Genomic DNA, 72,089 nt, shown 5'->3' on the forward strand with positions numbered 1-72,089 from the left:
GCATGAATAGTGCTTCCTAAAGCCATGTTGTAGAGGGTAAAAGAAGTTATTAGATTAGACGCTTTTTCTTACTCAGCAGGGCTTTTAATCGTTTGGAAAACCAAGGGTTATGTTAGAATAATTTAATCCGTACTTTTTGAATCCGTACTTAGTGGATTTAGAGAGTCACGGAAGAACCACCAATTTTCTTCCAACGAGCGTGCTGCGTAGGTGGTGGAAAAGTTGTCATAAAGCGAGTACAAAACTTCGTTATCGGCTTGGAAATCAGCCCGGTTATATGCATATATAAGCTTGCTAGTGTGATGTCGTGTTGCTGCACTTGCTGACGATATATCAAACAAGATGTTTTTGCGGTCACTAATACCGTCTGTCGCGTGAAAAGACATGAGGTGTTCAGGATGCGTAGTCAGTACGAGGTCAAGGGTGGTTCCGGTGATGGCGGTTACCCTTGTTGGGTGTAGGACAGCCTGGGTAGGGTTAAACGTTAAGCATGAGTCGATGAATTGAGCTTCTTGCGAAGATGACGTCGTTGTAAGGTTGGTGGTGTCCCAATTAGTCGCAGGGTAGTTGAAGTGTCCCATAAGGAAGATTCCACTGGTGCGATATTTAGTCGTTATTTCTGCTAAGTACGTCATTATTAGATTCAGGGAAAAGGAACCGTCATTAAGGTTAGGTAGTCTATAAGAATCTCCAAATACACTTGGAGGAAGGGCTTGTGATAAGGTAACCCATACAATTGCCAGCGTACATGTGGTGCTAATGAGAGAATGATAGAGACAGCTTTTTACAGCTATTAGGACGACGCCACCTCTTCTAGAGTGTCTGTCCTTCCTGGAAGATTGTGAAATCGGGAAGAAAAGGCGACAGTTCTTTGTTCGAGATCGAAGCACACAACCAGGCCTCGGTTAGTACAACAATATCTGAGGAGCTGGAGTGGATAAACGCTCTGTGCTCGTCGAGCTTGGACATGATGCTACGAATGCTGGTAAACATGATGGATAAACATGGTACATATATCCTGAATGTGACTGGTAAGTACGTGAAGGTAGCTATGGTAGAGACTCCCGAACGCTATTCGACTTTGGGTCGAAGTACTATATCTTACAGTGATGGCCAGTAGTTAAACTACTAGTTAAACTACCTGACTGTAGTTAAAAAGTAGTTATCAACTACTTGCAGAAATGTAGTGGCAACTACTTGTTAACTAGTTATATCAAGTAGTTAACTACAGTAGTTAGGTTACTGCAGGCGCGAACTTTTGCCGCAAGCTTTAGCCGCGGCATGATTGTGCTTCCGACTTGAGCTTACCTTGAGCTACTTGTTTAATGAGAACGGAGGTGCAGAGGAATTGTGCCGTGCATGTGTACCAAATCTTCACTTTTATCACGTCTTGTGATTCATATTTAGGTGTCCAATAACACTATAGAAGGGAATTATTGTTGGTGGACAACGTTAAGTAGCTATAGATGTAGTTAAACTACTCCACCCTGAAGTAGTTATTAGTTATAATTAAGCTACTGTAGAAGTAGTTAGTGGCCATCACTGATATTTTACGCCCTATATGAAGACTATCGTGGCGAAGCTTAAAAGCATCGTGCTGCGTTTCGGCAAATTCCACAAGTCTGCGGCGCGCAAAACGCGTGGCCGCGGAAAAGCCACACTGCGATACTTACGTCTGACCCTTTGAGCTTATGACCTGAGATCAACACATTTCCTTTTAGTTTGAATGAGCAGAACTTTGCTACAATGGGTCTAGGCCTTCCACTGCCAAATCTACCTATACGATGCACCCGTTCAAAGTCAGAAGGCGAGCAATGAATGCAGAGCTTAGAGTGACACAGTCCAATTACTTTTGATTCGCTTTCGCTTCCCGCTTCAGTAGCAGAATCGAGCAGACCGTAAAACACAGTATTTTACGTGCGCGACCTGTCTTCAAGGCCATTCACGCGTTTTTTTCAACGAAGAAATTTTTGGGTGGAAGTTGTTCGGTTGGATAATCGAATACCTCTAAGGTTGGTTCCAATATTTTACATAAAACTTGTTTGTACGTTTTTTTATTGCAGTTAGTTCGCCCTCGACGGTGCTTAGCTTAGTTGTAAGAACATCGATGACATTGTGTGTGATTCGCTTATTTGTCTGAGGTGTTTTAACGTCACTCACCAACGTAGTAACCTTACTGTGAAGCCTAGACACAATATCTAGGGCTCTGGCCAATTGCGCTTCTTGGGTTTTTGTCATCGGACCCGGGTTGAACTCCAGATCTCCGGATAGTGAGAGCAGGTGAGATACAATGTCAATACAATATATACATTTTAAAAGAACATCGTACACGCAAATTACGGTTATAGTTACCGCTGTGCCAATAAAAAGTGAATTATCATCATCATCATCATCCGCCTCTAACGACGACGACGTAACCACCCACGGTAGGAATTTCGTCCACAGCTCGCGCGCGCGCGAGTTGAATTGAATTGAATTGAATTGAAACTTTATTTTACATTGTAGCATGTACAATGTGGGAGGCCCAGTGCAAAAAGCTGCAAGAAGCAGCTTGACAAGGCTCTGGGTTCCCACTCTGACCGTGACAGTTGTCAACGATAAACACACACAAGGCAATGCTCACTGTGTCACATATCAAATCATTCTATCAATACTAATGGCCAACGCAAGTGGAACATAATCAGACACACTTAGACAAGTAACATTTGACGAATCTGCTTGTTGGAAGTGTTTGCATAGATTGGAAATTTATTTAAAATTACAGGCGCTTGAAAGGATAGTTTTTGATTACCATAGCTCGTTCTTGAGAACGGAATTTTCCAGGTGTCTTTGTGACGTGTGTTAGCACTGGAGGAGGGGGCTGTGAGCTTTAATAAGTTAAGAAAAGTGCTATTATGAGTTTTCACAGCATTTTTATATATTGTAAGTAGTCGATAATGGTATAACTTTGGAGCAGGTATGATATCAAACTTGGTGAAGAGACAGTCTACAGGGTCTAGAGACGATAATTGAGCTATACTCCTCAGGAGTTGTGGACGAAATTCCTAGCGTGCCCGCGGGCACCTTTCTTTCTTTCTTCACATGCGCTCTGCGATAAAACCTATAAAAATAAAGCCGGTATATATATAAAGCCTCAGTCAGTTATTCAGTTAGTTCCTTCTTCTAGCGTTTACAACACTTTTCAGTTATGAACATCCGCTATCAGAAGCTCCGTACTTGATTACGTTATAGGAGGCTCCCAAACGTGTGACCGCTTTCAACGGTCACCGCTTGATGTAATACCCCAGTCAAACGGATTAATTTAGCGTCACTTTCAGCGAGTGACACTTGCACTTAGTGTCATCCATATGCTGTTACACGACCTCTTTTAATGACACTCGGCAGAAAGTGCAGTAACGATTTAGTGAGTTCCCCAAACTCACTTCACTTGTATTCGGCGGACAAAGTGTGTAGCCTAGACGGCAGGCTTTGTGGCACAGGTAAAAATATTGACAAAATGCGAGGCGTCCTGACATCACAATATTTTTAAACGAGTATTTTCAACAGCGTTTTTACTTCATTTAAGTACAGTGCGAGATGGTGCCAAAAAACATGTCATTACTCTCGCTAACAGCCTGTGACAACTTCGCGGTTTCGGCAATCCAGCGGCGGCTATTTTTGTTGTGGCACATGTTTGAGGCTAATTTGTTTAATGTTGGAAGAAAATTAACAGAAAGTGTTTCTAAATGAAAGAAAAACATTCTGAGGAAGGTATTGTGGCCCACGCTTAAAAATCTTGCCGCCGTTTATTCTTATCTATCGTAATTGCCATCACTACATAAGTGAGACTTACTTAAGCCGTGTAGCAAGCGTGTAGTGAAAGTGACATTCTCTGGTTGGAGTGCCCTAAACGAAAATAACACTACATCATCCACTGTGACAGGGGTATTACTCAAGACTGACTCAATTACATTTGGCGAGCAGCTGCAACTGTAACTGAATTACATTTATTTGCATTTATATTACTTTCACAGTCGTGCAAATTAGCTACACTTCGTTGAGTAACTGTCCACGCTCCGTGACATCGCATACCACATTTCGGCGTGTGTTACCAGAAAGGAGGAAGCGCGTTCTCGCACAGATAGCAGCAGCCAACATAAAGAGACTGAGAGGGATGTTTCATCCCCCTCAGGCTGCTGTAGATACTACTAGCTCCTGCAGAAAGTGCATAAGAGCGATGTTGAGTAATATAATAGATTGACGCTACTAATAATGAGAGAATAAGCACCTATATTCCATCTAACACTGCCGGTGATCCAAGGTGTTCCAAGGCCTCACACTTCGTCAGTTAAATGAATAGCCTAATGCTAAGACAAGAACACCCAGTGAAAATTATTTGCGTGGCAACTCCTGATAGATTAAGAAGAAACACACAGATACACCGACTTAACACAACAAATCAACAATTTACTGCAGCCGTTTCGTCTCCCGTTCGGGAGACATCATCAGTGCAAAACGCAGCCATGAGAAAGTGACACAGAAGTCGCTATTTCAGAAGGTCGACATAGATCTCCGGGAGAGGGCCACGGTTCACGTTGCACGCAAGTGGGTCACCTCGAATGTGCCACGATTCCGGGATCTTCCTGGGCCAGCATCTCTGTTCGCGAGCCATAGTCTCCGCATTTGCAAAATCGAAAATCTGGCCGGTCGTCCAACATTGGTCAACCAGTTCCGCCTTTGACCTTGACAAGGTCAAAGAGCGCAGTGGGAGTTTCTTCGGGCCAAGACGATAGTCCAGGGTCCGCCAAATCCGAAAGCGCGCTTGCAGAGATGGCGAGTTTTCTGGTATCGAATTTTTGTGGAAAGGTCGTGGAAGATCCTGTAATTGTCACTGAAATGGGGTGTTGTGACCATGGGCCTTCTAAGTAGCGGAAAAAGCGTTACCTTTAGTTGGGATTTTTTAAAGTTCGAATATCTAATGAGAGAAATTAATGAGGTACGGTGATGGAAACCACGAGTTTGGGTGGCAAAAACCTTCACAAGTATGACTCAGAGGGTTTCTAATTTTTATTTCAAGTAGATTCTTTTAATACGAGGGGTGTTCAATAGTCAAACCGGGACTTTCTGTCTCATGAGTGTACTTATTGCTCGTGCTACTTCTTTTTCGTCATTTTCACACGCGACAGGCCTCCGCGTTCACCACGTGGTGGTCCAAAGTTTGTGCAAAACAGAAGACACGTTCTGGACAAGATGGCCGAAAACGAGGTGAGCGCGCACATCGAACAGCAAATTGTCATGAAGTTTCTCGTGAATTAAGGCGTAAAGTCTTCTGAAATTCACAGAAGACTTCAGGCTCAGTATGGGCACAATACACTTAGCCTCAGCAAAGCGTTTGAGTGGTGCAAACGGTTCGGAGACTGCCGTACATCAGTGCAGGACGATCCCGGCCGCGACGGCTCAGAGCCCAGTGTCAGAGTTCGTAAAAACATCCAAATTGTGGAGCGCCTGATCCTCAAGGACCGACGGATAACGTGTCTCGAACTGGATCGAAAACGGACCTTTCTGTGGGAACATAGAACACTATCATTCATGAACACCTCCAGATTCGGAAAGTTAGTTCCCGTTGGGTCCCGAGGTAGCTGTCCGTGTTTGACCGGCAGAGAAGAGTGGAAATCTCCCAAGAGCTAAGTTACCGTTTCGACACTGAAGCAGAGCCGTTCCTTGATCGGATCATCACGTGCGAAAAAACGTGGGTGCACCATTTGACTCCTGAGTCTAAACGCGCATCGAAACAGTTGAAGCATCCGGGCTCGCCAGCTCCCAAGAAGTTCCGAAGCATCCCGTCTGCGGGTAAGGCCATGGCCACGGTTTTCTGGGACAAGGCTGGCGTTGTTCATGTTGATTTTCTGCCCAGTGGAACCCCCCATCAATAGTGCACATTACTGCCGGGTTATCAGAGTATGTGCATAAGGCGCTGAAGAAAAAGCGGCCGGGCCTCATCACCAAAGGACTCCTCCTCCTACAGGGCAATGCACGCCCGCATACCGCGCATCTCACAACGCGCACCTTACAGGAACTTGGCTGGGAGTTGCTGCTACATCCCCCTTACAGTCCAGACCTCGCCCCCAGCGATTTCCATCTCTTCGGGCCACTGAAGGCGTTCCCTGGGCGCCGCCACTTCAGCTGCGACGACGAGGTGAAGAATGCGATCCGATCATGGCTGCTACGCGCCGGTAAGAATTTCTACCTGGTGACATCCAAGACCTCGTGAAACGCTGGGACAAGTGCATTAGTGCAGCTGGAGATTACGTTGAAAAATAAAACTAATTTCTCGCCTGTAAGTTCATTTTACTTTTGCGAAAAACGAAAAGTCCCGGGTTGACTTGAACACCCCTCGTAATTACGGGTTTAAGTGAAACACCCTGTATATAGTGTTTGTTGTAGGGTTCTTAAAAGAACAGGGCGAGACAAGGATGACTCTGAGGTGAGCCAGGATAGGGCTGTTGTAATCCCATATATCCATGGGCTATCACATACATTGATGAAGATGGCACGTAGCCATCATGTTCGGGTAGTGTGTGGGCGCAATAAAAAAAAAAACTATCGTCTCTACCTGCAGTTATCAACAGAGATAAAAGAATAGGTTGTAGAGTTAAGCATCTGGAAGCTCATGTGGTGCCCATGTACCATGTGCACAAGAAGTGGTTTATGAGATTCCGTTGAGTTGTGGGAAGAGCTATATAGGGCAAACGGGGAAACACCCACTTAAAAAACGTAAGAATTGTAAAAACAGCAAACAAGGTAACTTCTTTATACACACAAGGGAGTGCAGGTAGTGGTGGCCTTTTTGATAACACATAGATAACAGGGAAATATAAAAAGCAGAGAGATCGAGAGATCTGGGAGGCCTGCTTGATCAGGGCAACACGTGTGTTATTATTTTGTTATCGGAAATTATTTTGTTATCTGAACGGGAAAGGGAGTTCCTGTCGCAATGGTTATAAGCACCTTCCATGTGGCATGTCAGTAAAGTTGTTGAAGGTGAGCGCTCGATGTTGTACGTGTCTTGTGTTTGTCCTGTTTTTAGCGCTTTTACATTGTGAATGTTGCTGTATTTTTTTGTTGTTGTTGTTATTGTTGTTTCAATAATCAAACTCAAACTCAACTCTAAATTGGTAGCGGAAACGCACTTCGTGCACAAATCGGGATGGCGGTGTCCTCTTCCTTCTCTACCGCTACGTAATTTTTTTTAGAAGATGACGAACAAACACGGAGGGGAAGGCGTGACACCCGCAAAACAGGTTTTCTTGATATTTCTTATATTATATTTCAAGCACACAAGTCTCGCGATCCTGTACGAATGTAATTGTATTTCGCAACGGCCATTGGTGACGCTCCTTCAACCCCCCGTTCCAATCCGGGATAGACGACAGTTCATTCTCTTAGCCGTAGGGATAAATTACCAAGTGTGGATTGCGCGCTGCGTAGCAGTACACGGCGGTCGCGCTCGGGGGCCGTCACACGTTCTAAGCCTCGTTCGAGCGGGTGTTCGCAGAGTTTTACAGAGGGAGAGAGCAGTCCTTGGTGCTATGGAGTTCGCAAGACGCTGGCTAACTTCGTCTGTGCTATTCGAAGAAACGCATGGAAGGTACGTTGTTCACTACTAAGCGTTACTTTCTTTCGTGCCGTTATCCCGTACGCAACTCTCCGCAGTCTTGGTCTGTTGCATGGCGACGACAAGCACGAACAGCAATCCTTAACGTGACGTGATTTCACAAGCAGGAGTTGGCATTGCACTAGTTCTAGTTTTAGTCCTAGCTTGTTGAGATAGTTATATGGGAGCCAGTCCTTGTGACTGGTCTTCCGCCTCGATGTCAATACACAGGGTGACAGTATCGTTTGCGGTGCAGTTCCCGGGAAGATTGTCCCATCCTACAGTTGGCGATACAAAGTCTATAGCGAACTGTACGCTAAAAAGATAAGGAAGATGTGCCCACTAATTCACTGACTTATCTAATGATGAGTTGATGATGATCCAATGAACAATACATCAAATGGTCCGTTGTCTCCCCATACCCACTCAAATCTCTGCTTCCTGTTCTGGTCTCCCTTCGGAAGCCGTGGAGGGAGGCAAAGGGGAGCCGGTCCTTCATATGCTGGAGAAGGGCCCCTTGATAACGCGGTCCGCCCCAGGGTGGGCCGTCTCTTTGAATGCGCGGCCGATAAAAGGTCGTCGGGACAGTACCACTACGTAGCTAAGTGAGTAGCTAGAGTACTACTATAGAGTAAGTAAGTAGCTAAGAATACTAAGAGACTAAGCAGTGGCCTGCCCCACAGTGATTCTGGAAGGCTGCCACTGATCAGCATAGACTCAGACTTTTCCTTCGTGGCCCCAGCCTCGCTTCCTCGGTCCATGGAGACCCTAATCCACCGGTTTCGTCTGAAGGTCCCATACAGCCGTAGCTTTCTACACATGATCAGGAAAGCAGCCTCCCCAAACTGCTCCGTGCGCGGTGTTGTGCAAGATGTAGAGCACATTTTGATGTCCTGAAGCTCACTACACTGAAGCTCGTCGCCTTCTACAGCCGGAGCTGGAAGCAGTGGAGGCCGTCCGCTCAGCGTTTCAAAAGTACTTGGGCCCTGCAATCACAGTGTCAGACACCTCGCGTTCTCCGCCAGAGTGAAATTTTTCTTTGACAATGATGCCGACAACAAGCTTTGAGCATATGTATGTTTTGTGAGTTTTGCTGTTCCACTATTTGCGTGTTGCGTGTTTGCGCGTTCTGTGACATCTCAGTGTGTGTGTGTTTGCTTTCTGTCGGAATCACCGCCACCACTAATCATCATCATCATCATCAGCATCACCATCCTCCTCCTCACCTTCATTAACATCATTGACAACTGTTAAATGCTAAATATTGTTGAGAGTCCGTAGGTTTACGGAACAGGTTTGCGGGCAAGATCCCGTTTGTTAACTTTGCTTGGACATCTAAGAAGTTAGGATTTAAAGGGCAATAAAAATGGGTGAACTTGATGGCCGTACGTGCTGGTTAAAGTCGTTAAAAAATATACGAACATACAGGGTGGTCCACCAACCATGTTAGAAATGCATAGTATAAAACGTAGGCCCCGGTCAAGGGATTTTTCTGCCAATAACTTTTGCCACATATTGGTAACATATTTTTTCATTTCAATTGACGGAAAATTGATTTCTTGAATTGAACTCCGAAATTTCCCAAGGCAACCTAACGTTCCCTCTGGACATTTTACCCAGTATAATCGTAGTAGCTCGTAGTTTGAGCGCAAAGCTGCGAAGAAAGGAGGTTACATTGACACGCCACACCAGGGGGAAGGGGTTACAAGACGTAGGGTGACCTCATTTTTGATAACATAGCTCTGATTCCCGTGATTGTTCGTGGGTAAGTTTGTAACCCTTTCCCCCCGGGTGTGGCGACGCCTTTCCTGCACTTCCATTTCGGTCTGCACAAGGCTAACGAAGTTTCCAGGACACCATCGCGGCCAAGCCCATCAGAAGCAGCCACCCAACACCCACTGGCCCATCAAGGAAGATTACACGAGCTTACGCCAGTGTGACAGAACCAGCAGGCATGAGAAGACAGTTATCACCATCAACCACCGAAGCTGTGCCTCCTCTCTACTCTTCTCTGCGGTATTCGCGGCAGCCATGGCAATTGTCTCTGCATTTCCTGGTGTGTCGCAACTTCCCGAGGTTCAAACGCTTCTGGCATCGCATTGTATTCTATTGTAAACTAGGGAGTATATCAATGCACATAACCTATCTTCAGCTTACACATCTCAAAGCAGCGTTGAAGCGGATAAGCGACAGTGATGGCAGTGCCCTTGAAGATAGAAGGTGGCCAGTGTAACACCCCAATAGCATTTAGAGCATTTAGAATGAACCACTTTTAAAAATAGAACAGCGTTCACGCACGATCGCAGTTGTAGGCCGACGACCGTTACAAACACGTTAATTCGGTTTTAGCTGAAGGTTAGGTAGTCGAAGGTAGTGAAGGTAATGAAGGTTAGGTATGCGATGCTGTATAGCACTGGTAGTTACACACACAAAAAGCTGTATAAGTTGTGACGTTATATGCGATGTAGCCCATAGCATCGTGCATCCACGCGAAGGGCACTGTGAAACACAACGGATCCTATAGTGCCGCAAAAACCGACCCTGATGTCACACCGGGACCACGTGGTGAGAACGAAAATCATCCAACTGCTGGAGTTTTTTCTTCAAAAACAGAATAGCGAGAGGCAGAAGTTTGTGCAAGGTATTGAGAGTGGAAACACGGGCGCGTCCTTATGTGGATTTTTGTGTAACCCGGGAAAGTTTCCGTGAACTGGTTCAGCGGACAGCGGTACAATAGGTTGAGGAGAGAGGCGGGCGTTGGGCGCATGCGCGTTACCTAGTACCGATTATCTACCAGGCGAGAGTATCTTCCTGACCGTTTCCGGGTCACGATGAGTTCGCATGTAATCGTTCGTTCTCCGGCTGGTCCCAACAAAACCAAACATGGCCGACGCGAGTACTACTCTGTCCTAGATGAAAAAAAAAACAAAAAAACAAGAACTCAGAAACACAAGCACCGTAATTTCACGCATACTAGCCGCGGCTCATGCGCGACTTTTTTTTTCACGGGCCCTCTGCGGCTTATCCACCGGTGCGGCTTATCTGATGTCCATTTTTTCCTGGCATTTTCCCCATACGCCGGTTTTAACGAAAGGGCCGACTGTGTCTCTGGAACAGCACTGCCCTGTCGATGCACGACCAGTGCGTAACAGGGACGGGTCCACATTCGAGTAGATTGATCTTCCTGATGCATTCCCCCAAGCAGCTTTAACGAAAGTGGTGACAGTCTTCTTGAACGCCACTGACCCATCAATACATGAAAAACGCCCAGCAAGGGCACAATGATATTGGTAGAACACTAGAACTGACCTCCTTTGTTGTACACTATGTCAACCCCGGAGTATGGACCACAGGGTTTATGGCCTTCTGTATGGTCTCCTTTGTCGCAAATATCAGTCGTCTCGTATTGCCCGCCGCTTATCAGCCAGAAAATTTTCTAAATGTTCCTAAAAACGCTTCCTGCTGCTTACCTGCGGTGCGACTTATACACGTGAAATTACGGTAAGTGCGTTCTGTGTCGTCACTGGTGGCCGGTTCCGTTTTTGTACCCTGAAATCATGCAAGTTAACTTTACGTGTACATGTTTCTGCCAGCACTACTGAGTTTTCTTGGAGAGTAAACCCTCGATTTGTGCACAGTAACCTTTTGCTGAAAAAATAAAATAAAACGAGGTACATATAAATGAGGGTGTCGTACAAACGGAAGGCTGTGTTGGGTCCCACCAGGAATAGTTCATTAAGGGGAGGAATTCCTAAATCGCAGTTTGACGCTAAATATATTTGCAACAAAATAAATCGCAAAAAATTATCTTACGTGTATATTCCCGCTTTGTTGTTCTGGCAAAATACGTTACGTTGCCTCGTCGAATTTCAGGATTGACTTCAGAAAATTCAGGTTCCTGTGTCCGAAAATTGGTCCAAATGCGCCGCCGTCATAAGAAAAGTAAGCGGGAGATAAACTCTTTTCACCACATAGCTTTCATGCAAGCAGATTTTTTACTATATTCATCAAAATCAGAGGTACAAACATTGCAGTAGGCCTCATTGGCAGTTTAGAGATTCATATTACATATTGGTAGTGTAGAGAACAAGATAGTAGCCGTTAGAGACCGCTGTTCCGGCTCGCTCCGCACCGTCACTTTGTCAGCAATTCTAGCCCAATCATAATCATGCCTACAACTATTGCACACGTCAAAGGATGACAATACTGTATATGGTTCTGACAAAATTCCCTTTCGATGCGCACAAAAAGTATTTTTCCACCTGTTCTTAAGAACGAGCTAAAACACATTATTCATATTTTCCAGTTCTCGTTCCATTAGGATTTAGTGGAGAGTGCTGCATAAAAGTGCTTAAAGTAATGTACCAAGTACAGGTTTTAAACCGTGCTTAAAGGGACAGTCGCATCCGGAAGCGTGTTCCGGAACTGTTATGGTCATGTTCCCTGTCGTTCATAATGTACGCCGGCAAATTTTCTCCGCACAAATCCACTTGGTTGACCCAGAAACGATTTTTAAATGTTGGCGCTTCCGGCGCGCACGGCAATCCCCGCAAGGCGCCGACACTGGATGACGTCACCCGGATAAACCAACCATCAGGAGGCGCTCCTTCCCGCCGGAGTTCTGTGTGTGTCTGAGCGTGCGTCTGACCCTTTTTCTTGTCTTGTCGCGTTTGCTTTGAAGTACTTTGAACCACAGCGTGTGCCCAAGGATTTCACGCCGTCGACGTGCGATTTCACAGCCAGGAAACCGGTGGTACGTGCCCGGGTGCACAAAGACTTATAACGCGAATCCCGAGCTTACATTTCACCAACCTCGCAATGGCGAGACGAAACGAAAGTGGTAGGCAGCGATCGCCAGCCACTACTGTGGTGTGGTGTGGCCCAAGGATTGAATGTTTCACGCGTCTGTTCCTGTCATTTCGCCGACGACGCCTATTTTGATGAAGATGTATTGCAAGTTCGGCACGCGGTACGGCAGAAACGGAAACTGCTGAAGATTGACGCCGTGCCTACCATATTCGATCAGGAACAAGGGCAGGAACCAGTAACGGAGGTAAGTGACAATCCTGCGTGGTCACAGCTACGCTGCGATGAAAACTATCAGTTGTCACAGTAAACATCATCGCGACACCTGGCCTCGCCGCCGATTGTAACGTCACAGTCACACCGCCTACTAATGTACACAAAGTATTACAATAGTTGCAGCATCCTGACGCAATAGTACGCGTACTCTCGAGAAAAAAGATTGGTGTGTTGTTGCAGTGCTGATTGTCGCCTGTATTATGCAGGAGTAACGTAACACTCCCACATGACAGCGTTATTCTAATGTTATTGCAGCTAGTGGATGTTTCTACAGTGCATAGTGTAAGCCTGACGGCAGAATTCAGGGATGTGGGAACATCGCAATCTGTGTTTGGCTACGTCCGAGACACTTCACGTTGCATCAGTATTCTACTGCAGCCTTGTTGCTAATTTCTGGCGGCAGCAAGCACTTCAACGGAATCAACTGGATTTGGTATGTTTTGTCAAGCCACGAAAATATTGCAATTCTTTTTGCACGTCCCACAACATAATTGATATGTACGAGCCCTGAAAATTGTCGAATCCTGTGAAAGGAATCTTGTGTGATGTGGCTGCCAGCGTTTATAACGTAATGTCGACAGGAAAATAACCGTGCCAGTGAAACAGGGACCGCAAAGGGGAAGATTTATTTGCATAGTCATTTTTATGTTTTTTATTGTACCCGCTAGACCCTCAACGTATTCTTTTCAGTGTTAACACTCAAGGTCATATTTCAGATGCGGAGGTCATGGCTGAAGCAAGTGCTGGGGACCCACTTCACGGCGCCTCACAAGGGGGTTGTTATCCCCTGATTCCAGGAAGAGGAAAACAAAGGACACACACTTGCATAGCGTAGTACCCCAGACATGGATCTGCCAACATGAACCCTCCTAACATCCCTGTGGCAGCATACCTGTAACCATCCAGACTTCACAATTTAGCAGCACAGCACAACATAATAAAATAGCTTAGGTTTATTTGCCTGCCATACATAATGGGAGGCAAATAAACCTAAGCTATTTTGTTATTCCCACTCCGTCATACTCCACTGTACAATAAATTGATACAATTATAGGGTCATTCTTTATTCCCGTGACTACAACGCACTGACAATCTGCACAAAGTTCGAAATATTCACACGTCGGCACTAACTTAGTGCAGTGCGGTCTGGATTTGATGCCAGAGCTAATACCGCCACGTGTATTAGTTTTTGCTGTACAGACGGGTAGACAGTCTGTTGACTGCAACCGGAGATACAGAGTGACAAGACAAAACATCCCCCACACTGCAATGACGAAAAGACGAAAATTGCTGCAAGACGAAAATTTTGCTGACATTGGCACACTTCGTGCAAGTGAGCCCTTGGTCATCCGCCTTGCCTCCCACCAGAGGTTTTCGAGAACACCACACACCTATAGTATTCTCGAAAACCTCTGATGGGAGGCAAGGGGGATGACCAAGGGCTCACTTGCACAAAGTATGCCTATGTCAGCAAAATTTTCATCTTGCCACTACATGTCTCCAGTTCGAGCCATCAGTATGCACCAGCTTGTCTCTCTTGTCAAGACACCCTTGTTTCGATGGTCCTAACGCTGATAGCCTTGATAAGTCGTAGACGGGAACTCCCTCCTGATTGCTTGGACAACGCATCCAGGCCATCTTGTGAATGACGAGTATGCCGTGAACCTCAGGCAGCTGGAAAAGACAACTCCACATGACATTTCTTTTTGTTTAGCATCATATCTTGTGGGCATTTGCACACCTGCCAAATCTCCCGCAGTGTTGGGAAGATAATGGCCAGAACAGACACTATCCCAACCTTGGAGTTCAAAGCCTGTACATTCCTTCCTTAGTTCCAGGGTCTCCCGCATTTTGAATATGGAAGGTTGGCAGATGTGCAACATAGTACAACAAAAAAATGTTCGCCTCTTTCAGGATGAGCCCGATTCCAACTGCTAACTCCCTCCCAAACCAGCTTCCCTCCAATTTCGGCAAAATCCAATTTCTCCCAAAATACGTTACTCTTACATGCTTCAGTAACATGCTTCCCCCCTTCATTGGCACCTCAAATGCTTCTGTTTTCAGACTTATAAGACCTTCCTTCAGAGTTTAAAATTCCCACTGGATATCTGCCAATCAATCAGGGATTTGTGTTGACAATCAGGCCATGGCTAACTGGCATAATTGAGAGCATGTCGAGACTAGCTGAGGCGGCTGTGTTGCCTCACTTTTCCTAATGGAATTGTTGGTCCAGGATTCTCTGGATTGTTCTACGGCTGTCGTCCACGCTTATGATTTATAGGGGACAAACTTGTGTAGGCCAAAAAGCTGCTGAGAATCGTCGCACTTTTGTATACAGCCCTTGTCCACTTTAGGTGCAACAATTTGCATAACCAACAACACCCGACTAGCACCCGAGTTTACCCTTCCGAATCTTGATGGGGAGGGGTCATTTAAACCGAAAAGTTCATTACGGTCGTAATCATATAGCAAACGGGAGAGCACTGCAGCAGGCTTACCTGTGGTCCTGGGGATTGAGTTGCCTAAGATGTTGATCATAGCGGCAGAATTGAGGCTAGAAGCTCTCTACGGAGGCAGATGTCCCTGAGTAATGGGTGTTGTGCAATGCACTGCACGGCGGCACCGTTGCACATTTCTACCACCCTGGCAACAGAATGGCAATACAGGCTCTCGTCGGGCTCCTGTGGATCGCGGACTCCACACAGAAACCTGCCAATTTCAACATTCTAAACTGTTTTGCACATTCGACGGCAACCATGCAAAGAGATACGTCACCTAAAAATGTCATCCCGCGGGTTAGCCGCAGCCACATCTCGTGGATGGTCGGCAAGTTCCAGTGGCATTGGGTCCGTAGAGTATGGGTCATCATCCAGCATTAACTCGTCGCCGCTACCGCTAACATGTTCGTCAGAATCTCCCCCAGACAGAGAAACACCACTCTCGTTTTCCGACTCCATGTTTGCTCCCTTCGCTTCGCGATCGCCAAACAGGCGCGCGGCTTGCATTTGCCCAGAGCGCGCGCTGATTGGCCTTATCCGGGTGACGTTTCCTCCCACTTTTAGAGAGCAAGGGCGCAAAGATTCCCGTTTCTTCTTCATCGGATTGCGCGAAAAGTACGCCGCGGATGGAAATGGTATTTTCGGGCCCACTTCAATGGTCGGCAAGGAATTAGAATTCGCATTAGTTTCGAAATTGACCTCGGAGAATGCGACTGTCCCTTTAAGAGGAACTGAGTAACCAATTTAAGGTAGCATTAGAGAACACGGCACACCACATGCTACTTGTCACAGCTTTCGTTCTTACATTTATTTGATTGTTTAGAAGTACACGTTAAGCTACGTAAAAAAAAAACAACAACAAAAAACAACTGAGATGGCATGTCCTGTCGAACAGCCCAAGGTTAAGATAAAGTATACAAGAATAAACAAAAAAGTTTGAACACACTTATGATCCATGTGTAGTCTTTGAAGTATAAGATTCCGACGAGATGTTTAATGCACCTGCAGTGGGTATGCAGTCCTATGTTACATACTCAGCGCTGATCAATAAACACATCAATGGTACAATTATTCCTTTAATATTTCTTGAGATGCAGTCTCCTAGGTTCTATGCAGTGCAACGACACCAGTGTCCGGGAGTGGAGCCAGGGCACATCATAGACATGTGCTACACAAGTGAAATCCCGAGGCTGGTTGGGGAGAAACAGGGAGAGAGAGAAAGTTCATGTAAGGTAAGATAATACATGGATGCACGTTCAGTAGTGTATTTTTCTTGTCTGTTCATGTACCGTTTGAGCCCGCTTCAGCAGCGCCATTGAACGTCATGAGTCAGGTGACAGACCCTGCTGTGACAACAAATATTAGGAACTTACGCGCAAAAGTCTTTGCGATTGTTTGCCATGCTGTTTGTAACGTTCCCTGGTCTAAAAATTGAGATGTTTTGTCTCTAACGTTTGGCCTGGTGAAGGCCGCGATCTCAAGAAAATACCTCGTAACATGATAAGTAAGATGTTCCATTACATCGTTGAATTGTAGTTTTACATACATAACTTTTGATTCAATCTACTTAGGTAATACGATTTAAAAGTTCATATACCGGCATCCATCTGCTTCGAAGAGGCGATTCTACCACCCCCTGAGCAATCACTTCTGCCAGCAAAAATTTGTTCAATTCTGAATCTTCCCAAAATGCCTCTCTCCATGCAGATGGCATTGATAAAAGTGGACACAAGATCCGCCGTTTTCATCTGCCACCTGTGACGTCCATTTCAATATAATCAATCAAATTCCTCCAAAATGGTGACATCTAGTAAATAAGGGTTAGGTATAAGTACTGGATGGCCTGCAATAATACCAAGCTGTATTTCGACCCGTGATTGGCTATATACCTCAAAAAGTGGGTGGAGCCTCAGGTATATGAAGGTCGCATTAATGTCTCGACTCCATTTTAATACGTGGCACTGGGAGTCGGTATTGGGGAAGTTCGTTCGAGCGCGACACCACGCGGCCAGAAGCTCAGCCGAACGCGGCGCATCGAGAACAATGTCGCCAATGGAGGAATGTCGAGAAGAGCTCTTATTGGCTGTGCCAAATTTCTTTAAGAACAGTTTTCTATGTTCTTCGTCTAACTGGGTGGGAATCATTTGCAGTTCAAATTTTACCAACCGAAACCGCGGCTCTTGTCACTTTGCTCAATTCTTGCTATGATACCAATTAGTTTGGTCGTATTTTTGCCTCTCCGTCGACGTCACATATTAATGGTGACACCACGCATACGTACCCAGGGTACCGCTGTCACGGATGCTCCATCACAGTGTCTCCGAAGAATCAATGTCAGCCTGTAGTTCCTTCCCGAAACCACCTATGGTACACATAAGCACATAGTATTAAGAAAAAGATTACAGCGCCCACAATCACACAAATGCGCTCAGAAATGACGGAGGGGAGTGTGTTTATTGAAAAAAGAAAGCGAGAAATGGTTAGCCGGGCGTTGAGCGACTTGCTATTCCTTAAAAAAGAAAGAAGAAAACAGGACGAAAAAAACTGCACACTAAAGAGATCGAGTCAAACAATAGGGTAAACGTTGTGCCATGCATGCGGAGCCATGCAGATGCAACGTTGTCCTTTGTCTTGTCGACTGATGAAGCGAACTGATATCGAACGGCGAAGGTCGATATCGAATCAGACGAGCAGTAGTAACTCTGCAATAGAGTGTGTATTGAGAACTGCGCAATGAAAGTATCATTGAGTTCTTTTCGAGCCAACTCAACACTGTTAAGGCTCGACGAAAAAGCAATAGTGACTCTGCAACACACTCTAAGAAAAAAAAAGAGAGAATTTCCAACCCAAACTAGTAGAACGACAGCAATTCTACCATTTCGGGCCAATCTGCACGCGCCTTCTCCTCTGTTGGTATAAGCAAGGTTCTTTCGAATCATTTCTTTTTGGGCTACTGAACACAGTTAAAGGTCGACAGAAAAGCAATGGTAACTCTGTAATGGAATGTGCATTAAGAGTTGTGCAATAAAAATTCAATTGAGTTCTTTTTGAGCCAACTCAACACTGTTAAAGATCTGTAGAAAAGCAATACTGACTCTGCAATAGAGCGCGTATTGAGCGCCCCGCAGGAAAGCAATAGTGACTCTGCAATGGAGTATGTAATGATAATTGCAGAATAAAAATTTAATTGAGTTCTTTTTGAGCCAATTCAGCACTTATAAAGCTCGACAGAAAAGCAATAGTAACTCTCCAATGAAGTGTGCATTAGGAACTCCGCAATAAAAAAATCGAGTGTTTTTTTTTTACCTACTCACCCCTGTTAAAGCTGGGCAGAAAATAATAATAATAATATAATAATAATTTATTTCACCAATGACACTTGGTGGGGGGATACAGACAAAAAGCTGCAAAAACTGCAGCTTGACGAGGTCTGACCCCCATTTGTACACTCGACAGATAAAGCAATGACCAACAGCAAACCAGATGAATCACGGAGTTAGACAATGGTAATGAACACAATGCATTAAGATGCATGAAACAAAAAAAGCTATGAGAACACACGAAATAATATGACTATCCTAGTGAACATACATGGCCTTTATTGAGCGAATTGAAAGACAGCTGATGTTAATGTTGTTTTGGATATGGGAATTAATATGTCGTGGAAGATTATATGAAACCAACTGTGAGCCATAGTTAGTTCGTGCACACAGTGTGAAGTAGGGCTCATTGTAGCGTAGTGAATAAGAGGTTAATCTCATGGTTAAATTGGCTAGGGCTAGAAAGATGTGATTATTTTGCTTTACTAAAATCAATAGTAACTCTGTAATAAAGTGTGTATTGAAAATTGCGCAATAAAAATTCAGTTGAGTTATTTTTTAGTCAACTCAACACTACAGTTAAAGGTCGATAGAAAAGCAATAGTGACTCTGCAATAGAGTATGTATTGAGAATTGCGCAATAAAAAATACATTGCGTTCTTTTTGAGTCCTTTTTGAGCTAACTGAACGCTGTTAAAGCTAACTACTACCCCAGGTTTTCGACGCGCTCCACCTAATAACACTCCGCTACAATTAAGATTTAACGAACTCCGCTTACTTGTTCTTGGACACGCACGACTTTCCTAACTGTACGGGAATCTCCGCTGGCTCTCATTCTGTCTATGACAAATTTTGTCATCTCTCTAGCAACAGCGCCATTTGGATCTATGTCCCACCAGGCACCTATCATCACATTTCTTTCTCCAGAGGGTACGTGATGCCACCAGGTAGCTGCGTCGCTGACGCAAACAGCAGCGAGTACTATGATGGACAACCGCAGGAATAACATGACGCGGACCAGGTCCGCTGTGCTACAGAGTGCATGTCTTCTTTGAGCCCCTCTCCAGCACTATATTTTTTCTGACGCGCTGCGACAATGATTCCCTGAATTCGCAACTCTATATCTTGGTGTGAGCTATTGACAACGCTTTTTCCTAGTTCTCCTCAAGAGGAGCAAAACGCCGTCACGTTTATGGGGTTTCGAAGAAGTCGCGATAAATGCACGTACATGGGTGAGACATCCCAGTCTCTTAAATGCGCCGTCGTTGAATACTGGCAGACTCATATACTGGATTGTAAGAAAGTACGTCTATGACAAGCCCCATGTGTGACTAGTCTTCAAGGAGAGCGCTATAGCTCTCTTTATTGATTATCACTCATTCAGCCATCGTCACCCGCGTGAAGTAAGATGTTTTATGACTGCGACATCGTGCACGTTTAGCCGTCGCCGCTTTACGACTGCTTTAAAGGGATTCTCGCATTCATTTCAGTGGATTCCGAAATTTCAGTACCACGACATTGCTCGGTGATCTCTTAGAATGGCAGCGAAAGTCCCAAGCAAATGGGTTGCGTCAGAGCCGCAGCGGGGCGATTTTTCGTCCAGGGCAGGGCAAACGTGAAGCCTCCCCCCCCCCCCCCCCCCTCACTGCCGTTAAAAGACCTGCACACAAAGAAAAAAAATGGCTAGGAAGCAAGCGAGCGGGTGAAGATGACGCATAAAGCATGTGTTTCAGACTTCGTGCTGTGTCTCTCCTTTCGTGTTCCCTAGTCTTGGAGTTTTACGTTATTTACCGTTCGGCGCCCTCTTCGGCGAGAGCGCCCGGGGCGGGCTGTCCCTCTCTTCCCCCCGTCCCCCATCGCTACGGCTCTGGGATGCGTATATGCTGAGCAATCTGATGAAATACATCGGAAGCGCAGACGACGCATTCCGGTGGTCTCTCTCCACAAAAGACACGAAAATCACCATAATAACTGCACCGATGAAAAGCACGCCTTCCCGCACAGCTGATCGGATCTCGTCGCAAAGGCGAGCAATTCGGCGAGCGCCTGTTACGCCGGGATCGTCGAAGTCTATTAGTCCACATACCCTCGGCCACATCATCCTGTCGCAAGTGAAGGCCAGGCAGTGCGAGCAAACCGTCCGATGATACTTTCGTGTACAATTTACATCTGATCGCTCGTGATTATGCACAGTCAGCCGAGCATTTTTATCGTTGTCCACTTGAAAGTGAAATATTCAACTGTGCCCCAGTGGAACCTGACGAACACCTGTGCTGTAGTTCTTGTAGTTAGGTATCAGCTGTACCTGACGCGTGTCTGCGGACGAAGCTCCTTATCTCGTTTACGCTACGCACGGCTCCAGGCACTGTGTAGGTCATCATAGTGGAAAGCAAATATACACTCTAAATCCGACACCCGATATGTACCGCATGAAAGAGGACCCGCACCTGGGCCAGGCGGTACACATGAGGTGCAGTCCTCAACCAGCAGGTACAGTCCGCGACCACTGCGAAATTCAAACGGTACAAGGGCTCCGAGACCCATCCGTACCGGCTAGGTACCTTTTAAGCGCGATCTATAGCAGCTGTACCTCATGTGTACCGCGTGTTTCGGGCGCATGAGTACGAACGCCTTCTCACGATATCCATGCGCTGCAAAAATATTTCGTGTGATTCCGAATACCAGTCTATAAATTCCCTTGTGCAGCAGTGCCGTAATGGATGAGCACTATCATTCTGTCAAAGAAGTGTAATAACTAGAACCCATGACCGTGAGGGATCGCATGTTTGGGAAGAATTCGTTTCTTGCAACCGCTGCAAATCAGTTTGTTTTGAAACGTCGGGGAGCGAGGACGAGTCTGAGTCTTCGAAGAAATTCGTTCGACGCTTTCAAGATTGAAGTCATTTAAGGTGCGTATTATATCTCTGAAGTAATTATTCGTCTTCACGACGCATTTTCGTTCGTCTTCGCTCTGATTCCCAGTGGTCCTGATCACCGGCATGCTGGACACAACGACTGAGGGACGGAGAAAACGAACTTTGTGCTTCATGCACGAACGTTGATGCGTGAATTAGAGGAGCCGAGAGTGCATTTTACACCTGGATTACACAAGCAAGTATAGGCATGTTTTTCAGGCAAGCTATTTCGGTTGTTGGATTTTTTTACATTGTATTTTCGTTCCTAGGTTAGGTCAAGCGATGTCGTAAATGGGTGAGTCAATCGTCTACTGTGGTTGGTGTTACGTTCTGCGGAAGAAACGGAAATTGGGGAAGAACAGCTATCCAAAGGTGTGGAAGAGATAAAGAAGCGTGACCACAGAGCAGCTGCAGTGGTGAAGGAGAGACGCAGTGGTCATCGTTCATCCATATACGGTGTGCCCCGTGTGTTCGGCGTTTGTGCATCATAACAATGCACGCTCGCGATGGACAAGCATCAATCCTGAAATGGATATAATTTTCGAATAAAGGTATTTGTTTGTTATATTTATCGTGCAGCGTAGCTTCCTGGGGCTGTTAATATATCGTGGAGGAGGGGAACCACCCCGACGGGTAGGCCTAAATCGCTGCGCGCTATCCGTTACATGTACCGCATGTGAGGGCGCATGTACCTCTTAATTTTAAGAGGTACATTTTTTAAAAAATGTACCTCTTGGCCAAGCGGTACTTAACCGTTACATATGCGTTACCTGATTTAGAGTGTAGTAACAAAGCGCCCACTTCACAGGTCTCGAAGAAGGTTACAAAAAGGACCTCCTCCTTTACTTTTTTTTTATGCGTTCTGTTAATGCAGTTCAGACGTCCAGAAAACACTCTATAAACCGGCTGAAACAACCCCTAGAAAGAGCTTGTAAACAGTACGAATGCATGAAACCAACAAATCGTCTGAACTGTCGATCTCCTCTGAAGGCGCTTGAGGTTTGTTTGTTTTCCGCCGTCCCGCTAAATGTTCCAGCCACAGAACACACTATACTCCCACCATGCCCTTTTTCCGTGGATCATGACGCGGACTTCCATGACCTTCCGAAGATAGTGCTTCTCCCGTCAGCAACGTGCATACCAATAAAATTCATTTTCGGGATACCTCTCTGTTCAGATCACTTCTTGAACGCGATCTCATTTGTACACACCGAGTGTCGTGTCATTTCTATCCAACTACGATCAAGCTTCTTTATTATAGATCTCGTGCATCAGCTCTCATATTTATATTAGTCATATATGTTACATCTCTAAGGAGAATTATTAGTAAGCAGGGGAACAAAGGAAGCTGTGCAAATCAACGGACCGCATACCTTATGCTACAGAACATTTCGAGCACCGGATGAGCACCAGTCAGGAACCCATGTGACCCTCTCTGGCGAGTTGAAGGAATTACAGCTCGAAGCAGAGTTAACTGGAACGCCACTTCGATCGCTGAATCGGGAAGAGAATCACCCTAGCGGCGCTTAGGAGAAATAAAGGGAAATAATGTTTCCACTGTCCTACTTATGGCGAATTGTGGTGGTCATTTAATTACAACACTGCCTGGCGCTCGAAAATTGCTAGGTCGGCTCCGGAGCTGGATCATGTGACAGTAGCCACCCGAACATGAGTGGAAGGGATCTGGCGGTTTTAGGATCAGGCTCAGGCTCGCCTCGTCCTTTTTGAATCAGGGCAGAATTCGTACACTTGGATCACGCTAGGGCCATCGCGATCGTCTGTCTTCGGGTTCTGTCGTCTGCTAAATAACGTGAACTTCGACGTGCGGTCCAATGAGATCCACCGTTGCAGTGCGGATTTGACGACACTGGATATAGTTGGGCGACCCGCTGCTCGATCGTTTCGAGACCGGACGAAAAAAGTAATAGCTGGGAAATTCCGGGCGCACGGAAAGTGCCACGCGAACATGCAATATTGCTTGACTGCTCGGGATCTGGCAAAAAAAAAAAAAAGTTGCCACCAAATGACCACCACTCGCCATGATGCTGCGAGGGTGTCCGCCTTGGCATGAGTTGTTGACTCGGCATTACTCTCAACGGTGGTTATCATCGCGATGTTTGTTTGGGTTTGAGACGATTATGTAAAGGTGTATGCTGGCCGATATCACGCTGATACGATGCTGTTATCTCATTAATACGCGCAAAGGTGGACAGCAACTCCAATAAATTTTCCACTAGACCCCGTGCATTATTTGTTTTATCACAAATCTGAAAATGCCCCACTGAGCGAACGCGACCACTTTCGCGTGTATCAATGAGATAAAGGCATCGTATCCGTGCGATATCAGCCGGCATACACCTTCACATAATCGCCGCAAACACAAACAAACATCGCGATGATAACCACAGCTAAGGCCAATGCCGAGTCAATAGCTCATGCCAAGGCTTACACCTCCACAGCAACACAGCAACAGTGGGACAGTCGGAACACTATTTGCCTTTATTTCTCGTAAGAGCCGCTAGGGTTGCTCTCTCCCCGAGTTTAGCTCCGACAGTCGAAGTGGCGTTCCAATTAACTCTGTCTCGAGCTGTACATCGGATTCCCGCATACTTGGGAACCGCTCACCCTTCCTCCTCTCCCTATTAAACGGTGGACGCGTGTCCTCTGAAGTATCCCGCTTTCGGTGGTTCTGGGCGCTTGGATGAAAAGATCATTTGGGGGATATGGGTCACTGCCACCCGCATGCCCAGATCAACCGAGAGCCCAGAACCTCCGAATATTTTTTTGAGAAAATGAGCTTCTGGTTGAATTGGGATGTCGGTGGAAATGGGCGTTTGGAGGATATGATGTGCTACCGCTACGCACTGCCATCATTTGTTGCGATGACCGCAGCATGTATCTTCTCGAGCCACTTGACAATAGGTAGCGCGACGGAAACGCGACTGCCATTGGATGAAACCGGCTCCGTGAGTCTGCGACTCCATTTTAGGCCGGGGTCCCATGTGCCTATGGGAGCAGCACCAGCACAGCAGCAACGCACAACATGGCAGCACAACAGCTTTCTCCTACCGCACGTTGGCTGCTGGAGGCGTCCGATATATTCGTTCACAAATTAGTACTGGTAGTGTTGAGGTGTACCTCGAAATCAGATGACTGAAATTTAGGATGGAAAATAAGTTCTGGAAGTAAATGTTATGTGACTATAAAATGCACAGTCCTGCGCTGGAATATGCCAACAGCGAACTTTGACTAACCTGGACAAAAGAACGCAAATCCGGAGCTTGGACTCCCACCTAATGATAAACTAACCAACATGCCGTTTCGTCGTGGCCGCCGTGTTAATCCTAACTGCTGCTAAAACGTGGCTTTCGTTATTTAAAGCGACTTGGACAGACATCGAAGACCCGTTAACTTGACTAGTTAAGCAGTGATATCGGATTTTTTAAACGCGGCATGTCATCTTACAAAGCAATCGAGCATTCTTCTTCTATTTGCTTCGGGAATTTTGAGATAAGGAATTTCGCAACCGGGAATATCGAGGTTCTATCTGAGATGAAAAAAAAAAAATAATTGTCCTCAATGTGAACTGCGGACGGCGTGGACATGTCGAAATGGGCAGCCACCGCTCATGGTCGAGTGGCGATCCAGATTGTGTGTGATGCAGTGCGACCGCGGTTTTAGACATGCGACATAGCCCCGAAAGAATCATTCTTTGAGCACACTGCCAAAAGCTTTTAATGCGGTAACTTTTTTACAGTGAGGGGAGAGTGCAGAGAAGTTTGTGGAAGGCGCAGAAAGAAGCTTCAAGGTATATCTAAACTGGTAGCAAAAACTAGCGAAAATACCAAATCAGACCCATCGGCAAGGCCACCAGCAAGAGGTGCGAGCGATCCTGGGTGTTGACAGTAGAAGTACGGTTGTAAACAGAAAAACTTTACAACATGGGCCTGGCTTGTGTGTGTACTAATAGGTTATTCTTAATTTCAATGTAGAAAAAAGCTTTCTGTTGCCCCGCTCGTGCACATATAGAGATCATCTACCACTCCAGTACATTTCCGTATCCTGCTCCTTTGCGCATGTGACACAGTTGGGGGTGTTTATCCGTGTGTCTGTGTATCCGTACCGTATGTCCGTACATTGTAATACGGAGTTCGTACACTCTTTGGGTTAAACAGGAAGCGACCTTCACATCGCCGTGCTGTAGACCAAGATTAACAGGTGTGAACAGATGAATACAATGCATCTCCTGTTGCTGGGCCCGCGAAAAAAAGATTTCGTCATGGGACGAGCGGCCACGATGGTGTGAGTGTTAGCAGGAACCAACTGTGCACCAACGATGTTGTGTTTTGTTGCAATAGACCTATAACGGCCACTCATTGAATAAATGCAAACGTCTAATCACTAGATGTACGTATAGCTCTAGGTAAGAAATGACCCTTATGTGAGCCTTTCTAATTTCTCTATGGCCATCACGACGCCTTTCTGTTTGGAGTTGTCAAAATCTGTGATAACTGTATGTATTTGGAATTGATATGATTCATTAAATCTGATATGCTTTATTTTTCTGTGTTCTCGTCTGTTATTGTTGACTGCGCGCGGCAAAGGGAATACAAGGCAAGCGAACTGGGCTAATATAAACGTGCATGGCTAATTATGCACTACTTATTATTTATACTGGTGACGTCGCCTCTGACGTCATTTATTTACAATCGTAGTAGTCCGCGCAACGTATGGATGGCGCTGACCTCTCTAACATGGCGTCATTCTGAAGACACAGGGGCCTATGGGAGTTGTGCTACCTGTTTAAATATACCTTGGAAGCTTCTGGAAGAGGGTCCGGAAACCGGTAGTGGAATGATGCGCAGAAGAAACACAGCTTCAGATCCGGGGTAATAGTTTGAGGTGTTTAACAAAATTTCCGTAGTTATTCCTAAAGCTGGCGAGAGGCTCTTCCAACGTTGTGTGATTGCGACAGGTGGTTTGTCCAATGCACTATTCGGCACACTTTAACGAAGCACCGTGAACTACTCCTGCCTTACACTGTGCGGAAATTTTGTTGAACTTCCCAAATAATGCCCCGATTGTGAGCATATGTTCGATTAAATAAAATTTATCTGTAAAAACTGGAAGGCAGGAATTCCTTTTACCAAGATGGAATGGAAATTAAATGTTAGCTGGTCAGTATGCAAATGTGTCAGTAGTCATTGTACAATCTATCGAACGACGTTGTAAAAAATAACACTTGAAGGTAGATCCGGTTGCGCGAAGAAACATGAAAACAGGGAACCCAAAACAAAGAAAGCTCAAATATCCAATTCTACACTCTAAGAAAAAAAGGTAGAATCTCCTACCCAAGCTTGTAGAACGACACTTTCTACTCTGCAGTTATGTCCAAAAGGTTAAATTGGTTTGAGTAGAAATGTGGTTGCAATACAGCCCTACCGAGATTGGTAGAAAATTCAACTTTTTTTCCTAGGGTGTAGAAGATGGCAAATGGAAAGTTCAGGGAACACAAGAGTTTGCACACGGGAAATAAACTTGGTTTGCCAGCTGGCTTCGTGTATCTGTGTTGTCTTTTTGTACTTTTTTGTCCTTTTGTACCTTGCCTTGGGTTTATATCGAATTCAAAATGCAATATCAAACCGCAAAGATTTTCAAGGCTTCAGTGGCTTTGACTGTGTCGTTCGCTGTACCAGGGTAACTACCAAACTGATGTTGGCGAAGTTGGCGAACCATGGTCGCGCACGTCAGTGCAACCGCAGTGCCACTCCCAGCTGTGGTTACTTTGTCTGCCACGACGAAATAAAAAGAAACCTATCCAAACGATTGGATCCGTCCTATTGGAACCAATCATATTGGTTCCATGTCATGTAATGTGAATATTGGTTCAGGTCCCCTGTCACAGGACGTCTTGCAGGCCAGTCAGCTCGAAATGGATATCTGACACAGAACTAAAATGATAAAACAACATGCACGCACCGACGTTGGCCCGTAGAAGAATGTCAAGTATGCCAACCTCGGCCCGGGCTCGGACACCGTGGTTGGGCAAGATTTCAAGCATAGATGGAGAAGTTACCCGTCCAAAAGATCTCGTTACGAGTTACGCTGCTGTGTGAAAAATGTAACTAAGTTAATAACGAAGCTCTTCAGCCCGAAATGTAACTCCCAGTTACAGAGATGGGTAGAAATCCAGCGAACCGGTAGAATGTAGGAAGGGAGTTGCCTCAGGACAGAAGCCGCCGATATTTCGAACAGAGACTGTTGTTCTTCTGGGCACCGTCCTCATCATTGGCATGGTATTTAAAGGGTTAGGTGTGACGTGTTTAAAGGTTCATGCGAACTGTGGGTCAACAGCCCGGAGGGAAGAAAGGTTCCGTACGGGCTTCTACGGCCGGACTGAATGGCTGCTTTGTTAGAGTGTGGAGGGGATTCTGTGAACTTTGTGATCTACGCTACAGAACGATTACAGAAGAATGGAAGGTTCACGAACACGTGGGCGAAACGGGACAACAGGCAAGAATTTGCAAGCATCGCGAAAGATAAGGAGGTTAGTGGTTACGTGGGGAAAATTCCAGAACCAGCAAAGGTTTCCTTTTTTTTTATTAATAATGTTTGTAATACAAAGTTGTGGCATGCAATAAAGAAAGTAGAAAGCAGTGGCCATGCAGAACATAACAGATGATAATGGAGGTAGAAGGGAAAAGCATATTTTATTTGTGAAGTGTTTCTAGGGTGCCTTGTGATTTGTTGATACCGGACGGGTGAAGAGCGTTGAACTTGTATATGAGATAAGACTCCCTATCACGTCTGTCACGTGTGGATCTAAACCCGGTTTCTAGAATATATAGTTTAATGTTGTCAAAATTGTGACCAGGAACGTTAAAGTGTTCGGCGACTGCTTTGGGGAGTTTGTTGGACGTGTCGGTTCTGTGTCCGGTAAGGCGGTTGTTCATTTGTTGGCCGGTTTCGCCAATGTATTGCATAGAGCAGTCGCCGCATTCAATGCAGTATATGACATTGGAGCTTGTGCATGTGAATGCGTGGTTAACGGGGTGGGTGTAATTGCTCGCAGTGCTTTTGATGGAGTTAGCGTGTTGAACGTGCTTGCATGTTTTGCAGCGCGCGAGGGTGCAGGGTCGTGTTCCCGTGTACGGCGTGCTCGTTTTGCTGATTTTGGCATTGACCAAGGGGTCTGCCAGGTTTTTTGCGCGTCGGTATGTCACCTGTATGGGATTTGTGAATATATTGCTAAGTCGGTCACTGCTTTGGAGGAGAGGCTCGTGCTTCTGTAGAATGGCTTTGATATTTGGAAGTGCGTTGGAATATCTTGTGATGGAACTTATTTGGCACGCGTCAGGATTTTTTCGGTTTTCCAGAACCTCGTCTCGATCGAGTGTGAGTGCCTTGCGACGGAATTCGGTTAGGAGGGAGTCTGTATAGTCCCTTTCGGCAAGTATACTGCAGAGTTCGTCAAGCTTCTCAGCGTAATCTGTGTCGTTTGAACAAATTCTGCGTAGTCTTACACTCTGCCCATTAGGAACTCCAACCTTACAGTGACGCGGGTGGTGACTCTTGAAGTGAAGGTATTGTTGTTTGTCAGTTGGCTTTTTGTACAGGGTTGTGATGAGGTTGCCGTTGTCTAGTGATATTGTGGTGTCGAGGAAGTTAATTAAGTGAGTTGACTGTTGTGATGTGAACTTTACGTTGCTATGCGCGGTATTCAGTAGATCTATGAACTTTTGAAATTCATGTTCCCCGTGTTCCCATATTATCAGTATATCATCGATATATCGAAGGTACACCGTGGGTTTTAATGAGACGGCGCTGAGAACTTTGTTTTCTAAGAACCCCATGAAGATATTTGCGTATGTGGGTGCAACAGGTGTGCCCATACTTGTACCGTGTACTTGTAGGTAGTATTCGCCATTGAACTCGAAGTAGTTCAGTTTAAGGACCGAACGAACGATACGAACGAACGAATACGAACGAATACGAAATCCACAAAGACATATCAGACTTTGCGAGACGGCTATGCCTTAGAGAATTCTTTGCTCATACAACACAAGAAAACAACGACGACCTCAGACTACCATCAACCTGGACACCAAATTACGGCCGAGAACCCGGATTAGACCTGTACATTAAACAAGTAAGCAACGACATCCTTCGCGGTATTTCCCAAAGCTCGCATGGTCACAACCTCACTAAAACACAGCGTGACATCATCAAAGCGCTAGCTGACAGAGATGATATCATTATCAGGCCCGCAGATAAGGGTGGGAGTATCGTCATCCGGCCCACAGATAAATATATCTCTGAAGCTCATAGGCAACTCAACAATACGCAGCACTACCTCAAACTAGACCATGACCCAACAAAGGAGTGCACGGCGCTAATAACCCATACCATACAGGACCTCCACGAACGAAAGCTCATAACACGTGATGACCTCAGATATCTCACCCCATCAAACACAGGCGCAGGTCGTTTCTATTTACTGCCCAAAATCCACAAGGTACACGCCAACGAGCTCTATACGGCTGACATCCCCGGCAGGCCAATTGTATCTAATAACAACACGCCAACAGAAAGACTCTCGAAATTCCTGGACCACTATTTAAAGGTACAGTCGCATCGACCACAGATCGATTCCGAAACCACAGTGAAATGAGATTCCCCGTCCTTCACTGACCATGACTCCGAAAGTCCCATTCTGATCGACGGAATACTTTTTGCATAATTCGTGTGTAAGCGGCGCTACTGTTCAAATGCCTTTAGTAATAGCTCCCGTGACGAATATACATGTTTGATGACGGCCGATATTCGACGGATCCGCTTCTTCTGCAAGTCGCTGGTGATGTACGTGCCGCAGCTGCGTTAACGCAACAGAACGAGCCTCAGGACCACTGCTTTAGGTACGTTCATGATCGGAGTGCTCAATACTTAATCCCGTGACATTCACACTACGACGCAGGAAACAATCCAAGTGTTTGTGCGGCGTCTGTGCTCCCCAGGAACCGGATGAGTGCCTATATGCTGCAGTGCTGGTGAAGTGGCAGAGTTGTGCAATGACGGCACGCACCATACGCACGCATCACAATTTGTTCCCAGCTCTCTGTCATCGGCCAGAACTTCTGGTGGTGTATCCACTGCAGTATTGCACCGACGATCACAGTCTTCGCCTACTGTGCCCACGATAGATAGGCACGTCGAGCAATCCTTATTTTCGTAGTTGTCGTCGTTGTTTGCACACACGACGAATGCCCTATGACAGTTACGAAGGCTCTAACCAACTGTGCAACTCAAGGGCCGAGTTAGAACTGGAATGATTGTCAGGAAATTACTGTGCTACGTGTTTAGGAAAGTGTCCTTTTACAGCTACGTCAGGTTCACTGCTTATTGTGTGTTTACAAGCTGAGTTTGGAGATTCCTTACACAGAGAAACAGACGACAGATACCTGGGTGTGTCGTCCGCATGATTCGCCAACGTTTTTCCATCCTGGTCCTATCAGGACTATCATCTTTTGTGTGCCTCATTTCCTGTTCACACCTACACCATAATAGACTTGCCTAGTTTCCAATTGAGAAGTGTGAAACAGAATCTGTGTTACCACAGTAATCCCGAGAAGTGCAGGGGAATAGGCAGGAGTAATAAGTGACAGTTATACTTTTAATGGTAGTGTAATGCTTTTTATCGTTGGGAGTATTATAGCATGTGAGGGATATAACACGTCAAATAATTTCAGGTAACATTTCGCAACTCGCTAATGGTACACTTACACCTCATTATCATAGTAAGTGATACATCTGTCTGGGAATGTCCACAATTTGTCATTCCCACGGAATATTGTTCTGTCTTGATACAGCAAAACAAATTTTGATACCTGCTATTGATCCAATTTTTTTAGCACCACTGTTTTGAAAACAGCTTTCAAGACTGTAACTTCAAAGATCTTTGGCAGAGCATTACCTCTTGTCTATGTATTATAATAATTATTATAATGACAGGCAATAATTTACGCAAATGTGAATAAATCTTTGTGTTGACTGAGTGTTATCCATTCAAGAGCCATCGCACAAGTCCACATCCAACTCTTCACGCACAGATATTTATTATTTGCTATGCACAGACAGTTATCAGCGTGCACCACACTGGCAATGTCCCTTGGGATCTGAAGCGGGGACTCACAAAAATAAAAAATAAAATAAACAGTTTCGTAAGTACTTCAATTGCAATGAAAACGGGACGGTTGGACAGTAAATTGGACGGTTTCATTATAACAGTTGTACACAGGAAAAAATCTCGGGGTGTTGGGGGGGATCTGGATCGATTTCTGGGCACAACCAAGTGTAAAATTATTGGAAGGATTAGTACATCCTGAAATGACCCTCATGCCTCAGACCCCACTACTCGAATAATGCACCTCCCTTTTACAGTAAGAGGCCTCTTACTATCTACGGCATATTCTATCAAAGCTCACAGGACAGCAAATTTGGCCAATGCTTATGTGACAGTGCCTCGTAGAACATGCAGCTTTTCTGTTGAATTGACACTACATCTCTGGTAGCCCCTTTAATGTCTGGAGGTAGCTGCATCATTTTACATTTAACCAGCAGTAATGTATAGCATTGCAAAAAAAGGAAACAAGGGCTTAATCTCAACGCTGCATCAGCATCATTCATCATCTCACAATAACGTTGTTGTTGTCAGCCTCTGCACAAAGATTTGGGTGGACCTGAAAAGGACCTTTTCTTTTCTTTTTTTTTCTTTTTCTTCTTTCAAGTTATTTTGTCTTGGCATGTAGCTGTGAGATGTCAGTAGAAGCCATGAAGTCATTCTCTTTACTTCTTGAACTTGGATGAAGAAAGCACTGTTCTGGAAGATCATAAATTGTCAGAGGCGTCGTAAAGGCATTAGTGTAAAAACCAGGTCTCTCAGCCAAATTGCCGTGCACACACGTACATTGTTTGATGCCGTTTCATGGATGGATGGGACCTGGATCAGCAGCACCTGGTCCTTCTATAACACAGAACGTCAAAAGTGCATCTCAAGTTGGCTACGACAACCGCAAAAACCGTCGCCCTACAGCACGCAAACAGTTCACAAACAGAGAGATAAAAGGAAACTGGGAAGTGGTTTATGGCGCTTATGTTACGGACAGAGGTACTGTTTGTATATAGTGTCTGTTTCTAACACCAGCACACAAACAGCGTCAGTTCTTCCTTTTAGTGATCGGGGTTCATAGTTTGCGAATTGTTCTGTGTCCAAAAATTTGTCAACACATTATATGTATTTAAGTAATATACGTACCACTTGCGCTTGACCCTGTCGAGCTGCCTGCAGCTGTAATACACATGAAAACCAATCATGTCTACCACATTCCACAAAAGTCACAGGTTCAGTAACAGGGAAAGTTTCATAATAACGCGTCCGACAACGAGAAAAGCCAACACGTTCATATGAATGACATCATGTTCTTTTACTTGTTTATTGTATTTTATTTATCTAGTTATTCATCATAGGTTAGGGGATACCTTACGTTGTACCGATTTCGTCTTTTGCTGCTAAGTTACTCACGCGCAAGAGTGACAGATCCGATTGGGAAACTACATAGACATTGGGAGTTACTGTCGAAGTTGCTGGCTCGCTTTGTTCGTGGAACACTGTCGGAACGGCGTCAAGTTTCAATTCGTTCCTTTTTTGTGTCAATCCAAGTTGCACTTGCACGATGTTCTCATCCAGGTACACATTATCGGTGAAATGCGAGGAGCGTACACGGACAGCATGAACACTCCTTGCTTCATCTGGATACCCGCAAGTGATGTAGCTGCTTCCAACTTTCGCTTCGTCTGGGGTCTGGCTGTAGCTGTATCCTTGGCGTGCGAAATCAAACATCGCGGTTTTCGAAGGAAGTTTTCCTGGAGTCAGGAACGCTGCGTCGGTTTCCAAACGACATCTCACGCGAAGGATGCAAGCGTAGAGATAGTATCCGCGTCACTAGAAAGTGTCACATGTGAATACGTGCGACGTGCCGAAAAAAAACAAAGCAGCCCCAGACTTGGCGGCAGACGACAGCGTCCTTCAAAGCGGATTAGCCAGATTCCACCTTGCGTCACGCGATGTTGTTGGCGCTGGCGCTTTCGAGGATCAAAACGAAACCGGATCTTTTAAATTCGATTCCTCATCGCCCGGTCCGTTTTCGAAGGAGAAAATTTGGCAAATAGCTCGGTGGTAGTGTACCGAACACGTTGGTATTGGATTCGTAACCACGGTTCCGGATGCGACAGTCCCTTTAAACCATATTCCGACAACACTGCCATCGCATGTACAAGACACACCCCACCTCCTCAGAATAATCAGAGATATAAACAACACTCGTACATTTGGTAGGGACACAATACTAGCCACGCTGGATGTGACAGTATACTAACATCCCACACAACGACGGAATCACAGCCCTCTGCAATACCCTTTCTTCAACAAACACCAGAAAAGACACAGAAACCATACTCGCTCTAATGGACTTTGTCCTTAAACTGAACTACATCGAGTTCAATGGCGAATACTACCTATAAGTACACGGTACAAGTATGGGCACACCTGTTGCACCCACATACGCAAATATCTTCATGGGGTTCTTAGAAAACAAAGTTCTCAGCGCCCTCTCATTAAAACCCACGGTGTACCTTCGATACATCGATGATCTACTGATAATATGGGAACACGGGGAACATGAATTTCAAAAGTTCATAGATCTACTGAACACCGCGCATAGCAACATAAAGTTCACATCACAACAGTCAACTCACTTTATTAACTTCCTCGACACCACAATATCACTAGACAACGGCAACCTCATCACAACCCTGTACAAAAAGCCAACTGACAAACAACAATACCTTCACTTCAAGAGTCACCACCCGCGTCACTGTAAGGTTGGAGTTCCTAATGGGCAGAGTGTAAGACTACGCAGAATTTGTTCAAACGACGCAGATTACGCTGAGAAGCTTGACGAACTCTGCAGTACACTTGCCCAAAGGGACTGTCCAGACTCCCTCCTAACCGAATTCCGTCGCAAGGCACTCACACTCGATCGAGACGAGGTTCTGGAAAACCGAAAAAATCCTGACGCGTGCCAAATAAGTTTCATCACAAGATATTCCAAACTCCCCAAAGCAGTCGCCGAACACTTTAACGTTCCTGGTCACAATTTTGACAACATTAAACTATATATTCTAGAAACCGGGTTCAGATCCACACGTGACAGACGTGATAGGGAGTCTTATCTCATATACAAGTTCAACGCTCTTCACCCGTCCGGTATCAACAAATCACAAGGCACCCTAGAAACACTTCACAAATAAAATATGCTTTTCCCTTCTACCTCCATTATCATCTGTTATGTTCTGCATGGCCACTGCTTTCTACTTTCTTTATTGCATGCCACAACTTTGTATTACAAATATGCTTAATAAAACAAAAATGAAACCTTTGCTCGTTCTGGAATTTTCCCCACGTAACCACTAACCTCCTTATCTTTCGCTATGCTTGCCAATTCTTGCCTGTTGTCCCGTTTCGCCCACGTGTTCGTGAACCTTCCATTCCTCTGTAATCGGTCTGTAGCCTAGATCACAAAGTTCACACAATCCCCTCCACACTCTAACAAAGCAGCCATTCAGTCCGGCCGTAGAAGCCCGTACGGAACCTTTCTTCCCTCCGGGCTGTTGACACACAATTCGCATGAACCTTTAAACACGTCACACCTAACCCTTTAAATACCATGCCAATGATGAGGACGGTGCCCAGAAGAAGAACAGTCTCTGTTGGAAATACCGGCGGCTTCTGTCCTGAGGCAACTCCCTTCCCAGTTACAGAGTTACTTAAAAAAGGAACGAGCTACTTCAAAGTTACTGTGGACACAAAATAGCAGTACACAGGTACAGCGCGTGTGAGCAGTTGAGCTCGACCTTGAGTTGCCTGCCGTTTATGCCCAACAATTTGCAACGCTTTGCATGTTATTCCCTTTGGGCGCACAATGGTTCAGCTTCATTACAGTGGCAGCGGTTCTTGCCTCCTGAGTAGAATACTGTAATTGATTGAATATCACTGGCATAAAATGCCCGAAAAGAACCGGAGATAAAGCAATAAAATAAGTGGACGTGAGTGAAAAGCGAATTAAAAGTAACTTTGGACTTGGCATAAGTTACTTTGACGAAGTTACCTGTAAATGAAATGAGTTCCTCTGAAAGTCACCCCGTCGCAAATGTACCGAGTTAAGTTACAAATCACTAAAAAAAGGAACTTAGTTACAGTAACGGCTTACCTCGAACTCTGTTTTGGAGATTGACATTGGCCTTCGTGTGGCCAAGCACCGGCTGCCACCACTAACCCAACCTCACAGGCCAACTTAGCGAATGCTGGGCCATACACGATCATGCTCCGACCCCATGATAAATTACGGCTGGCAGCGACGCTTGATTTCATTTTCGGCCCCATATATCATATAAGGCTCCCCCGACACTTCCCCGCAATAACAGGTTATAGAGTAACCAGCTGTAAGCACATTGGGAAGTGCATAATTGCTTCAGATTGCTCATGCCACGTAAATAGTGCTCGATTATATCACGCTTCAGTTCTGGGAACCCTCATATGAGGGCTTCATTTAACGGCAAGGACGCCATAAACACTCTGCATGACATCTCAGATTAAGGAAACCTTCGCAGCCGTAATTCCGCACCGATAACTCATATCGCTTGTCTTTGTGCCAGGGCCAAATAGGTGACACATCACGCGAACTGTACAGGCGTCTACAACGTATTATGCCTGCAAAGACCTATCACAATTTGTCTAGTTAACGTTACTAGATGTCATTAATTATGGTCTGAAAGCCCCCGTTTATAAGCTTAGCCAACCTGTTACTAGCCAGTTATTCAGCCGCCATGTCACCGAGTTCGCTGTTTGTCGTTCTGACCCTTGGCGGCTTTTGTGTCGCTGCACAGATACCTGGAGGCTACAACGACATAAATGTGAATAGTCCGGAGGCTAAAAAGGCAATGCGGTTTATCGTTAAAGAGAGGCTGAAACAGTCAAACGAGAAAGTCGTCGTGGTGAAGGTCACTCGTGCAGAGAAACAGGTACGTGCATGCATTTAGTTGGCGCAAAAAAAATATGAACAAACGGGTCAGCAATCCTGGGGCTAAATAAGTTTCGCTCCGGGGCGCTTAGGAACGCTAAGCCCCATAGGCGAACAAGGAATCCGTATTGTTTCTGGTCCGCACAATCGCCATCCCTAGGTGACCGGCAGAGAACCAGTGGGTTAGGGAAGCGTATCTGGCCGTCATGCAGCATTGTCTATGTATTATCTAAAAAATCGTCCAGATAAGGTCAAGGTGAGCTAAAGGCTGTCCAGATACGTACCGCGCGGGCTGGTCGCTACGAGCCTTCCCGAACCGCACACTCCAGGTCTCTTAACCAGCTTGTAGAGGAGTTAGCGTCCCTCTACATAAGTCCCGACCGGCGATGATGGTATGCGACAGCGAGGCGATGACAGTGGCCTATCTCCATGGATGCGCCGGTTGTACAGAAGCCGGTGCTCCAGGCACGTGACCATCGACGTCGCTGTGACCATCGACGAGATGTTGGTGCTATAGCCCGCCTCGTGAGTCACCGAGCACGTCATGCCACCCTGGACCCCTGATGGACGGTTACGCTCACCACTTCCTACACGGCACCCTTCGGCTTCCACGCCTCTAACCGGTCGCGGTACGCCGTGGTCCCGGACTCCCCAGACCTCCACCTACCGCGATGGTAGACGCGACCGCATAATGAGCAATACGCTTTGCTACCGGTCTCGGTACGTCACTATAGTTACGCCCTGACACTGCACACGCGTCAGGTAGCAACGTTTTCCGGAAGACGCTCGCGAAGATACCTTACGCTGCCCCCGTCGTTCTGTTACCACCTGACACGACGTTTCTCCACGCATTAGCACAATGCTCTGCACCGGCAACCTGCTCCTGAAGCGCCGGCTGCCACGACCTCAAGCCGTATGCCAAGCTGTCCCTCGTCCACGTACCTTCGTCATTCTTCCCGTATCGCAGTATGGGAGTTCTGGAGAAATGTTGAGGAGGGGGCATCCCTCTACATTATTCCCGACCGGCGATGATGGTATTCTATGGAGAGGCGATAACACCTGCCGGTGGAACTTCAACCGATGCTACAGGCATGTGGCCATCGTCGTCGTTGTCCACGGCCTGCTAGAGTTCCGCTCCCCCCGCAGACGCGGAGCGGCGAGAAAGAAGAACTGCGTCTACACCGGAGGAGGAGAGCAAGAACGACCGTGGAAGACGCGCACTGCTGGACGTGTTCACGGTACAGCACACGTTGCGGGAAATGATCGATGAGCACGCCGGAAGCGGCCGAGATGAGGGTTGCCGAAGATAAGCGCTGAAGTCGTCAGGCGTCGGAGCCGTGCGTCGTAGTCGTGGTCTGCGGTGCCGCAACCGGCACGGGAGCGATAGCTCGTAGGGTCGATCACAGGAAGGGCGAGGATGTGTTAGCCGAGATGGCTCCCAAGACGCTGGCTGAACGTGCCGTGATGTCGGCTGTCGCGACTGCTGAAACCGTTAGGCGAGCACGTTGCTCTGGTGCCGTGGCCCGGGGAAGTCGGGATGCGGGATGCGTGGAATGAAGCAGTGGGTCGTCATTGTGCCGGAGATCATAGCGCAGCTGGTTACTTGCCGGTCGGTCCCGGGAAGCCGTGAAGCGATGGTCTGTGGCCGGCTGGGACGATAAGTGAGCGGTCGGGCCTTTGCATGATCGGTTGGATAGGTAGAGGATTGGTAGCGTGGCCGGAAGTAGGATGGGAGGCGGTCCGTCATGTCATCGTCGCATTCGGTCGCCACGCTTTTAATAGTGGCGGTGGCTTCCAGGGGTAGCTTGGTAGTGCTCGTCGAGTGTGTCATCAGAAATTCGGGATGGTGGAGAGACCAATTGCTCCGAACTTGATGTTCATCGTCACCAAAAGTAGAGGAGATGGCTTCACTCTACATGAGTCCCGAATGGAGATGATAGTATACCACGAAGAGACAAGGACAGTGACCTAGAACACTGGGTGACTTCGACAGTAGTCCTGGTTTTTACAGTGGTACAGGGAGCGTCCCAGTCAAGGCTACTGATCGATGCTCGCAAGTTCTCATTGGACCACCCATATCCCAGAGCAAGAGGGTTATTAGCACACCGCACCCTCTCCTATGCTACAATCGCCTCTTCCCTCCCTGTTTCACCCTCCCACCTTCTTCCTCCCCTCGGCGCATCGAGCCGCCAGTCCAAAGCAGGCTGACCACAGCTTCCCCCTTCATCACCCCACCCACTGGCAGCCTGTGGAGGAGAAGCCGGTGCTCCAGGCGCGTGGCCATCGTCGTCGTTGTCCACGGTCTGCTACAAGTTGACTCTCGGTCCCTCTTTCTGTCTCTTTCTCAAAACTGCTTGGTCCCTGTTCAAATCCAGCCCACCAACGCTATGCCTTCAAAGCTCTGTTGATATTTTACGCCACCGCAGGACTGCGATCCTTACCGTGAGGGGGCCCATTGTTTCATTCCCCACATCATCACTACCAATGGGATAGAGTATCGTTTCTGGCGATGAAACTCCCCATTCATCATCTTAAAAATAAAGGTGTGGTTGTTGTTCTCAAACATGACATGCTCAAACAAACCACACGCAGTACGAAACCACACGCAGTCCTGGTAACTTAAGTTTTACCGATCTCATTAATCTTGGTAAACTGCCGCAATAAAGTATACCTGTTCGATTCTCGTTTGTTCCGTAGCTCGCAGTGCGGCGTTTAAAAAGGAAGAAAGCGCGATATATGAAAGACGCAGAAAAAAATATCCTGAGGAGCACAACGTCCGAAAAACCCACTTCGAAAGGTACTAGAATTCCCTTCCCAAGAGAAAACAGATACTACTTATTGCTTGTTGTGCGGCCCTCCATAAATTCGACAGTCCTGCGCTTTGTCATAAGTTCACCCCGGCTGATAATCACATCACAATCATATGATTTATCTACCCATTGGGTTTGGTATGTCAAATAAACGGCTGGCTGTAGGAACGCTCACGCTGCTTTTCGTTCGTTCACGTGGCACGCACCCAGAGAAGCGCACGGTCGTGTCTGAATTATATTACAGTGCTCGCCTTCTACACAAAACGAAGGGCGGGCTGTCCAAGTTTATTTCAATGACACAAACAGACAATACTCAAGCGAGGAATTGCTTGAAGTATTAACTCTTCATCAATTCAAAGTCTATGTCTCTTACTGCTCTTGGTTTGAGGCATTCGGGTAGCAGCTTTGAAGGTGAAAAGGAGTGCGTCAGAATCGCACCTTTCTCTCTGGACCAGAGATGTGGAAGCCTGAGTAAACGTATCCACACTAGACTCCGACAGAAGGGGTGTTTACTCCGACACAGTGTTTACTGCGCGGTGCCACTTCGGCACTGCCCGAAAGGAACAGACAACTCGAGAGAGAAAAACCAGTCCTCGAGAACCGTGACCATCGTTAGATGGCGGTGGCGCTACACCCTTATCCTCGGCGTCCCGCCTTCTCCGGTGTCCCGCAGTGCTGATTTTTAAAATTCGTTTATTTGATATCTACCAACTTTTCGGACGAAAACAATTTTTCGTGTAGGTTGTCGAATGACGCGAAACATAGTGATGTCATCAGCTTACCTTAGCTTAGCTTATCCCCGTCAGCATAGCTCACTTGGTAGAGCCCTGGACCGGAAATCCAGAAAATGTGTGTTCGATTCCTGCAGCTAGCTAACATTCTTAGTGACTTGCTTATTGCATCATCCATTGTTCTTAGGCACTTGAGGTTTCTGTGTTTGTCCTTTCCTCTTTGTTCCAGCCTCAGAACGCGAATTTCCACAGTGATGTCTGTTCCACGGAGGGGTTTCAGGACGCGACTGTCCCTTTAAGGGTTTGGTGTTTCACGGTGTTTCCAGGGTGTTTCACGAATGTATCATAAAACGTTTTGTTTAAAAACCTACTTCTCTGAACATTTTGGGATCAACGCTATTCATCTCAGAAGAGATTTTGCCATTGCCTCAAGCACTGTGGCATTCAATATTCTCCTTTACCGATGATTTCAAGTTTAGCTGAAGCGATACCGAAAATTGCTGTGGCTATTGTATCTGCTCTCTCTCTCTCTCTCTTTGATTCCGTGTTAGCGCCGCGAAGCAGCTATAGCTGTGAGCAGCGTATAGATGTGAACAGATGGAGAGAGGATCGAAGAAAGTAGTGTGTGGAAGTAGTAGGGAGTTAGTGTGCGTCACGGGCTGACTTGAAGGGGAACTGTTTCGACATTCGTCCGGAAAGTCTTCGGAAAACCCAGGGAAAACCTCAGACAGCACAGCGGGTGGTAGGAGTAGAACCCACCACCTCCCAGTCTTGGACACGACCTTGGCTGCCACCAACGAGCGTGAAGCCTGTAGCTGCTCTACACTCTTAAAAATGAACTTCACCGCATAGCACGCTGCTAGCCATCCATAATCTCAAATGATATCGTTATCTGCCCTGGTTCGTTGGAAACGGGAGCCGTACGCCTTTTTTGTGACAATTATGAACCGCATAAGTGTCACAAAAAAGGCGTACGCCTCCCGTTTTTAACAAATCAGGGAAGATAACGATATCATTCGAGATAGTGGTTGGCTCTGAGCGTGCTATGAGGTGAAGTTCATTTTTAAGAGTGTATGCTGGTGGGATTCTACACTAGTGGTTGGGGGACGTACCTGCTAATCGGACCCCCCCCCCCCCCCATGTAGGGCCTAGACAGCCTACACAATAACACTACAGCGCAGACGTCTAGCCTGCATGTTTCATCACTGTCACCGCTCTCCTGATTTTAGGTGGTCAAGGGTTTCAACTACAGGCTGACATTTGAGGCTCGAATATGCAAGAAAGGGAAGGTATGCGTTTCAACAGAGAACGAGGTAAGTGTGCCAGTTGTGACCGAATGTTTGGGTCCTATGTCACGTGCGGCTGATTTTATAGGACCATTGCTAAATTTGACGTTAAATTATTTTTGGCCAAACCCGTCTTTGCAATGCTATTATATGTATCGTTGAACTCTTAAAATCGTTGGACTCTTAAAAATGAACTTCACCACATAGCACGCTGCTAGCCAACCATCACCCCGAATGACAACGTTCTCGTCCTCGATTTGTTGAAAATTGGAGGAGGAGCCTATTTTGTTGCCATTATGCACGGCACAAAATAGGCTCCTCCTCCCGTTTTCAACAAATGGGGGGCGAGAACGTTGTCATTCGCGATGATGGTTGGCTAGCAGCGTGCTATGTGGTGAAGTTCATATTTAAGAGTGTAGGGGCTGCTGTCTCAGAAAATTTCTTTTTGAACCGTCAAGACTCTTAGTCACAATTTTCGTGCCCAATTATGCTCATAGTTTTTGGAGGACTAAAACTGCAAATTACCGCGCATTGCTCGTCAAGAACGGCAGCAAAGCAATGGATATAAAATTTCCAAAAAATTCGAGCTCCGGAGCAAAAAAAGAGATTTTTTGTTTATTTGTTTCGAAAATTTAAAAAAAAAGAACATAATTAAGGTACCGCTACTACTACCCGTGTATTGATATGTATACACAGCGTTTCACCTACAGTAATAAAAAAATTTAACTGGCGACGTATACTACAGGAGGATTGTGGGATTTTCGGCAATGACCTTCTGGAAACGTTTGCCGCCATTTAGGAAGGCTCTTTCAACTGGAGGAGATTTATTTCTTTTACAATCGAAGTGTGAGAATGGCCAAGCGAACCACACTTTTTTGACAGAAATAAGAGTTCCTCCACCGATAACCGCAGACCCAACAAAATATATGTACGGTATAACAAGAGAAATAGTTAAAAAGAATGAATGTAAAACTGCTGCTTATAATGTTCGCTGCTTAAAATTTTGCGTTCCGTGCCACATGGATAACTTGGCGTGCTGAATTTACCGTGTGTGGATACAAATTGTTAAACACCGCCAACATAGTCTAAAATAGTCCAGAAATAGTCAAAAATAGTAAAAGTGCTGCTTAATATTTTGCGTTCCCTTCCACATATGTATAACTTTGTGTAATAAGTTTACTCTGCCGGGGATACAAATTGTTAAACGCTGCCAAGTGCCAACATCGTCCAAAATAATACGAAATTGTCGAAAATACTCTAAAATAGTGCCGAAATAGTCAAAAAATTGTAAAAGTGCTGCTTGCTGTTTAATATTTTGCGTTCCCTGCCACATGTATAACTTGGAGTGATGAGTTTCCAGGGATCTAAATTGTTACACGCCGCCAACATATAGCACAAAATAAGCCGACCGATAAATAATCCGATCCAATCCCGAAATAGTCCAAAATAGTTGTCGAAAATAGTCCAAAATAGTGCAGAAATAGTCTAAAAATACCTAAAGTGCTGCTTATAATTCTTGCTGCCTAATATTTTGCCTCCCCTGCCACATGCATAACTTGGTGCTATGAGCTTACTGCGCCGGGGATACAAACCGTTAAACGCCGCCAACATACCTTGACTCTCTGCTGTTTCGCGGTACCTTTAAATTTTTGTTGAATGTATTTTACAGTTCCTTGAAATTGTTGATTAATGTTTCGTATTCTTTCTGGGATGGTTACAAACGTTATGCGTTTGCAAACATAGACTCAGTGTTTGTACACTGGTGTTTTGTACCAGTGTTTGCACACTCTTAAATTTTAAACACCTTCGTGGGTGTGATTGGATGATACCCTAACTGATTGGATTTTTGATGGAGATCAGCACCCTGAAATGGAAGTACACTCCCCGGGAAAGGTGGGTCAACACCATCTAGGGTGTAGTTGAATATTAACCCTAACTGAATCCATTTTTGGTGTAAATCAACACCTTCAAACAATGGCGTAACGCCTGCAGCTTTGTTTCCGTGGGAAGTGTATTATGCATATCAGCCAAAGTAAATACATAACATGAAAATCTAACGCATTGTGGATCAATATTGTCCCAACGTGGCAATTCCACACTGCTATCATATTGGACCAATATCGGAAGGGGGGATATATTTATTAGAACAAACAAAAAAAGGAGGATAACCAGTATCGGGTCTGATATACGAATATACGTTTAGATAAGTGTACACCCGCTTAAGTTTAGTGGTCGGATTGAAATATCACCTAAATGCGATTAACCAAATGCTCACTCAGACAGGCAGGAGCATCTCCTTTCTAAGAGATAGCATATACTATATACATTGCTTGGTTTGCTGAGCGTGTGCAAATTAGGTGCCCTGCTGGCCTTCGAGTCAAAACGAAAGGTGAGGTGTCCAAGTTTAACTTGATTACATAAAATAAAATAAACTGAAGTGAGGAATTGGTTGTAATACAAACTCACCATCAAGATAACGTCCATGTTTCCTACTGTTTTTTTTTTTTTTTTTGGTATAGAAGGAAAATTAAGACTCAGCGTACACGGCATTCATATTCTTAGCACGACGATGCTAAACATTTCGCTCGATTCCACCCATTTCACATCAGTAGCCACAGATCGGTCTCTGTAACCATTACGCCCATCTAGTGATACTTTACCAATCACAGCGATTGTGCTGCTGGGGTGTCGTCTTCCGCTGAATTGAAATTTGAGTTGATCAGTATAGCGCTTATGAATATGCACCGAAAATAACCGAGGTATGCATGCCGCAGTGTACAGAAAATCTTCGAAATGTGCTGAAAAAGTCCGCAACGTGTACATTTCTTAAAATTGTTCTTGGTACGAAAGCAATGCACGAAAAGCGTATTGTTTGTTTAAGTGAGTATTTTCATTTCATTTAGTTCATTTGTTTCGTGGGGGGCACAAGCCCCGGAGTGCCGGCAAAAAAGCACCCTAGCTGCTTGACTAAGGCCAGGGTCCCGGTTGCAGTGCAGCAGTTGCAATAAGCTAAGAAAGAAAAACATATGAAAGAACAGAATGTTGTACACATTGGGTCATCCATAATACATTGACGTCAACAGCTTTAAAAACAAAAACTAAACAAAACAGGTCATGAAGAGCAACAAGTAACAACAACTAACGATCGACTACAGCGTTCCATTGATTTACACACTGGGTTCAGGGCTATCCTTCCAGAGAAAATGGTTTATTAGTTGCTTACGAGTTATGTGTTGTGTAAACAGATCCATGCCAGCATCCAGGAAGTCGTTTAACAAAAGCGGGAGTGTCATTTTATTAGGGATAGTACGGTAAAATAGAGCCGCCTTGGTGCTGCAGCACACGACAAAGATCACTTGCGCCACAGGTGTAAATCATAGAGCTGAAGGCTTTGTGTTCGTGATTGATAAAAATAGGTAAATACGTTCGTAAACGCCGGATACGCGTAGACAAAACTTAGTGCGAAGTCCAATATATTCGAGGGCCGTGCGTCAAACCTACATCGTCGATTTCTCTCTCTCCCTTTCTTAATTTCTGTCTACACAAACAAAAATGCAGCCAGGGTGCTCGGTACACTTGCAGTGTCACTTTCGCTTTGATCGGGTTTCCGGTTATATCGAATTTCTTGTTTCTCCAGTTCACTTCGTTGTAGCCAGGAGTTGCTGTATTTGTAAACGCCACTTATTCCGTCTTTTTCTTCCTCAATCAGCCACCGCAACACTGCGTGGCAGTTGTCTTCCAAGCACTGAATGGAAAGCGTGGGCTCACTTCATTCGAATGCCACAAGCCCTCGTCGAAGCCTTGACGTCTTCCAAGGGTATAGCCCTTACCCTGTGCCTCGTTTCGATCTACACTCTCAACGCAATATGAGGAAATAAAGTCTGCGATGAAAGTGTGAAACCTGATTTCATTTTTCTTGGTCATGAATTTGTGCCTTTACATTGTTGTCGCTGTGTCGTCGGCGAGACTACGTGACCATGTTTTTGGCATCATGCCCACGGGCCTTCGCAGAGGTTTTTTTTTTCCAGGGGGGAACTGCGTCCAGGGGTGGGGGGAGCGGCACAAACCCCTCTCCTCTTTTCCTGGAGACGGACGCTGCGGACCCGGCGAGTGTCTACGAAACCAAAATCATGACGGCCTATGTATAAAGACCGCACAATTTTCGCAAGTGGCCTGTAAGCTCCAGCGGGAGCACGACACCCTTTGCGCCCCCCTCTCCCCCCTTCTCGGTACGCCCAGGATGTTTCCAGTGTCGGAATGATGCGTTCTTGGCCAACAGTGTTGGCATTTGCGTTTAAAAGGATAATTCGCTTCCTAGAGAAACTGAAAAAAAGAGAAAGAAAAAAAGAGAAAGAGTAAACGTGATGGAAGTATGTAATAGAAAATAAACAGCTCCCCCATCAACCCCTTTCGTTCCAAATCGATGTATTTTCCGAGCTTGCACTATTTTCCTGTGGGCACACGTAATGGGGCCGGAGGAGGGGCATATTACGGGAGGGTGCGATCGACTCGCGTGACGCTTTGTGACGTTGCGTCAGGGCTGCCAGGGAAACAGGGAACATCCTCACATTGCGCCGTCCTGTCGCGGCATTGTTCTCAGACTGACGAACGCGCGTACATCATTCTCCGCTGGAGGGTCTGCTTGCGTGGATCTCGTTCCTCTCAGATGCCGACAGGAAACCATAGCGCTCGAGCTGCCGGGAACTAATGCACGGACCTGATTTAAGACATTGCTTTAGGGGTTTGCTAATGCCCTCCTAAGGAGTGCCCTTCCGCATATGCTATATTGTAATTTACTTTCATCTCGGAAAAAATTATATATATATATATGTCCCGATGGGACCCACGGAGCAGCAGACGTGGTGGAAATGGGTGCACGGGGCTTTTGCTGCTTTCTCAAATACAGGTACTCAGGTGCGCCATACAATCACGAGACTGTCTACTGGACATTCACCTCTTTGCGGACGCCAGTCCACGAGCGTACGGCGTTGTGGTCTATGCACGCACAAGCGTAGACGGTGACATACGCATATATATATATATATATATATATATATATTCTTGAAGGCCTTGAAGATTCAGATGGCGCCGTATTAATACACAGAAGAAATAAGTTCGCACAGAGCACCACCAAAGGAATATCTGAAAATATTCCTTTGGTGGTGCTCTGTGCGAACTTATTTCTTCTGTATATATATATATATTACAAATTGCGTGTCCTCTGGTGCTGCCGCATCGTTCCATGAGTATCTATCTATCTATCTATATATATATATATATATATATATATATATACTCATGGAACGATGCGGCAGCACCAGAGGACACGTGTTTCGCCGTGTTTGCGGCTAGTCGGCCCTAGGTAGCTGCGCATCGTTCCGAATTGGCAAACCAGGGGTCACTCAACGAGCGATCTACACCTGGGAGGGGTGACTGAGCACTCCTCAATGCCACAGTGCAAGCCAGTGAATTATAATGCAGGAGAAAAAGCCATTAAAGGAACAAATAAATGATACTAGACGTGTTTGTAATTCAAACCTACAGATTAACATGGCTTCTATGGCTGCACGCAGAGAAACAGATACTGTGCAGCCATAGAAGCCATGTTAATCTGTAAGTTTGAATTACAAACACGTCTAGTATCATTTATTTGTTCCTTTAATGGCTTTTTCTCATGCATTATATATATATATATATATATTTATATAATTTGTCCTGACGAAGACAGTGCCACTGTCGAAACGTCGACCCCTTGCCCATTTTACTTTTTAACGTCTCCCCATGTAATAAACTAGTGTTTTTAACTTCCCTAAAATCTGTTTCCGCGTCTTTTTTTGAACTTCTATATATATATATATATAATACAATTAAAATTCAAGCGTGCCACAATCCCAGCTGTGGACGGCCGTTTCGAGCTTTGTGGCTCTCATTGGCACAGCGTAGGGATGTGACATGCTCTTGGGTCGGCCAAAACACTGTGTCACTGCAAGACATCAATGTTCCAGGGTGTTAGCAACACCTCTGGAGGCCGCACTGCAAAGCCGGTAAGTACAGATACAAATATAAAAATGAGCGAATGCTCCATGGCTGCACGTGAGGCATATGTTTACAATTCAAGCGTGCCACAATCCCAGCTGTGGACGGCCGTTTCGAGCTTTTTGGCTCTCATCGGCACAGCGTAGGGATGTGACACGCTCTTTGGTCGGCCAAAACACTGTGTCACTGCAAGACATCAATGTTCCGGGGTGTTAGCAACACCTCTGGAGGCCGCGCATATACAGGGTGTTTCCAAAAACGTGTCATTCGGACGTTATAAAAAAACGGGGCGACGGAAAAATACGGGGTAAACGGCATTTGTGTAGCAACTGAATATGCCACCTTGTAAAAATATTTCCATTTGATTTTAATTAAAAGAAATGGAATTTCTTTAATCGACCTCCAAAATTTCCCAAGTCAACATAACGTTTTTTTTTTTTTTTTTTTTTTTTTTTTTTTTTTTTTTTTTTACAGAATTAGAGATCCCGTAGCGAACTTAGCCAGATCCACCAAGAAATTCGCTCGATATTGGAAATGGAACTGCCCCAAAAAAGTCCCGAAATTGAGGCTTCAGAGTTTCAGGTATTCAACGGCGCACAAAATCAGTCGCGAAGACGCGCGGAGAGCAGGACATGCTCCTGCTCCCACGAAGCTAGAACAATTTATCGCCGAACCGGCGTTCAGCACAAGACGTGCCGATAACAAGGCGGTTGACATTCCACCATACGTTGAGAAGCGGCAAACAAAAATGATTCCGCCTCTTTTTTCCCGCCCTCTTTTTTTCGACCTTCTATCTTTCATGGGGGCAGAAGCATGTGCTGCTCTCTGCGCATCTTTGCGACTGATTTGGAGCGCCGTTGAATACCTGAAACTTTGAAGCCTCAATTTCGGGATTTTTTTTGGCAGTGGCATTCGCAATATCGAGCGGATTTCTTGGTGGATCTGACTAAGTTCGCTACGGGCTCTCCAAATTTGTATATAAAAAAACGTTAGGTTGACTTGGGAAATTTTGGAGTGCAATTAAAGAAATTCAATTTATTTTAATTAAAATCAAATGAAAATATTTTTGCAAGATGGCAAATTCAGATGCCACACAAATGCCGTTTACGCCGTAATTTTCCGTCGCCCCCTTTTTTATGAAGTGCGAATGACACGTTTTTTGAAACACCCTGTATGTTATTAAAGGGACTCTGACCAGAAACTGTGGGAGCCCTCCCGTACTTGCAGTCGATAAAGCACCCAACAAGGACTCTCCATGCGAAAATTCATGCATTAAAACCCCGCGGTTTCCCTAAACTTGAATTTTAAACATTCGACTTCATCCGAGTGCAGCACGCCTAGCGTCAAACCGAGAAAACATACGTTTATATAGAATATCCACTCCGGCCTACCATCAAGATGACGTCAACACGGGGGCCACTCGCAACACCCACAATTGGCTCAAACGCGTCACGGGGTCACGCAATACCTCTCAATTTCCTTCATGAAATGGCATTTCTATGTTAATATGTTTTTTTATTACAGAGCCTCAAAAAGAAAAATATACCCTGCATTTATCACCTGCAACAGTTTCTACGCTTTTCTTTTCAATCTGTACACGTGTTCCATATATGCTTCCATATCCGGTCAGCTGTAATGGATGCCGTATGCCGAGCTTGCGAACTGCGAAGTTGTGTGACTCCCGGTTCATCCTCTTTGTTCGGGTCATTGGGTTGGTGTTGGAGTTGGTCGCCATATTCTGAACGTTTTACCTATCGTTGCGGTGTACTGTTCTTGATCTGCTACAAAGCGACGAACCGCAACGGCAGTCACTCGCCTCAGCGAAATTCTGTCTGCTGCATCTCAAAGGAGCATGGGGAGATCATGATACCTTCAACCACAGAAACCAAGTGTGCTGTCGTGTGGTCCTGACGGAAAAGTAGTTTCAACAAGGTTAGCAGATTTATTTTTCAGTTCCAAGTCTACGTACTGAAAACCATGCAAGTGCAGTCGATCATTCTCGTAGCTGTTGTGTAACGCGTATGCTTTCTTACGTATCCCACAGAACCCTCCAGTTTTTCAACCAAGTTATCTTGATGAGATCCTTCTGATGGCTTCTTACTAGGCTATGCCGCTCCGAAGCATTGAGATGGGGAAGCGTCGTGGTAGCTGCACCTCCGCTTTCGAAAGATGAAACAGTCTTTCCACACTGTGCTTACTGGCTTTGTATAGAGTCTGGCAAATCCGACAGACTTGGACTGCCTTTTTCAAGAAAGTTTGAAATGTAAGTATGTGTATATTGGTTTCACATATGCACCACATATTGAGCGTGTGTATGATTGTACTTTATATGCTACAGCATATGAGCATACATTATTATTCAACACCTAGTGTGGCAAACTCGACATCAGTCACACAAAGCCAACAATTGCCTTTTCTTCAATTGCTTATTTTTATCATATCATGTTTTTGTCTATATCTCAATTTACCAACCAACAATGTATATTATTTTAGTATAATCGTCTGATATTTAACAAGTCACAGTTTTACCATGGTTTTGGCGCACTATAGCCCGAGTTGCTTATGTGCCATTAAATTGAATCATCATCATCTTCGACTGCCATTATTCAATTGAAGTGCCAGGTGAATATAATGATATGGCGAGATATATTTTTGCTGTCATCCTGGAATTACTCATTTCAGAAGAATAGTCACCGTGAAGTTTGTTTTCGTTTTCGGAAACATTAAGAGGACTAAAACCAAACGCTTTTCTTTCAGAGCATCCCTTATGCACCTGCATTTCAATTCCAATCTGTATTACAAGAATGACAGACCACTCAACAGAGATGAACATCTGAAAGTGAAGGATCTGGAATGAAGATACGTTAATCTGTGTGAAAGGTGCTTAGTATGTGTGTGAGTCGAGGACATAGGTCTCAAGCTGATTCCTGTCTTCAGACGACGTGACAACTATGCTCCTTCTATCTATTAACCAGCTCCACGTTTTTGGGGTCCCTTTAAACTAATGGAGCACATCATGTACTACCACGTTGTCAGTCAAGTTGAGTCTGTCGATTTCTTTTTTTAAAATTCCATCATGGCTTTAGAAAAGGGTATTCAGGCAAAACTAACGTAGTGGAATTCGTTCGCAGCATTTTGAACTGTCTTGATTTCTGGGTCCACGTAGATGTAGTATTTTTTTATTTTGTAAGGGTTTTTGACACTGTGCTGTATGGTCGCGTGTTGGCGAAAGTAGCCTAATTAAAATTTGATCCTGCTAACTGGATATGAGTAGTAATGTATCAGCTCAACTAGCCGGCAAGTCACATCTTTGTCTGGACGCCATTAATTAGCTCTAATTGCTAATTGGGACCCCCCACATTAATCAGGACCCACCAGGGAGTCATTTCACTAATTGGGGATCATCTAAGACACGTCCAGACGAAGATGTGAGTTGTGGGCTAGTTGAGCTGATAAAAAATAAAAAAATAGGTAGAAAATAAAATAAAAAGATAGAGATAGAGTGGAGAGAAGGAGTTTAGTTGAAGATCAACGACGTCATCTTGAAGAAAGCGGCCCGGAACGGCCGCTGACCGTCGCTGGGCGACGGAGCACAGAGGCAGGTTGCAAAGCATCGCAGCACCAGTTCCGCACATCCTGTGACGTCAGCTGTGACGTCATCATGGCATGTCTGGGCAAGTTAGGACAGCTCTGGACATGCAAGGAGAAAAACACTCGTAATACAGAGGCTGGGAAAGCAAGAGTATGCAAACCATCAATAGCTAACAAGAAAAAACAATTAGTTACACAACAAATGAGCCCACCAGAACAGGAGCGCAGAACCATGCGACTGCTCCATCCGAGAGGCAGGCAGAAACTGACTCGTAATGCTTTTTTGTCCTGTATAAAGCCCCGCAGCTGCACCCCCTAGCGGTTACTTTCTCAACTAATCTCACAACAAAATTATTAAGAATCACGCCAGCGCTACTCCCGGTCCCAAGGCAGAAGATGATAGAAAATGGCGGGAATGCCCGGACAACAGCAACCAGCACTGGCACGAAAATCGCAAACAAAGCGGGAACAAAGTTGACGAAAGCATTAGTTACGCAACAAATCACCTCACCACAGCAGGAGCGCAGACCGATGCGACTGCTCTCGTCGACAGCCAGGGATCAAGTGACGACGGAGCGAACGACCGCACGTCTTCTCCAAACGAGAGCCAGAGGTGGACTGACGTAAGCGCCACTCTACGGGTGCTACGCATGCGCGCGCTCGTAGCGCCCTCTGCGCGCTCCTACCGCCACCTGCGAGAGGCTAAGAGAGAGAAGAGCATTCCTGCGCCCCCTGCTGGCAGTTCTCATTGGTCCAGACATCATCCTATTGTCTCAGGGCTACACTGTTTTTTTTCCACTAATGCTCCTTTGGTCAATCTGCAGTGAAGCCACGGTATGACGTCATCATGCACCTGCGTGGCTCAAGGACGCGTGCGCTCTAGACAGGGGACCTATTATTTATTGAATCACTATCCCAAGATTATTTCCTTTATTCTTCTATAACGATTGCATAGGAAACTATTGCAGAAGAGCACCATGCATGAAAGCTGATCGTAGGAATTCCAAAGTCTTACTAAATGAGACTTGCAAAAGAACAAAACATCCTAACATGTAACTCCATCAATGGCTAATAAGAGGACTAGGCACTCAACAAATCAACGCGCGCAGAACTCGGGGCAGCACTATCGTCAAGACGACAATGTTCCTTGTCAAAAAAGAAAAAAATACTAAGCGTCAACAAAGGAAAGCATGCATATCGGGGCATATCAGGACACGTCAGGACAAATCGTACGACTGCTGGGCAACAGAGGAAAACAAACACTTGAACAGAGTGAAAAAGGCACTCACCATCATTTTTCCCGTTCACAGCATTCCCTCATTGTAAATCCGCTCGTCACAAAATCCACCTGCATCGTCGAACACCATTCACCAGTGACGAACCACTCATCCGCACCCCATCATACGCTCTTCCACTGACGGCCAACGCCAGGAGCAGAATTTGCGTGTCGAGACCCGTCAGTGTCCAAGAGAGAAGTGAATCCTTGCGCCCCCTGCAGGCCGTTCTCATTGGTCGTAACGTCATCCTATTGTCTCAGGGCTACACAGTTTTTTTTTCCACTAATGCTCCTCTAGACAAGGTCAACCTGAAACAATAGTCTCTCGGTATGCGGTCATCATGCAGGTGCGTGGCTCAAGGACGCGTACGCTCTAGACAGGGCACCTGTTATTTATTGAATCACTATCCCAAGATTATTTCATTTATTCTTCTATAACGATTGCGTAGGAAACTATTGCAGAAGAGCACCATAGACAAGAGGAGATTGCAGCATTTCATTCCCAAAGTCTTACTGTACAGGAAAAAAAATGGTTCAGCAAGACATAAAGTCACACACCTGTCCCCCTCGCGGTTACTCTCTGAACTAAATGAATCGCAAAATTATTAAGAATAGCTCTACTCCCATTCAAGGCAGCACTATCGTCAAGAATATGCCTTGTACAAAAAGAAAAAAACTACATGTAGAAGGAAAGCATGTCAGAACAAGCCCAGGCATGTCAGCGCATGTTTGTCAGCCAACAAGGGGGAAAAAGCGAAAAGAAACAAAGAAGGAAACCAGCATCAAACTATTTCCAAGCACACGCACTCCTCTTGTTCAAAAACAGTGCACATCATAAATCCGTCCAGGGCAATACACACTATTTTTCTATTGCCACACTTTTTTCCAGTGACGGTCAATGCATTGCTACAGACTGCGTGACGTCATCACATCCTGTCTGAAGAAGAAGACAGCGGCAAAGACTCCTATTAATTATTGAATCGCAAGATTATTTCCTTTGTCCTACTCTTAATGACATTGATTCTCTCATTAAAATTCAACAAAAAAGCACCCCGCATATTAACGATTTTCACCCCAAAGGCTCATCATGGTCATTAGAATTACAGTAAACTGCCACTGCTCTTTTAAAATAATAAGTGAGACCACTGAACATCACCTCCAGGCTTATGTAATACGTGACCCTTTCTATGCTGATACATTCGTTGTCTGAGGCTACACCTGCGAGCAAAAAAGGCGCGGAAGCCGGGTGGGCAAAGTTCCATTCGCGCATTGCGAGCATAAAGGCGGGAAAGGCTGCGAGCAAAGTTCTATTCGCGCATTCCAAAGCACAGGACAGAACGCCTTTACGGGAACACGATAGCATTCCTATACTATATTAATGATTATTGCATTGCAGTTTAGAAAAACTACAACTAAACTATAATTTTAGGAACCCAACTTTCTATGGAAACTATAATTGCCCTATTACTTGGATCGCTACTAATGAAGCGCTCCAATTTTTTCTCTCTTCCCATTTCACCCTTGTCATGCAGGGAAGCAGACTCATATCCAACATAATTAATTTACACTGAGGGTGTCGTGCTTCAGGAATTCCTATCCTGCGCTCAGGTGCAAGCATTTCTTCACGGATACCTTTAACAGCTGACTTCCTCAACATATCGAACACCCAACAAAATCAAACAAACAATCAGAGAAACCCTCTTCTCAGCTGTACCATGCGACTGTCTTCTTCGTAAAATCGGTGATCTGAGGAAGAGAGCAGCGAAAAATTGCGCGCACTTGTGCTTGACTTTAAAAAAAAACTGAAGCATATGCCAATAAACCAAGAAAAAGACACTCATGTCTGGTATCTGATAGTGCCACATACACAGACGCATTGTCGCAAAGAAAGCACAGGACAGGGATACACAAATTTCCTTAGGTGAGCAGGGAAAAGGCTTAAGACCTCAGGAATAATAGCAGAGTCACTGGACATCGCTACGCGGCTAACACAAGATAACAAGATAATAGCGGCGGGTAAAATTGCAACACTGCTAAACAAGCCCCAACATGCCATCATGACGTCGCAATCCAGGAAAAAGAAGCACGCGCGCGCACACAGCAGCTCAGGAATGCACAAGGAGAGGTGCTTTATAGGAATTTCTACTCCACACACTCAGATACCAGCATTTCTGCACAAATACCTATAACGGCTGACTTCCTCAACATATCGAGGAAAGCGAATACTAACACTCAACATATAACAAAAAACAAACAAATTCCATTCTCATGAACTCTCTCCTCTGCCGAGCGGCTTTCTCCTGCTCTACCTGGATGCTGACTGTTTCCCCTCATCTACATTCTGAGTAAACGCCGTGAAAGGAGAAAAGAACCGCGAAAAATTACACGTATGTGTGCTCCAATAGCTGTAACTGCAAGAAACCGTAGCGCACGCCAATACACTGAGAAAAATACACCTATTTCTGCCACCAGATAATTCTTGCCACATACACAGTCGCATTACCCTTGCGTAAAGAAAGCACAGGACAGGGATACACAAATTTCCTTAGGTGAGCAGGGAAAAGGCTTAAGACCTCAGGTCACCACACATCGCCACGCGGCTAGCACAACATGACACCAACAAGATACTAGCAGCGGGAAGAACTGCAACACTGCTAAACAAGTCCAGACATGCCACGAGGACGTCACAAATCAGGAGAAAAAAAGCACACGCATGCACGCAAAGAGGACAACGCATTAAACACACGGAGCGCTCAGGAATAATCGTAGCGTTACCGCACATCGCTACGAAGCTCAACGTCTAACACAAGACGACAACAACAACAAGATATTAACGAAGGGTAAAAATTGCAACACTGAACAAGTCCAGACATGCGACATCGCATACAAAACACTGCTCATCGGGGAAAAGGCCTAAGCCCGCGGCGGATCATCATAGAGCATACACAACTTCATTTTTCTACTTCGCGTAAACTAAACGCGGTCTGCTTGGAAAACGACGTACAAATTTTCTTAAGGAGCAGAGAAATATAGAAATTTCTACTCCGTGCTCAGATACCAGCATTTCTGCTCAAAAACCTGCAAAATTAAGCACTGCTTACTTCGTCAAGATATCGAACACCCAACAAAATCAAACAAACAACCCCACTTCCACTGGTAGAACACTATTCAGCTTTTACGCAGGAGGCTTTCTTCTACATAAAAGTAGAGAAAATAAGAAAAAGAGCAGCGAAATATTACACGCACTTTTGCTTGACTTAAAAAACCTGAAGCATATGCCAATAAACCAAGAAAAAGACACTCATGTCTGCTATATGATAGTGCCACATACACAGACGCATTACCCTTGCGTAAAGAAAGCACAGGACAGGGATACACAAATTTCCTTCAGTGAGCAGGGAAAAGGCTTAAGCCGTACCGCCTAGGAATAATCGGAGAATCACCGCTTATCGCTACGCGGCTAGCACAACATGACAGCAACAAGATATCAGCGAAGGGTAAAAATTGCAGCAAGAAAGACACTACTGAACAAGTCTAGACATGCGACATCGAATGCCAAAACACTGGTGATCGGGGAAAAGGGCTAAGCCTGCGGCGGATCATCATAGAGCATACATAAGTTCATTTCGCGTAAACTAAACGCGGTCTGCTTGGAAAACGACGTACAAAGTTTCTTAGGGAGCAGAGAAATATAGCAATTTCTACTCCGTGCTCAGATACCAGCATTTCTGCTCAAAAACCTGCAAAATTAAGCACTGCTTACTTCATCAAGATATCGAACACCCAACAAAATCAAACAAACAACCCCACTTCCACTGATAGAACACTATTCAGCTTTTACGCAGGAGGCTTTCTTCTACATAAAAGTAGAGAAAATAAGAAAAGAGCAGCGAAAAATTACACGCACTTTTGCTCGCATAGCAATAAGAGAAAAAAATAAAATAAAATAAAATATCGACGCACACGCTAATAAACTGTGACAAAGACACCCATTTCTGCTATCAGATAATTATTGCATAATGCTAAATACTCATTTGCATTGTCCCTGCGTGAAGAAAGCACAGGGCAGGGATACACAATTTATCTTAAGCGAGCAGGGAAAGTCACTTCTACTCGAACAGCTTAATACCATAAAGTCTGAATTTTTGCAAAGCAAATAAAGCTTGAACAGCGCTACGAACGTGACAGACACATACTAACAAACAAACAAATAAACATACAAACAAACAAACAAACAAACAAACAAACAAACAAACAAACACTTCTATTCATTTCTATTGATAAAGGCGTAAACCACACTACAAGAACAAAGCACGCTGCTTCAGGAAAGCGTATCAAATGCGTCGCAACAGGACCGGCTCTCATAAAATAGCCTGCCCAAAACGAAGACTTCACCAGGTTCGCGAGGTAATTCCATTAAAAACGCTCTCGGTCTATCCTACAGATAGCAATGCAAGCGCTGCTTCCCTTATTTTTTAAGCCACTATTCCACGCAATGGTACATAAATGTATCACTCGTGTCACATGAAAAAGCACACACACAAAGAACTTACTTGTCAAGTGGGATCCCTGGTTCAGGAAAGCGCGCGCGCACACACAGACACACACTCACATTTGCACAATCACAAACACAACGTCTATTCTCACAACCACATAAATCCATATTATTCCTCAGGTCAATAATTATCCTACCATCGTCAAAGGATGGCTCACTCTTGTATGCGATCGCAAAGCGATAGGTCCTCGTTCCGGATGTAATAGGATATCGCCACTCGGCCGACGCGAACCAAAAAAGAAAGAAAGGAATGCGCGTTCGCTATACCTCCACAAAGAAAACGGTGCCGTGCTTCTACGCAGCGCTCATCATACAGGAGTGAATTGTCTTCTTCGTTTTCCTTTTATTTTCTTGCACCCATATATTTTGCAAGAATACTATAGAGCAGAACGGACAAATGTGAACATCATTCGCTACACACTGTAGCTCTCATCATTTTTAAACCAAACCACTTAACATGTGTTCATAGGTCTTCACTAAATAGGTGAGCCGATAATGACTCAAAATGAAATGAAATCAAATAAAATAATCATTCCAGCATCGCTGGCTGCAAGCTTGGGTACCCTGCTTGGGTCTGCTGGCGCTGGAATAAAAGATTTATCGCGAGGGTACTACAATGGTGAGCTCTGCTGCTGTTTAAGTGATAAAACAGTGCTCCCGAACCGCGCCCCACGCGAGCCGCGCGCGGAGCCGTTCTCGGGACGCGACGCGCGCGATTCCCCGTGCGAGCGCAACGCGGGCCTCGCGGTTTGGACGCGCGCGATCCCTTTCCCCGAGCAGGTGGACTGTTTTATCACTTAAACAGCAGCAGAGCTCACCATTAGTACCCTCGCGATAAATCTTTTATTCCAGCGCCAGCAGACCCAAGCAGGGTACCCAAGCTTGCAGCCAGCGATGCTGGAATGATTATTTTATTTGATTTCATTTCATTTTGAGTCATTATCGGCTCACCTATTTAGTGAAGACCTATGAACACATGTTAAGTGGTTTGGTTTAAAAATGATGAGAGCTACAGTGTGTAGCGAATGATGTTCACATTTGTCCGTTCTGCTCTATAGTATTCTTGCAAAATATATGGGTGCAAGAAAATAAAAGGAAAACGAAGAAGACAATTCACTCCTGTATGATGAGCGCTGCGTAGAAGCACGGCACCGTTTTCTTTGTGGAGGTATAGCGAACGCGCATTCCTTTCTTTCTTTTTTGGTTCGCGTCGGCCGAGTGGCGATATCCTATTACATCCGGAACGAGGACCTATCGCTTTGCGATCGCATACAAGAGTGAGCCATCCTTTGACGATGGTAGGATAATTATTGACCTGAGGAATAATATGGATTTATGTGGTTGTGAGAATAGACGTTGTGTTTGTGATTGTGAAAATGTGAGTGTGTGTCTGTGTGTGCGCGCGCGCTTTCCTGAACCAGGGATCCCACTTGACAAGTAAGTTCTTTGTGTGTGTGCTTTTTCATGTGACACGAGTGATACATTTATGTACCATTGCGTGGAATAGTGGCTTAAAAAATAAGGGAAGCAGCGCTTGCATTGCTATCTGTAGGATAGACCGAGAGCGTTTTTAATGGAATTACCTCGCGAACCTGGTGAAGTCTTCGTTTTGGGCAGGCTATTTTATGAGAGCCGGTCCTGTTGCGACGCATTTGATACGCTTTCCTGAAGCAGCGTGCTTTGTTCTTGTAGTGTGGTTTACGCCTTTATCAATAGAAATGAATAGAAGTGTTTGTTTGTTTGTTTGTTTGTTTGTTTGTTTGTATGTTTATTTGTTTGTTTGTTAGTATGTGTCTGTCACGTTCGTAGCGCTGTTCAAGCTTTATTTGCTTTGCAAAAATTCAGACTTTATGGTATTAAGCTGTTCGAGTAGAAGTGACTTTCCCTGCTCGCTTAAGATAAATTGTGTATCCCTGCCCTGTGCTTTCTTCACGCAGGGACAATGCAAATGAGTATTTAGCATTATGCAATAATTATCTGATAGCAGAAATGGGTGTCTTTGTCACAGTTTATTAGCGTGTGTGTCGATATTTTATTTTATTTTATTTTTTTCTCTTATTGCTATGCGAGCAAAAGTGCGTGTAATTTTTCGCTGCTCTTTTCTTATTTTCTCTACTTTTATGTAGAAGAAAGCCTCCTGCGTAAAAGCTGAATAGTGTTCTATCAGTGGAAGTGGGGTTGTTTGTTTGATTTTGTTGGGTGTTCGATATCTTGATGAAGTAAGCAGTGCTTAATTTTGCAGGTTTTTGAGCAGAAATGCTGGTATCTGAGCACGGAGTAGAAATTGCTATATTTCTCTGCTCCCTAAGAAACTTTGTACGTCGTTTTCCAAGCAGACCGCGTTTAGTTTACGCGAAATGAACTTATGTATGCTCTATGATGATCCGCCGCAGGCTTAGCCCTTTTCCCCGATCACCAGTGTTTTGGCATTCGATGTCGCATGTCTAGACTTGTTCAGTAGTGTCTTTCTTGCTGCAATTTTTACCCTTCGCTGATATCTTGTTGCTGTCATGTTGTGCTAGCCGCGTAGCGATAAGCGGTGATTCTCCGATTATTCCTAGGCGGTACGGCTTAAGCCTTTTCCCTGCTCACTGAAGGAAATTTGTGTATCCCTGTCCTGTGCTTTCTTTACGCAAGGGTAATGCGTCTGTGTATGTGGCACTATCATATAGCAGACATGAGTGTCTTTTTCTTGGTTTATTGGCATATGCTTCAGGTTTTTTAAGTCAAGCAAAAGTGCGTGTAATATTTCGCTGCTCTTTTTCTTATTTTCTCTACTTTTATGTAGAAGAAAGCCTCCTGCGTAAAAGCTGAATAGTGTTCTACCAGTGGAAGTGGGGTTGTTTGTTTGATTTTGTTGGGTGTTCGATATCTTGACGAAGTAAGCAGTGCTTAATTTTGCAGGTTTTTGAGCAGAAATGCTGGTATCTGAGCACGGAGTAGAAATTTCTATATTTCTCTGCTCCTTAAGAAAATTTGTACGTCGTTTTCCAAGCAGACCGCGTTTAGTTTACGCGAAGTAGAAAAATGAAGTTGTGTATGCTCTATGATGATCCGCCGCGGGCTTAGGCCTTTTCCCCGATGAGCAGTGTTTTGTATGCGATGTCGCATGTCTGGACTTGTTCAGTGTTGCAATTTTTACCCTTCGTTAATATCTTGTTGTTGTTGTCGTCTTGTGTTAGACGTTGAGCTTCGTAGCGATGTGCGGTAACGCTACGATTATTCCTGAGCGCTCCGTGTGTTTAATGCGTTGTCCTCTTTGCGTGCATGCGTGTGCTTTTTTTCTCCTGATTTGTGACGTCCTCGTGGCATGTCTGGACTTGTTTAGCAGTGTTGCAGTTCTTCCCGCTGCTAGTATCTTGTTGGTGTCATGTTGTGCTAGCCGCGTGGCGATGTGTGGTGACCTGAGGTCTTAAGCCTTTTCCCTGCTCACCTAAGGAAATTTGTGTATCCCTGTCCTGTGCTTTCTTTACGCAAGGGTAATGCGACTGTGTATGTGGCAAGAATTATCTGGTGGCAGAAATAGGTGTATTTTTCTCAGTGTATTGGCGTGCGCTACGGTTTCTTGCAGTTACAGCTATTGGAGCACACATACGTGTAATTTTTCGCGGTTCTTTTCTCCTTTCACGGCTTTTACTCAGAATGTAGATGAGGGGAAACAGTCAGCATCCAGGTAGAGCAGGAGAAAGCCGCTCGGCAGAGGAGAGAGTTCATGAGAATGGAATTTGTTTGTTTTTTGTTATATGTTGAGTGTTAGTATTCGCTTTCCTCGATATGTTGAGGAAGTCAGCCGTTATAGGTATTTGTGCAGAAATGCTGGTATCTGAGTGTGTGGAGTAGAAATTCCTATAAAGCACCTCTCCTTGTGCATTCCTGAGCTGCTGTGTGCGCGCGCGTGCTTCTTTTTCCTGGATTGCGACGTCATGATGGCATGTTGGGGCTTGTTTAGCAGTGTTGCAATTTTACCCGCCGCTATTATCTTGTTATCTTGTGTTAGCCGCGTAGCGATGTCCAGTGACTCTGCTATTATTCCTGAGGTCTTAAGCCTTTTCCCTGCTCACCTAAGGAAATTTGTGTATCCCTGTCCTGTGCTTTCTTTGCGACAATGCGTCTGTGTATGTGGCACTATCAGATACCAGACATGAGTGTCTTTTTCTTGGTTTATTGGCATATGCTTCAGTTTTTTTTTAAAGTCAAGCACAAGTGCGCGCAATTTTTCGCTGCTCTCTTCCTCAGATCACCGATTTTACGAAGAAGACAGTCGCATGGTACAGCTGAGAAGAGGGTTTCTCTGATTGTTTGTTTGATTTTGTTGGGTGTTCGATATGTTGAGGAAGTCAGCTGTTAAAGGTATCCGTGAAGAAATGCTTGCACCTGAGCGCAGGATAGGAATTCCTGAAGCACGACACCCTCAGTGTAAATTAATTATGTTGGATATGAGTCTGCTTCCCTGCATGACAAGGGTGAAATGGGAAGAGAGAAAAAATTGGAGCGCTTCATTAGTAGCGATCCAAGTAATAGGGCAATTATAGTTTCCATAGAAAGTTGGGTTCCTAAAATTATAGTTTAGTTGTAGTTTTTCTAAACTGCAATGCAATAATCATTAATATAGTATAGGAATGCTATCGTGTTCCCGTAAAGGCGTTCTGTCCTGTGCTTTGGAATGCGCGAATAGAACTTTGCTCGCAGCCTTTCCCGCCTTTATGCTCGCAATGCGCGAATGGAACTTTGCCCACCCGGCTTCCGCGCCTTTTTTGCTCGCAGGTGTAGCCTCAGACAACGAATGTATCAGCATAGAAAGGGTCACGTATTACATAAGCCTGGAGGTGATGTTCAGTGGTCTCACTTATTATTTTAAAAGAGCAGTGGCAGTTTACTGTAATTCTAATGACCATGATGAGCCTTTGGGGTGAAAATCGTTAATATGCGGGGTGCTTTTTTGTTGAATTTTAATGAGAGAATCAATGTCATTAAGAGTAGGACAAAGGAAATAATCTTGCGATTCAATAATTAATAGGAGTCTTTGCCGCTGTCTTCTTCTTCAGACAGGATGTGATGACGTCACGCAGTCTGTAGCAATGCATTGACCGTCACTGGAAAAAAGTGTGGCAATAGAAAAATAGTGTGTATTGCCCTGGACGGATTTATGATGTGCACTGTTTTTGAACAAGAGGAGTGCGTGTGCTTGGAAATAGTTTGATGCTGGTTTCCTTCTTTGTTTCTTTTCGCTTTTTCCCCCTTGTTGGCTGACAAACATGCGCTGACATGCCTGGGCTTGTTCTGACATGCTTTCCTTCTACATGTAGTTTTTTTCTTTTTGTACAAGGCATATTCTTGACGATAGTGCTGCCTTGAATGGGAGTAGAGCTATTCTTAATAATTTTGCGATTCATTTAGTTCAGAGAGTAACCGCGAGGGGGACAGGTGTGTGACTTTATGTCTTGCTGAACCATTTTTTTTCCTGTACAGTAAGACTTTGGGAATGAAATGCTGCAATCTCCTCTTGTCTATGGTGCTCTTCTGCAATAGTTTCCTACGCAATCGTTATAGAAGAATAAATGAAATAATCTTGGGATAGTGATTCAATAAATAACAGGTGCCCTGTCTAGAGCGTACGCGTCCTTGAGCCACGCACCTGCATGATGACCGCATACCGAGAGACTATTGTTTCAGGTTGACCTTGTCTAGAGGAGCATTAGTGGAAAAAAAAACTGTGTAGCCCTGAGACAATAGGATGACGTTACGACCAATGAGAACGGCCTGCAGGGGGCGCAAGGATTCACTTCTCTCTTGGACACTGACGGGTCTCGACACGCAAATTCTGCTCCTGGCGTTGGCCGTCAGTGGAAGAGCGTATGATGGGGTGCGGATGAGTGGTTCGTCACTGGTGAATGGTGTTCGACGATGCAGGTGGATTTTGTGACGAGCGGATTTACAATGAGGGAATGCTGTGAACGGGAAAAATGATGGTGAGTGCCTTTTTCACTCTGTTCAAGTGTTTGTTTTCCTCTGTTGCCCAGCAGTCGTATGATTTGTCCTGACGTGTCCTGATATGCCCCGATATGCATGCTTTCCTTTGTTGACGCTTAGTATTTTTTTCTTTTTTGACAAGGAACATTGTCGTCTTGACGATAGTGCTGCCCCGAGTTCTGCGCGCGTTGATTTGTTGAGTGCCTAGTCCTCTTATTAGCCATTGATGGAGTTACATGTTAGGATGTTTTGTTCTTTTGCAAGTCTCATTTAGTAAGACTTTGGAATTCCTACGATCAGCTTTCATGCATGGTGCTCTTCTGCAATAGTTTCCTATGCAATCGTTATAGAAGAATAAAGGAAATAATCTTGGGATAGTGATTCAATAAATAATAGGTCCCCTGTCTAGAGCGCACGCGTCCTTGAGCCACGCAGGTGCATGATGACGTCATACCGTGGCTTCACTGCAGATTGACCAAAGGAGCATTAGTGGAAAAAAAACAGTGTAGCCCTGAGACAATAGGATGATGTCTGGACCAATGAGAACTGCCAGCAGGGGGCGCAGGAATGCTCTTCTCTCTCTTAGCCTCTCGCAGGTGGCGGTAGGAGCGCGCAGAGGGCGCTACGAGCGCGCGCATGCGTAGCACCCGTAGAGTGGCGCTTACGTCAGTCCACCTCTGGCTCTCGTTTGGAGAAGACGTGCGGTCGTTCGCTCCGTCGTCACTTGATCCCTGGCTGTCGACGAGAGCAGTCGCATCGGTCTGCGCTCCTGCTGTGGTGAGGTGATTTGTTGCGTAACTAATGCTTTCGTCAACTTTGTTCCCGCTTTGTTTGCGATTTTCGTGCCAGTGCTGGTTGCTGTTGTCCGGGCATTCCCGCCATTTTCTATCATCTTCTGCCTTGGGACCGGGAGTAGCGCTGGCGTGATTCTTAATAATTTTGTTGTGAGATTAGTTGAGAAAGTAACCGCTAGGGGGTGCAGCTGCGGGGCTTTATACAGGACAAAAAAGCATTACGAGTCAGTTTCTGCCTGCCTCTCGGATGGAGCAGTCGCATGGTTCTGCGCTCCTGTTCTGGTGGGCTCATTTGTTGTGTAACTAATTGTTTTTTCTTGTTAGCTATTGATGGTTTGCATACTCTTGCTTTCCCAGCCTCTGTATTACGAGTGTTTTTCTCCTTGCATGTCCAGAGCTGTCCTAACTTGCCCAGACATGCCATGATGACGTCACAGCTGACGTCACAGGATGTGCGGAACTGGTGCTGCGATGCTTTGCAACCTGCCTCTGTGCTCCGTCGCCCAGCGACGGTCAGCGGCCGTTCCGGGCCGCTTTCTTCAAGATGACGTCGTTGATCTTCAACTAAACTCCTTCTCTCCACTCTATCTCTATCTTTTTATTTTATTTTCTACCTATTTTTTTATTTTTTATCAGCTCAACTAGCCCACAACTCACATCTTCGTCTGGACGTGTCTTAGATGATCCCCAATTAGTGAAATGACTCCCTGGTGGGTCCTGATTAATGTGGGGGGTCCCAATTAGCAATTAGAGCTAATTAATGGCGTCCAGACAAAGATGTGACTTGCCGGCTAGTTGAGCTGATACATTACTACTGATATGCAGTTTCTCAACTAACCGTAACCGTTGTAACTCGTGAGGAGAATCTATCATATCGCCACCATGCAACAATTGTTATGTTACAATCGCTTCCCATTTTAATTTAGTCAAAAGCAAGGCCTTTTGATGATCGGTCTTGTATGATTACATGCCCCTCCGTTATGTAACCCCACACTGGATTCTTCAACCTATGAGAGATAAATAAATATCTTTCCAAGTACATTGTTTACAAGGCTCGTTATTCCATTTCGCCACACTACCACAAGCAATTGTTAGAGTAGTGGCTTAGGGTATGAAGCTCGCCACTAATAATCATTCAAGCAAAGTTCATAATGTATAATCCTTTACTGAGAACACCGGCTTAACACAACAATTAAGAGTAGAGTAAACGTTTCATTGCCTATCCAGTTGACATCATCCCTACAACAGAGAACAATAAAAAACAACATCAAAGGAGTCAAATCGGTGGTGCGCATTCCTTTCGTCCAACGTATTTCATACGCTATTTGGAGGGCACTGTGCCCATCAGGCATTTTGACTGCACATATCAAGTTGAGTGCATGGAATGTGATGCAACCTACATTGGCGAGATAGACAAAAGACGCGGGACAAGACTAAAAGAGCACACAAGGGACGTTGCCAGGGCTACTAGTGCTTAGCTTAACTAACCAAGACCGAATTACTCTACCATTGCTGTCCTAAGGGACATAACCTTTGCACATGACTAGCGATGGGGCCCTAGAAACTTCTTAGAATCCTGCTTTATCAGGCGTGATGCTTCAGTGTGTAATACAAACCGTGGCCCCCTATCGGATGTGTATGATGCCCTAAGATAGGCTAATGTGCTCGTCTTTGGCCTTTGTTGTACTGATGATGCCACCCAGATAGGCGACAAAACGTTGACGCTCTGTTTTTAATTGTTGTGTTGAGCGGTGTTTGCAGTAAAGGACGCTACATTATGAGGTCGTCACCCGGCTTTTGAAATATATTTTCAAATGAAGTTGTTGTTTTACAAAGCTCAATACATTGCAGAAATCATTCTCATTGCCCATCATTTTGCGGGTGCCATTCTTGCAGTCACATGAAGCACTGAAGGGCCAATTTAAAAAAGTAAAGGCTGTCTGATTTATGTTCTTGCCGACATGGCACAGCGTATGTACGAGGTAGCTCCGTTTCAGAAGCCTGAGAACACTCAACGCAATTAGTGTGCTAGCATCAGATAAGGTGTACAGCATTACATATTTGCTTTTGCTAGGGCAACTAAGAAGGGTGGATAGAAAGGCAGTTACAACTTGTTTCCACAAAAGACACTCAAGATTCATTAGCAATTTCATCCAAGAGAGCCAAGGCTTTTTCTAGATTACTAGAACATGGGTACCTGGTTATAAATAACAAGAATTCATCTATCAGAGGTCAGTGTTTCACACACCCTGCTTTCCATCAACACTATTAAAAGGTGTGACCCCCAAACCTGCACAAAATCCCTAGAGAGTCTTAACTGGACATTGTTGCTGTCCCTCTCATAGAGGTTCATAGAGGTGCTCTCTATGAACCTGATTCACAGTTCTGGATGCACTGCCTGAGCTAACTTCAGCATGCTTTCCCAACACGAATGGGAAGTGCTATGAGGAGTGTTGTACTTACTGAAAGCAACATGAAATGCTGTACCTTGACAGGTAATGTTGATATCCTTCTTAAGACCGTAGAGAGATGTTCCTTGCTCCCTTTCCAAATTGTACTATCATACGCAAGCCCACATGCCACCAAGCCTATGAGTTGTGCCTCACAGTCAGGGCAATCAAGGGAATCTATCACAGAGGCTCAGAAAAGCTGTTTTCCATCGGGATCTGGTCCAGGACTGAGCGGTGAGTAGCCCCGTAAAAGCACCAGGGTTTCTTCGAAGGTTAGATGTGCCAGCTTTTGTTTTCCTCCCCCTCCTTCTTTTTATGTAGTAGCTGATTACTTTAGCCTTGTACTGCTTTGGGGATTGAAGATGTGGAGATGATGTAAGAGGTGGAACTAGGCTTTAGGCAAAATGAGGCAAAGTGTGACTATGTACAAATCTTCTGAGAATGATAACGAAAGGAAAGTTAGGTAGCAAGTGAGCTGGTGGTGACGATCCATGACTTGAAAACCCGAGACGAGGTAGGGACGATAACAGACAAACACAAACACGGTCTCGGAGGCCGTGATCTCTGGGACCATGGGATCTCTGAGACACTGTTTGGCTGTTATCGTCCCTACCTCGTCTCGGGTTTTCAAGTCATGGATCTTCTGAGAATGTTTATGTATCATTCACACAAAGAGAGGATAGGTGTTGCATCTTTTTCCAGTTTTGATATTTATTTATTTATGAATATATCTCAAAGGCCCTCACAGGCATTACATGAGGGGGGACATCAATATGCGTCACTTAACAAATACGGAAGTTACAAGGAACATACACATTTGAAAGACAGACTCTGTTTTTCGTTCGTTCATGAGTCTTGCTCGAGAAATTCTTCACTGTAGCAATGGTACACAATGTCACGAAAGGAGTGCTTATCTGTCGTTCCGCAAGACTCATTAAAAAGGACTAGTGTTGCGTTTCAACACAACATATTGAACTCATGAACCATGCATCATACCGAGAGCTTTAAATCATCCCAAATACAGATGCTGAATTATTTTAAATGCGATAGACGAGCTGTGCGAAGAGGTACCTCCAGTTAGGATCTTGGGTACTTGAAGCCTGTGGCATTTTCTGTGGGAAAGGCTTGTCAGACCCTCTTCACTGCACAGGCTGGGATGACCATGCTTTTGTTTTTCCCAAGCTTGTGCCATACTCACCTTGCAAACTGGCGATACGCAGTGTATCTGCATCGTCTACACAGATGTACATAAAATATAGTTTAGGCAAATAGGTAACCGGTTACAGTACAGTGTGTGTGTGCAGTGTCATTTCTACAAGTACCTGAGAGCAACTGCAGTTTACCTGCCCACACCCTGTACATTACTACACATGCTGTGTTCTTTTAGAAACCAACATTGTTTTACTTTTCACTGAATCGACAATCAAGAACACTCAATATCGATAAAAACCTACGCTAAAACCTTATGCACAGGGCAATACATAAAAACGCGACTCAGGACACAGCACACTGACAATTACAAATTTGTCACTATTGGTTTTCTCCAGTTCAGAGTTGTGTACTGTACAGTCTTTTTACGTGCTGCGCCCTGTACTGGAGTTTTTAACGACTTTAATCCAGGACCAAACCAGTTTTGGGCGCCCAAATTTTAACATCGTTCGACAAGGGCACATGTGACTTACTTGTCAATATAGTCGCTCATAGGTTCGCGCTGCCCACGGAGTTCAATATGCGACCTTCAGGACAGTCATATTGAAGCATAGAAGTTGGAAATCTTCGTGGGTTGTAATGGACTCATACTGCAGTCATTCGGCAGTGTTTTCGAGCTCCTGGCAGCACAAGCATTCGATCTCCTTCGGCATTATGACACACCAGCCACACCGGGACCATGAACAGCAAGTGCGCATTAAATATCAGAACACGAAATTTCAGAGAACGCTTACGTGTTCGATCACAGTGTGCGTTAAAAAGCTCATCGCTTACCTGAAGACAGGCGACTCATGCTGTTTGCTCCAACTGTGACCGATGTTCGTAGAACTCTAACTTCGTCTCGCATTCGCGGCATCGGCGACGTTTCGAAGGCCTACCGAGCTGTTCAGCACGCAGAATTTTCTTCTTGATCGCAGAAACGTCAGAAAGAAGTTCCGGGCTCGAAGGCTCCGCATTTCTTCCTTCGACGTCCATATTGAAGATCGCTTTCCGGACGGATGCCGGCGCTCTCACAAACTCACTAACAAGAGAACCTCCCGTCCTGCGCCCAATGAACGTGGACCTCGTGCTTTCGTCACGCACACGGAAATTGGAGGATGTCCACTACAAAGAGGCTATATTTCGGCCCCGATTGCGCGAGTTGAGGAGGAAAAGCGAAGCCGATTTTCAGCTCGCCGTTTGGCAAACTTTGCCGCCGCGCACAGCCAAAATATTTCGCGTGTGGCTTGGAGGCATATTATACCTTCGTAATAGATGCAAACGAAAGATTTGTCGAACTTCTGGTCAGAGTCCCTTTAACACTGATACCATTTTTCTCATACAAACATTAACTGCAGTTGAGTATGATGAGCACTATCATGTATTTGTTCTGTCTTGCAATGAGGAGCAACGTGTTTTAAGAAATGTAAGCATTATCTCAACATATCTTCTAAAGTATGTACGAGTGAGTAAGAGTGAGTAGTGTATGAGTGAGCAAAAAATGTAAGAGTGAAAGGAGGGTGAGTGAGAGTGAGTGGCTGGTTTGTCGTCCCTTCAGATGACGCACCCCGAAAGTCGCAGGAGAGGCGTGTTAGCTTAGCTCAATTGGTAGAGCCCTGGAGCGGCAATCCAGAAGATGTGGGTTCGATCCCTACAGCTGGCTAACCTTTTCAGTGACTTTCATCTTTCATCGTTGATTTCTTAGGCAGTTTGAGGCTTTGTTTGTATCTGTCCCTTCTATGTTGTTCCAGTCTCAGAACATCAGTTTATCTCTTGTTCAACAGGTGCCGCTTGTGTCGATTTCCGTCGTATGAATGTGTATGAGTGAGTAAAAAATGTAAGAGTGAAAGGAGGGTGAGTGAGAGTGAGTGGCTGGTTTGTCGTCCCTTCAGATGACGCACCCCGAAAGTCGCTGGAGAGGCGTGTTAGCTTAGCTCAATTGGTAGAGCCCTGGACCGACAATCCAGAAGATGTGGGTTCGATCCCTACAGCTGGCTAACCTTTTCAGTGACTTTCATCTTTCATCCTTACACCGGTGTGTTAATGAGCCCATATACTGGCTCAGATGTTGATTCGATATCAGGGGTTGCACACTAACATGTCCAGCACGTTGAATATGAAAGATGTGGAAATGTTTAAAAACTATCAAAAGCACCTAGATGTGCATGACAAATGTGCAAGATGGAACAGCGGTTTGCGACATGTTTACATGTCGTCTGGCTTATTGTTGCTCATGTTACACCGGTGTGTTCATGAGCCCATACTGGCTCACATTTCGATTCGATATCAGGGGTTGCAAACTAACATGTACAGCACGTTGAATATGAACGTGGAAATGTTTAAAAAATATCAAAATCACCTAGATGTGCATGACAAATGTGCAAGATGGAACAGCGGTTTGCAACATGTTTACATGTCGTCTGGCTTATTGTTGCTCATGTTACACCGGTGTGTTCATGAGCCCATACTGGCTCACATTTCGATTCGATATCAGGGGTTGCAAACTAACATGTACAGCACGTTGAATATGAATGTGGAAATGTTTAAAAAATATCAAAATCACCTAGATGTGCATGACAAATGTGCAAGATGGAACAGCGGTTTGCGACATGTTTACATGTCGTCTGGCTTATTGTTGCTCATGTTACACCGGTGTGTTCATGAGCCCATACTGCCTCACATTTCGATTCGATATCAGGGGTTGCAAACTAACATGTACAGCACGTTGAATATGAATGTGGAAATGTTTAAAAAATATCAAAAGCACCTAGATGTGCATGACAAATGTGCAAGATGGAACAGCGGTTTGCGACATGTTTACATGTCGTCTGGCTTATTGTTGCTCATGTTACACCGGTGTGTTCATGAGCCCATACTGGCTCACATTTCGATTCGATATCAGGGGTTGCAAACTAACATGTACAGCACGTTGAATATGAACGTGGAAATGTTTAAAAAATATCAAAATCACCTAGATGTGCATGACAAATGTGCAAGATGGAACAGCGGTTTGCAACATGTTTACATGTCGTCAGTCCTATTTTTGCTTATGTTACACATTTACATGAGCCCATACTGGCTCACGTTTTGATTCGATATCAGGGGTTGCAGACTAACATGTCCAGCACGTTGAATATAAAGGTTGCGGAAGTTGAGTGTTTATGTAGTCATCTTTTATTGTCCCTTATTGTAATGTACGTCCACAGCACTGACCAATTGTGTTAAAGTTTGGTTTTTGGTATCGGGTAGTCATAATGATGTTCAAGCAGCAAGCTCTGAGCAACCTGTCTTGCATTGTCAGTAAAGATACGGATAAACTCCTTGGTCACATGAGAACACAACCTCACTGAGAACAGAACCGCCACGGCAGGACAATGCTCTTGATCAGAGTCTTTGTGACATGTCGCCTATCGAGCGCTGGTGAACGCTATTTGCTGTCGGAGTCAGAGCCACTCGAGTCATTGTCGTCGTCATCGTCGTCGCTGCTCTCACTACTGCTGTCGCTGCTGCTGCTCTCTTCCGCAGCCGCCTGCTGTCGTCCTGTCCTGTCAACAAGGTTGTCTTGTCTTTTGCTGCTTGAACATCATGTAATCACAACACTGATCTGCGGATATAACTTACATATTTATATTATGCAATAGTTTTCTCACATCAGCAATGTGTAGGGAAAAATTAAATAGAGCTGTGAAGCCTGCGACTTTGAGTTGTTATATTTGTGACCCATTAATAGGTGTGGATTCTGGTACAGGAAGGAGTGCCACTCTCATCAGTTAGTGTCAGCTACTGAAGGGGTACAAGACAACATTATTCAGCATAGTTTGGCGATATACTGCTCCGGTAGGGATAATACCTTAGAGAGGCTATATGCAAAACAAACTGATGTAGCCTGCTGGATCAAGCACTTCCTTCTCGCAATACTACCGAGGTACGCGGGACTGCCGTTTCGTGCGGTGCCGACAATTTCTGTACACATCACTTTTGGCTATTATGAACAAAGTAATACCTACATTTCAATACTGCGCGTATCCAGTTCTTTGGACACCGTTGCCGCTAACAGTTGACTCCCTGCAGACGGTCGACATCTTTTAGTTTGAGCTGCGTCCGGCGCCGTCCCATATCTATGGTGCTCGCAGAACGTCTCTTACCTCATATGCATCGTGAACGAAACGTGCGGAGTACACGCACGCGTGTGACAATCAGACCTTTTGTTGAAGATGTTTCGAGTATGTGACTCCCAACAGGGGCTTTTCTATATCCACTTTCGTCACATTGTCGTCGACAAAAGAGTTGTTGTACACCCGGGTTACGTTTCCGCCACTTCCATACGGATATTTCTTTTCGCAGGTAAGACGAACTAGAAGTGCTCAAAATACCGAACGATACGAGACAAGTTAGTAAATAAGCGTCAACTGCCTTTATTAGGTGGAGTCATCCACGTAAACTACCGCTTGAAATGGAGATGCGAGACGTATTGACATTGTTGTTCGGCCACATCTTACAATACGCGTCTTTCGTTTGACCAGACCACATGCAGCAAATTTATTGCCGTCGCCATGATCCTCGAGCACCTTTTGGAAGTCGTCTGCTCTCACCGCTGCAAAAAGGCGCGAGAGCAGACGATTTGTTCATCCAATAAGCGGTCTGCCATCGTAGCGGATATCGCTGTTGCCAACAGAAATCGCAATGTGCTGGCGCTGTTCTTATCAACTTAATTCGTTTATTTAATAACCGTGACGATTCTGGACGAGCGAATTCACATTACGTTTTCAGGAATGAGGAATCGAATGGTACGCTTTATGGATGGGCCAGGGTGTACGAGA

At 45.2% G+C, this 72,089-nt stretch overlaps 1 protein-coding gene, 2 long non-coding RNA genes and 1 other non-coding gene across 4 annotated transcripts; 2 read left to right on the top strand and 2 right to left on the bottom strand.

Moving 5' to 3' along the window:
• Nucleotides 1–16,173: 16,173 nt before the first annotated feature.
• LOC135375921 (uncharacterized) lies at nt 16,174–19,696 on the bottom strand. Its single transcript, XR_010417434.1, has 3 exons — nt 19,312–19,696; nt 17,495–17,575; nt 16,174–16,403 (listed from the first exon to the last, which is right to left on the bottom strand). It is a non-coding gene; the product is annotated as an uncharacterized LOC135375921 (long non-coding RNA).
• Nucleotides 19,697–31,555: 11,859 nt separating this feature from the next.
• Nucleotides 31,556–35,742, bottom strand: LOC135375912 (uncharacterized). The gene is made up of 3 exons (XR_010417432.1): nt 32,760–35,742; nt 32,412–32,468; nt 31,556–32,324 (listed from the first exon to the last, which is right to left on the bottom strand). It is a non-coding gene; the product is annotated as an uncharacterized LOC135375912 (long non-coding RNA).
• A 634-nt stretch (nt 35,743–36,376) lies between these two features.
• Nucleotides 36,377–45,314, top strand: LOC135375931 (salivary cystatin-L-like). Its single transcript, XM_064608554.1, has 3 exons — nt 36,377–36,583; nt 41,353–41,436; nt 45,119–45,314. The coding sequence occupies exons 1-3, from the start codon at nt 36,389–36,391 to the stop codon at nt 45,212–45,214; spliced, it is 375 nt and encodes a 124-aa protein (XP_064464624.1). The 5' UTR covers nt 36,377–36,388; the 3' UTR covers nt 45,215–45,314.
• Nucleotides 45,315–69,193: 23,879 nt separating this feature from the next.
• Nucleotides 69,194–69,266, top strand: Trnav-gac (transfer RNA valine (anticodon GAC)). The gene has a single exon. It is a non-coding gene; the product is annotated as a tRNA-Val (tRNA).
• The last annotated feature ends 2,823 nt before the right edge of the window (nt 69,267–72,089 follow it).

Source organism: Ornithodoros turicata, chromosome 1 (genome assembly GCF_037126465.1).
Source record: "Ornithodoros turicata isolate Travis chromosome 1, ASM3712646v1, whole genome shotgun sequence".
NCBI classification, from domain to species: domain Eukaryota; kingdom Metazoa; phylum Arthropoda; class Arachnida; order Ixodida; family Argasidae; genus Ornithodoros; species Ornithodoros turicata.

Bases quoted from the DNA above. Each gene is read 5' to 3' on its own strand.
- LOC135375931 (XM_064608554.1), top strand. From the start codon at position 36,389: ATGTCACCGAGTTCGCTGTTTGTCGTTCTGACCCTTGGCGGCTTTTGT. The intron at 36,584-41,352 runs GTACGTGCATGC...TCCTGATTTTAG, and splicing joins TCACTCGTGCAGAGAAACAG to GTGGTCAAGGGTTTCAACTA. The intron at 41,437-45,118 runs GTAAGTGTGCCA...TTCCTCAATCAG, and splicing joins GCGTTTCAACAGAGAACGAG to CCACCGCAACACTGCGTGGC.